Source organism: Bolinopsis microptera, chromosome 5 (assembly GCF_026151205.1).
Source record: "Bolinopsis microptera isolate Bmic1 chromosome 5, MBARI_Bmic_1.0, whole genome shotgun sequence".
Taxonomy (NCBI): Eukaryota; Metazoa; Ctenophora; class Tentaculata; order Lobata; family Bolinopsidae; genus Bolinopsis; species Bolinopsis microptera.
Window position 1 is genome coordinate 2993809 of NC_087076.1, and position 59451 is coordinate 3053259.

At 38.2% G+C, this 59451-nt stretch overlaps 4 protein-coding genes and 1 long non-coding RNA gene across 7 annotated transcripts; 3 read left to right on the forward strand and 2 right to left on the reverse strand.

Moving 5' to 3' along the window:
• Positions 1-14163: 14163 nt before the first annotated feature.
• On the forward strand, positions 14164-30504 carry LOC134814660 (sphingomyelin phosphodiesterase-like). Its single transcript, XM_063822826.1, has 10 exons — positions 14164-14351; positions 14529-14661; positions 14922-15222; positions 15397-15679; positions 23867-23980; positions 24123-24374; positions 24502-24671; positions 27359-27471; positions 29632-29729; positions 29904-30504. Exons 1-10 carry the CDS (start codon positions 14209-14211, stop codon positions 30061-30063), a joined length of 1767 nt encoding a protein of 588 aa, XP_063678896.1. The 5' UTR covers positions 14164-14208; the 3' UTR covers positions 30064-30504.
• LOC134814671 (acid-sensing ion channel 1-like) lies at positions 25079-26641 on the reverse strand. Its single transcript, XM_063822837.1, has one exon. It carries the CDS (start codon positions 26639-26641, stop codon positions 25079-25081), a length of 1563 nt encoding a protein of 520 aa, XP_063678907.1.
• A 1320-nt stretch (positions 30505-31824) lies between the features above and the next one.
• Positions 31825-42225, forward strand: LOC134814657 (uncharacterized). Its single transcript, XM_063822817.1, has 18 exons — positions 31825-31970; positions 32284-32404; positions 32540-32648; positions 32807-33123; positions 34681-34737; positions 35386-35433; positions 35574-35787; positions 35935-36002; positions 36188-36317; positions 36603-36758; positions 36915-37097; positions 37252-37735; positions 38243-38398; positions 38518-38630; positions 38782-38904; positions 39162-39376; positions 39553-39689; positions 39856-42225. The coding sequence occupies exons 1-17, from the start codon at positions 31825-31827 to the stop codon at positions 39628-39630; spliced, it is 2718 nt and encodes a 905-aa protein (XP_063678887.1). The 3' UTR covers positions 39631-39689; positions 39856-42225.
• A 151-nt stretch (positions 42226-42376) lies between these two features.
• On the forward strand, positions 42377-59047 carry LOC134814659 (DNA polymerase kappa-like). Of its 3 annotated transcripts, none has more exons than XM_063822825.1 (13): positions 42377-42516; positions 42885-43027; positions 46945-47121; positions 55811-55963; positions 56140-56298; positions 56359-56488; positions 56616-56749; positions 56888-57046; positions 57211-57369; positions 57611-57797; positions 57915-58307; positions 58426-58515; positions 58702-59047. In XM_063822825.1, exons 1-13 carry the CDS (start codon positions 42465-42467, stop codon positions 58812-58814), a joined length of 2049 nt encoding a protein of 682 aa, XP_063678895.1. In that variant the 5' UTR covers positions 42377-42464; the 3' UTR covers positions 58815-59047. The 3 variants fall into 3 exon arrangements, with proteins under 3 accessions (XP_063678895.1, XP_063678894.1, XP_063678893.1); XM_063822824.1 differs by having other exon boundaries at positions 56140-56328; positions 56389-56488; positions 58702-59021; XM_063822823.1 differs by having other exon boundaries at positions 42383-42516; positions 56140-56488; positions 58702-59016.
• LOC134815292 (uncharacterized) lies at positions 44350-45588 on the reverse strand. Its single transcript, XR_010160235.1, has 3 exons — positions 45477-45588; positions 45164-45352; positions 44350-45037 (listed from the first exon to the last, which is right to left on the reverse strand). It is a non-coding gene; the product is annotated as an uncharacterized LOC134815292 (long non-coding RNA).
• Positions 59048-59451: the final 404 nt, after the last annotated feature.

The window sequence follows — 59451 nt, forward strand, 5'->3', positions numbered from 1 at the left end:
TATTTTAATTCTGTGAAAGCATGGTTCGAGTTAAAATTTATAAACAAGTAAGTAAAGTGAATCAATTTTACACGCTAAAACTTTATATAAACATGGGCTTTTAAGGAAAATAGATCATGTTAGGTCTGATATGTCTGGCCGGAGGCCTTTCTCTTTGATATGTGGTGTATGGCCATGGGCCGTTCTCTTTTGTATGATGTGGAGGATGAGAATTTCAATAGGTATATAATATTTCATATTATATTACAGAAATATGCAGACTGTATAAATACCGCATTTGAAACAAACACCACCATAACATCTATTGGAAAAGGCAACATTACTCCACTCCAAAAGCCTAAGAAACCACTTGGTCCAGCAGCAAACATCAGACCTCTCACCCTCTCAAACTGCTCCAGAAAATTACTGTCAATGATTACCCTAAAACGTATCCAAGGCAAGCTAGATCAGTACACCGGTCCTACACAAAGTGCTTACAAGAGAGGTAGAAGTTGTGGCGATATAATTTGGTCTCAACGTATGCTAACCTCAGTGGTACTTAGAAAGCATTGGAGCTACCACAGAATGAGTATAGACATGTCAAGTGCCTTTGACACCATCAGCAGAGAAACAGTACTCAATGTTCTTGAAGATGCTGGCTGTACTAGTGATGAAATTAGGATGGTACGGCTCCTACTATCAAACACAGTGTTGAAAGTAAAAGTCAATAATACTGTATCAATTGAGTTCCAAAGCACAACTGGAGCATTTCAAGGAGATGCACTATCAGGTAATCTATTTACTGTTGTTGAAGCCGCTGCACTTATTCACCTCAGATCTGTACTCTCCCAAGTATCATCAACACCTTACCCAGTGAATCATCCAATCCCTAATCCTCCTATCTCAGAAGAATTCATGCCACTCGAAACAGGATACTCTGATGATATTGACTTTAATAACACTGAACTTGCTCCACTCAAAGAAATGCTTCCTATCGCTAAAGATATATTCCAGCAGTGGGACCTTCATATCAATTCTTCCAAGACTGAATTTGTCCATTTTTATTTAGCAGATCCTAAACCCACTGTTAAACGCAAGGTGATTGTTGGAAAAGTGTATAGAGGTGATGAAGAGTGGCGCTCTAACAAAACTTTAGGATCGTTGATGTGCACTGTTAAGGATATCAAGAATCGAATATTCCTTGGTAATGTTGCCTTTAGTAAATTTCAGAAAGTTTGGATGAAGAGCAAGATTTCAATCCAAAGGAAGATCAAAATCTACGAGGCACAAGTAGTCTCTATTCTACTCTACAACTGCAACTCCTGGGCTGCACCACTAGCTTCGTTGAATGAACTTGATATTGCTCATCGCAAACACCTCCGAAGAATCCTCAACATCAGATGGCCTACTGGGGTTATTTCTAATGAGGCACTCTATGCTCGTTGTTATGTCACTCCCTTGTCTGTGAGAGTCTCTAAGTTTCGATGGAGAATGTTAGGACATATCTTAAGAGGACAGGAAGACTCACCAGCATACACCTCTATGTTATTTGCTATAAATTCTGATATTTTTATGGAAGGGAGACGGGGTAGACCATGTTTAAACTTATTAGATGTTATTAGAAAAGACTTGACTAGTAGAAATCTTGATATTAGACTTAAGAATTTGACTGATTTCGAAGACCTTAGATTTTTAGCTTTAGATAGGGAGGAGTGGAAGAAGTTAGAAGATGGTTGATGTTTTTGTTTTCTTTTTTATGCGTTTTGATATCTATAAGGTGCCTAGGATGCTCTTTTAAAGAGATATTTCGTACTTTGAAAGATTTACTACTACTATATTACAAATGACGAGATCAATTTCTTGCCTGTAGACACGGATTAGTAGATGGGTTGGTCGAGGGGGGTATAATGCATGTCTGACTGCGAATCTCAGTTAGACAACTCTGATTTCAGGAACTTGGATAGAGAGTTGAGCTTTGTCTTAATAAGGGACGTGATGTCTGATGTTGGCATTCTTGTAATCTGTGCGAATGTCTAGGGAGACATGAGCTGTATCCATCAGACTTATCCTTGGTTCAGAGCAGTATCTGTTGTCCTGCCTTGTGGCTGAGTAGCTGTCTGTCTGTTTGGCTTTAATTTCCGTAGATATTTATGCCTGTTCCTGGGAATCTAGGGGTGTTAGTATACACACAAGGGGGTGGAACGAATGTTAGTTTATAATTTTAGTTTAGCAGCCAATACGGAAGCAAGTAACGATCGAGAAAACAAGATGTGTTCTAAACGCCGTCAAAAACCGAAAGATGATGCAAAAAGTGTGTCTAGTCAACAAACAGAAGGACTGTAACTGAGACCCTGGTTCTATGAATGCTGACGATCTACAATATGCAGTAGAGTGAGACAGAATACAAATGAAAGAACAGAGCAATAGAATTATAACAAGAAACTTAGCCTGTAGAGTAAAACGGCTGAGAATTCCAGCACTCATATCAAAGAGTGTCCCCATTTCTGTTGGTGCTGACTTCCCAGAGAAGCAGCAGTGTCGTACTTTATCAGAGTTGCTTGTACCAGAGCGGTTGATATCAGTCTTCGTTAAGTTGAGGGGCTACTGATGATTTCTTGCTTCTATCCTGCTTCTGTTAGTTTATAATTTTAGTTTAGCCTGGAAGCTAAGAGGGGATTAGTAAACACGCAATAGTATGGTACACTGCTGCCAGCTGACTCACCAGCAACAATGCATGTCCAAAGGGGAGGCAGAGGGAGAGATACCACCGACAACCTGGGTGACAGGCCACCGACAGTGCACCCACCTCTGTAGGTCTGAGGGCGACAGGTCAAGAACCAGGTGAGACTAGTAATCAAACAGAAAAGGGACCGAACTGCTGAGGTGATTGAGTGAGTGAGATGCTGCATTGCTACTGGCTGACTCACCAGCAACAATGCAAGTCCAAGAAGAAAAAAGGAGAGACACTGTCTGTTATCTGGGTGAGCCACCACCGACAGTGCTCCCACTTCTGTGGGGCTGAGGGTGTTGGCTCCAAGAACCAGCCGTGAGCGAACAGCGCCTGTCCCCCTCTATGGTTAACTTGAGAGTAACAGGACTATGCCATTCTCCAGGCCAATCCGTTCAGTAACCAGCTGACCCAGCACCACCTCTAATGGAAGATGTGGTTCGGATTGGACTTCGCTAGGATTTGTCAGTTTTTCTGTAGACACTAATGCTCTCTCTAGGAAAGACATGAGCCCCGGCGAAACTGACCAAAAACGTGGCAGGGATTCTCACCCTACTTATCAGGGGAGGTTTGAAGAGGTTTCAAGTGCCGAAGGCCACTGCTTATCTTTAGGGTTTGAGAGTGACCTGTGCTTGAAACCCCCTCAACCATCCACTACGTCAATATACTTATTATACAAATATAGAAAAATATAATAATCTAAAATTACTTATTGGTTTAGTTTGGTGACAAAGGAGAGCCCAGTTGAGTTTTAGTTTAGCTTTAGGTTTTGAATCACAGTTTAAAAGATTAGCCATGTTTCATGGCAGAGAGACATATCATGTGTGCATAGCCGTACCGGATGTAGAGTTTGAGATATAATATAGATTAGTTACCATGTATTAGGGAAACAAATTGTTTTGGTCACGTAACAGGCTATATAAAATTAGTAACAGGCCGCGGCTAGTAGTAAAACTTTGATTCCTCTGTTATGTGTAGGGTTAGGGTCGGAATTAAAGTTTATATAAAACCGTCTTGTTCGGCTACAAAATTACTGGGCGGCGCGCTTAGTTTGTCATTCCGCTGAATCTTTATTCGGGAGCTGATGAATTTCGACTGTGTGCGTGTGACCATAATTCACGTAATCCTTTATAGTCAATTGCGGCCTCTGAAAAAACACATGCACGCTAACTACCAATTGGAATGAAGTGACATATACGCTACAAGAGCTGCGCGCAGGCTTAGATTGTAAAATCTGATTCTCCTATGACATATGATCATCATTGATCATGGTATGAATGTCTGTTATGTAAAAGTTGTTATCTCACTTTTGTTTTGTGTTTGCGCTAATATAATGTATTACCCATACATGTGATAACTAGCCATACGATAACTACCTATGAGCTATAACTATTATATTTGTTCTCTCATGGGTCTTACTTAATTTTTTTAAAAATACTTGTTTTAATACTTTCAACACTACTATATAACAAATAATTTGAGGACCCTGAACTCAATTTTGATTCTCTACTGACTCTGCTGATTTGCACTGTTTCACTTTGTAAAAGAAGTGCGCAATGATCGGAGAAGGTGGTTTTGATGATGAGGGTAACAGGTCCTCAATCTCGTTACAGGATGTTACGTCAAAGAATGACGGGAATGTTAGCGAAGATATGTTATCCCCGCAACGTTTCACACCTTTCCTGAACTCATCCACATCCTCTGAAAGTACTCAACAGCAACACGGTAACACTCTTCAATATCAGTTTGCCTACATCAAAGACGGCACTTGTAACACCTGTAATGATGCTCAAGCTAATGACACTGCTCTTACCTGCTTTTTGTGTAAATCGTCATTTCATGCTGTTTGTCGAGATGCTGATAAAGATAGGATTAATACTGATGTAATCTGTCCTCGCACTTTCTTCAAAGCATATTCCGACAGAAACGCAACCAAGGGTGTTAACAGTTCCAGATTTGGGACTTTTACGTTTGTGTGTAATGTCTGCAAGACACACTCTGAACAGAACTCCGCAGTCAGTGCCGAAAGTAAAGTCGACCTGATTGACAGGCGAGTAGATAATCTGACCCAATCTATGGAGGACATGAAGGGTTTACTTATGAAAGTTGTGAATATGAAAACATCTCCAGACATAACTGAAATTTCTTCTCCTTCATCTCCAGCACCAGTTGCCCCTTCATATCGCTCTGTATTAATCATGTCCAGCAAAACACCAGAAAATCAAGCTCAAGATCGCAAAGATGTTGACAAAATCATCAAAGACAACGCCATTCATGCTGACAAACGGTATGTCAACAAGAAAGGGGAAATTGTGGTTGTGTGTCCGACAACGGCTGACGGGGAAAATCTTGTCAAGAAGGTATCCCAGCAACTTCCAGAAATAAAAACGCACCAGCCACCAGAACGTTTGCCCACAATCTCTGTTGCTAACCTTGCTGATAATTATTCTGAAGAAGATCTAGAAGACCTGCTCCTTCAAGCTCACCCCAACATTAAGGCATTAAAATCCCAGGGTGAAACATTTTCCTTACTAAAAGTTAAACCTCAGATCAAAAACAGCAGCAAGCATCAAGCTACTATACGAGTTAGTAACAATATTAGGAAAATCATAGAACAACAGGGAGATCGGCTATACATCAGTTCGTTTAGTTGCAAAGTTTATGATCAATTTCATGTAAAACGATGCAACAAATGCCAAGGTTTTGGACACTACAGGTCGGAGTGTGAATCAGAAAAAGCTATTTGTGGTTATTGTTCCAAGAATCATACATCAGAAGATTGTCCAGAAAAGAAAACTAATAGTCTTATCCCATGCTGCATTAACTGCTCTAAGGGCAAGTATCGGGATGAAAGAGACACACACACAGCATTTGATAGGACATGTCCAGCTTATGTTGCTGAACAGCAGCATCTCCGCAAAACTATCAATTACTACAGTTCAAAAAACTTGTAAGCAGTGGTCTGAAATCCTCTCCGACAGAGATTCTTGGCTGTTGCTGGAATGTGAGATCTCTCAATAATAAGATTCAACCAATCATGGAATTTATAATCGACCAAAGAATCTCTGTCCTTTTTGTCACTGAGACTTGGCTCACCAGCATGAAGAATGATGTTACTGCTACCATCAAGTCTTACGGCTATAACTTGATTTACTGCATCAGGAAAGACTCCGCTAAATGCAGAGGCGGAGGAGTTGGAATTATTTACAATTCAAGTGATTTGAACCTTACTCCTGTGTTTGATAAGTGTGGAGATACGTTTGAAGCAGTTTTAGGCAAATTTCGGGACTCATCGGGTGATACTGTCCTCTGTGCTTGTGTTTACCGACCAGGGTCATTGACTGATGTATTTTTTGAAGATTTGGATGAGTTTATTGGGATCATTTTCATGAAATACAAGAAGTTTTTAATCTGTGGTGATCTTAATATTCATTTGGATGAACATAAATCAAGAAACACGGCCAAACTGACTGAAGTATTGGCCAGCTATGGACTGCATCAATACGTGAGAGATCCAACTCACAACAAAGGACATATTCTGGATGTTGTAATCTCCTCCCATCAGATAGTCAATCCAAAGGGCAAAGAGTGTCACAGTAGACTCGCACACCTCGGAAATGTTCCCAAACTGTGACCATTTCCCGGTTACTTTTAGCCTCACAAAAACAGTTGCAAGCAATCTCAACAAGAACAAAGTTATCACATTCAGAAATGTCAAAGAAATTGACAAAAATTGTTTTGCGGATAATCTTGCTGAGGAATTGGTTACTGTAATGGATCCTGAGGGTCTATCACAAGCTGAAATGCCGTCATTTGAAAGCCGCATCAGCCTATACAACTCTAAGTGCCTAACTGTGCTGAATAACCATGCTCCTCTCCTCACAAAGAAAATCAAAGAACGTAAGTCTGCCCCTTGGTTCGATGGTGAATATAAAGCACTTAGAAGCCAAAGAAGAAAAGCCGAGACAAAGTGGAAAATCTCCGGATCTTTAACTGACAAGACACACTATGAATCAATCAGAGAGCAGTGCACAGAACTCTCAGACAGGAAGAAACATGAGTTTTTCAAAGTCGAATTCATAAAGCATTCCTATTCTTCTAAGAGTCTTTTTAGATTTGTGGACACCTTTCTTGATCGGGATAAAAGCATTGTGTTGCCTTCGTCGGAGTCTCTCAAGGACACAGTCGAAAACTTTAACGTATATTTCCAGGAGAAAATAAAGGCAATACGTAATAACTTTGATCATGTGGAATCTGACGATCAAACGCCCTCTTACTGCGGAGAAAAACTAGCTGAGTTCTCTCCAACTACTCTAGAAGAACTAGAGGAGATAATCAAGGCATCTGAGATCAAGTCTTCTTCAATTGACCCTCTACCTGCAAACATCTTTAAAGAAAACCTTGAGGTTCTACTACCTGTCTTAGTTGACATAGTAAATGCTTCATTATCTTCTGGCAGTATTGATGGCGCTAAACTAGCTCATATCACACCCCTGATCAAGGGCCAGGGATTAGATAGTGATAATCTCAAGAATTACAGACCAATATCTAACCTTAGTTTTGTAGGCAAGTTGATAGAAAGAGTAGTGCTCAGGCGTCTAAATGAACATCTAGAAAACAACAACCTGAACATCCCACAGCAGTCTGGATACAAATCAAAACACAGCACCGAGACTCTGCTTGTGAGACTTGTTAACGATCTGCTCATTGCATCTACAGAAAGCAAGGAAACTGTTGTTCTTCTCCTAGATCTCAGCGCAGCTTTTGATACAGTTGACCACTGCAAACTACTGAACATCCTCAGAAATGAGTTGGGAATAACAGGGACAGCTTGGAAATGGTTCAGCAGCTTCCTCACAGGTAGATGTCAAACGATTAAAGTTGGAAATGAGGAATCTTATGAGATAGTGATTAAGTTTGGAGTCCCACAGGGCTCTGTGCTGGGTCCGGTCCTGTTCAACATCTACATTCGCTCTTTGTACTCAGCAGCACATGATTTGAACTTCTCCATCCAGGGTTACGCCGACGATCATCAGCTGTATAAAAGTTTCAAGCCAAACGAGGAGCCCACCGTCCTTATCAACGATGTTCCCAAATGTTTCCAAGAAATTAATGACTGGATGAAAAAACATTATCTACAGCTCAATGCAGGAAAAACTGAGATTCTTGTTTTTGGGACACCGCTTGTTCTCCAGCAGCTGTCTATAGGGGGCGTGTTTGTTAACTCTGAGACATGTGTCAGGCTGTCACCTGTTGCAAAGAACCTCGGATTTCGTCTCGACTCTCAACTAAACTTTGGTGAGCAAATCAAGCAACTTAAAACATCGTGTTTTCTGAAACTAAGAGACCTTGCTAAGATGAAAACATTCCTCACAACCAAACAGATGGGAACACTGACTCAAGCAATTGTAATCTCATCGCTTGACTACTGCAATGCGCTTTACTATGGTTGTAGTCAAGCCTCAATTACGCAGCTGCAGAACATTCAGAACCGAGCATGCCGTCTGGTTTTTGGATTAAAGAAGAGAGACTCAGTCGAGGAGAAGCTAAAATCCCTTCATTGGCTCAAGGTGAAGGAAAGGATTGAGTTTAAGTTATGTTTACTGATTTTCAAAGCAGTCAATGGTGTTGCTCCTGCATATCTGTGTGATCTAGTAACATTTGTTAGTTCGAGTAGCAGAAGAACTTCCTCCTTACACCTACCTGTCGGATCTACAAGATCGCACCCAAGAGCATTGCAGACTGTTGCTCCGAAAATCTGGAACCAACTACCAATTGAAATTAAGACTTGTTCTGATGTTGATATGTTCAAAACATTATTAAAAACTCACCTGTTTAAGAAAAGTTATGGCTTGAGCGATTAATTGACAATATAACTTTATGTTATTTGCTTAAACTGTTTAGGATGCAACCTAATGTCATGATCTTTTTGAACTTATTAGCAATTAGACTGTTAGCTCGCTTCATAAGCATGTCATCTTCGTTCCAAAACTTTTTATGTCCTATGCATACACTCCTTGATAGTTATCTTGATCTAGTATCTTTGTTTCACACAATAGAGCATAAGTTTTGTGGTTTATCCACTGGGCTTAGAGTTTGTGTTTAAGCTACCAAATTTTATTATTATTATTTTTAATTGACGATATCAATTCTTCACAGCTCGGCGAGGCCCAGTAGCGCATCTCGCTACAAGAGTCTTACATTTAGGCTGTGATTAACAGGTAAATAGTGGTGTGATAACTTTTGTTTTATTAATTAGGAATAACCTTAACGGGTGATGCTCATATAATAATATCTGTTCCATATATTACAGGACCGCGACCGTCAACAAGTCCAACTTGGCGCGCGTCCTGGTAGGTTGTAAACCTACAAGAATAACCTAGGTATGATATCTAACGAAGCAATGAACTATACAGAAAAGCAGATTAATTTCATTCATGGTAACTAAATAAACTAAATAAACTGCAAGCTTTAGGATGTCACATCAGCATTTATCGTGAAAAACCGGTTATCGATGCAAGCGCAGTAAATCCACAGCCAAACGATTATATCCGAAGCACATTCGATTAAATAAAACGAAGTTCTCACTGCAATAATATAGTTCCTTATCATTTATTTTATTTATTTCAAAACAAGATAAGCATGTGTCCTCTAGAAAGTTTGACTCTGGAATATTGTATGTAGTAATATCATCGGTCATTATTTTCAGATGTAAATGTTGCGTTCGCTAGCATCATTTTGTAGATCATTGGAACCGGGCGCGTTTTTGTGATTTAACAATCCAATAATAAGCAGTTACATTGACACTGCTTGGAGTCTGATAACATGTTTTATCCAACTCGTCAAACTCGTTAGATAAAACATGTTATCAGACTCCAAGCAGTGTCAATGTAACTGCTTATTATTGGATTGTTAAATCACAAAAACGCGCCCGGTTGCGCATTTGAGAGGGTTCAAATACGCCAGGCTATGTTTATGAACATAATTTATTATTTTTTCAATGTTTTTACTGTTAAGTGCATACCCTTAACCTTGTAATTTAGTGTATCAAGTCTTTACAATTTTCTATGGTTTGGAACCTAAATGTGGATTGCTTTTCAGGTTTTCTTGTGTCCTGACTTGTTTTCGTGGCACACCTGTGCATTTTAAGTTGTTGTGCCACTATAATCTATAAGTTTAAATTATTATTATTATTATATCGGGTCTCAATAAGAGGTCTCGACTGCCTAGGCATCAAACCTTGGCAATCGGTAATTTTCCTCTGGCCCGGAGTCAGCTGACCCTAGGGACCAGAGGATAAAGGCGTAGAGACTGTGTGTATCTACAAAAGTGGTTGTTTTTACAAGAGACAGGGCTTGCAACGCAAGGGAAGAAAAACGGGAGAAACAAACGCAAAATGGATATTAAATGACTTAGCAACTATTATAATAAAATAAAAGTAAAGTAAAAATTATGACATAACATCATCACTAATGTCTACAAAGTATCATCACACTACGTGGAAAAATAACTATTTCTCCATCAAATTTAAAGGTAATAATTTATCAAATATTAATCATGAATAAAAACAACATTACAAACAGCAATAGCAGCAAATCTGGGGAAACTTGGTGGACATTGACTTTTTTCACACAATTTGAGTATGTTGACTTCAACATTATGTTGCAGCTCATTGTGGTTAATCTCAATGTTGGAGTGATGTTTTTCTGGCGCACAAAACACTGCAGTACGGTCATGTTGAATAATTGTGGTTAATGGGTCATCTATGTGGCCACTATGGTGGTTAAAATACCAGTTTTAGGGTTAACCACCATTTTGAGATATGATATTATGAACTGAGTAGTCATTATATTGAGATCATATCATGGTGCAACTATCACAAAAGTTTTCAAACCTCATTGGGGGCATTTTGTGGTCCTAATGGTGGTTAAATTGAAGATGAACGGTGAGCTATAAATATTGCTCTGATTATAGATGTATATTTTGGTTGTTCATTTGTGCATGGATGATAATTTTTTATCACAAATGTGCAATTTAATAGTATGGTTGATTTGAGGTGGTTAATATTCGTAAAAAGTGCTAAAAAGATGGTTAAAATGTCAAAATTTATTGTTAACCACCAATCAAAACATTATTGATGATTTTAGTCAACATTTTATGGTCAACAAAGGACATTTGAAGGGTCTTGATAAAATTTATCAAGAAATGTTGTCATAAAAGTGGTTAAAAGGGCTATATTACTTGCTAGGCTGTTGAACAAGGCATCTATTAAAGTGAAAATTAACCACAATATGAACTTCAGATAATGGTTTGCTATCCAAATGAGTGTATAATTGTTTGCAAATGCATAATTGACCCCAAGTTCATGCATTATGATCAATGTGCAGCTATGGTGGTTAAAATGTCTCGAAAATACCCTATATTTGCACTAATTAACCATTTTTAGAGCACATATTAGCTTTGTAAAGCTATAGCTGGCCATGCTACATTATCTAGATATAACTACCTGCTCATTTATATGACCAGAAACATTGCTGAGTCCTATGTTGCGTCCATCATGGTTAATAAAGGTCTAAAATTGACCAAAATCAGTGTTTTTGGTCGTTTTAACCACCATACGGCCACACATTTTGTTGCATTATCTTTAAAATCACTTATTATCCTCCAGCTATCTCTCATAATCAAATATCAAAACAAAATAAGGCACAAAAAGTTCGGAGGTTGCTGAATAATGGTTAATTTGTGATGGCTTCTGTTGACCGAAAGTCCAAAATAAACATGTTTTAACCACATTGAGGCCACATCTAAGGTTTTATGGTATTGGGACCATAGTCAAAAGTTTTGGGCACCTGAATGGTGACCTCTGCTTTTGAAATTATGGTGATATTTCAATGCTGTGCCATACCAGGTGGTTAAGTACGCGCTAGCGCGCGCGCACGCGTACAAACATGGTTTTTTTGATATACCACAGTTGGTGGTTAACTGTTCTACATCAAACCTTCACTAAAAGTATTGGGCACCATAGTGGTGACATAATATATAAAGAATTTAAGCCTAGACTAAATATGTTGGCCTACAGATGGTTAAGTACGCGCTAGCGCGCGCGCACGCGTACACTATAACATAAACAAATAAACCACTCCACAGACCACATTTATTAATTTTTTTAATTTCCTTCTTCAACTATGTGTCAATGAACCATTTTTGTTCAATAATGACCATCAATATTAACTGTAGTACTTATATCTTCACTGTAGTAAGGGTTTGGGTGTTAGAGGTATAAAAAATGTCCACTAACAAATCAGTCATTTTTCGACTACTTAACCACCTAACTCAGCACCAAAATGTTCTGAGATTTTTTTCGTTGCACTATCATGAAGCTATGACATTTTTGGACCTATGTAAATAATCAGATTACTAAAATTCATAATCTTTGATTTTTAAGGGGGGGTTAAATGCTTCAAATTGGTGTATTTCAAAGTTTCCCCAGATTTGCTGCTATTGCTGCAAAATTTAATTTATTCATACTTCCCAGTGGAGTAAAGATTTATAAAACGTTTCTTTGCTACATAAGGATGGAACCATGTAGATAATCATTGTGTTTTTCCTTATTACTGATATAACTGGTACCTTCAATTCTTGTTAAAACTTCTTTCGAAACATTCCAAAAATGAAAGTCATTTACAATACATTTAGAAATCATATTCTTTTTAAAACTATAATAGCCTGGGGTCCCCAGGTAATTATAAAACTGTAAAACCAAAGTCATGTGATAATCTTTGGCTGGGCGACCGAAAATAAAAAATAAGGATTAAGAGGGTTGGTTCCCAGTGTCACCTAGTTTAGAAAGATAGCTAAGGGTCTGTCGGAAAATCGTGATTTAGTGTTAAATGAGGATGGCCCTGCCAAAAGACCAAAAATCTTCTTGGAATACCTCTTCAATATATTTACATTGTAGTGTACTGTTATGTGTTAACATATAATATTACTACAAATCAACTGAGTTTAAAGTAAAGTAAAGTAAAGTGAAGTAAAGTAAAATTTATGACATCACATCATCACACATGTCTACAAACTATCATCGCACTGCACTATGTAACAAAATATGTAATAAATATTTCCCCACCAACATTAATTATTTATCAAATACAACAAATTTATCAAAACATTATCCTACTTTAAAAACATAATCAAACTTCCCTGATTTACAGCGGGGTTTGGGGGAAAGGAAGCATCTGCGGTAAATTGGGGTCAAGCATCATATATATGTTATGTTGATCATTCTCAACCATGAAATGTGGAAACTCCCACAATGAAAGACCGAAATAAAGAAGCAATTGGCAGAATCAAAAAAATAAACTTGAATTTGTAGATATAATTTATAAAGCATATGTTATTGCTCACTTAAAGGGGCCTGTAAATAATTAGTTAAATTATTAGCTATTTTAGATTTAATAATAATAATCTACCAGTCACTGTTGGTGAAGGGATCATCAACTGTCTACCATATAGCATATCAGTGGATACTGGATATACCAAATTGTTTTATAGTAATTAATCTTTTACGAATAAAACATTAATATTCTCTATTTTTTAGCATGTTAACAAGAATTATAAAAGCACGTCCAATTTTCCAATTGGCTAGGACACTCAACACACGCTCCGATGTTGTTTCGTATGGAACAGAAGAGAAAACAGAAGTGGAGGTTAGCAATATTGCAGATTCCAAAGATGTCAACAGACTGACTCAAATCTCAGGGTTTAGTCAGGTTGAGCAGACTCGCAAAGTGAAGATCTTCATCCCTGCAAAGAACGTGATGCAGAGTGGCACTCATGGTCAAGATAAATGGAGACTTAAATGGGATACCCAGGAGAGATATGAAAATCCACTGATGGGATGGGCCTCTTCATGTGATCCGCTTTCAAACCTACATCTTAGCTTCCCTACTCCTGAGGCTGCGATCGCATATTGTGCAAAATATGGTTTTGAGTATGAGGTTGTTCAACCTAAGAAAGTATCCAAGAAAACGAAATCCTATGGATCAAACTTTGCTTGGAGTTCCCACACTCGTGTTGTGACTAAATAACACTTCTAGGACTATAAAGATATATTATGTACATAGAAACACCTGAGACTGAAGTTTGGGAAATTTAATACCTTGTAAAACCATGCCATTTGGCTGGCAGCTGGTTACATTGTTATCAGCTTATATTATTTATTGTTATCATCTCCTTATCTAAATGAAAACCTTTGATGTCATCGGTAATTGAAATCACATTTTTGTACCCAGTATCTGTTGCTTTGAAAACCGACTGCTTATATTTCTTTGTGGTCTCATTTTGAACTGTTATTGCATCTTAAAATGTAATTTTCAATTTTTATGAAATTTTCTGTGATTTTTGATTAAAAGTACCGAAATCAAGCGTTTATCAAGATGAATGTGTTTGTATTATTTATAATCTACAGGAAGGGTTACTAAAGATGATCCTATAAGAAGGAAATGTTGTTAGCTGTCTTATGTTTATGTTTCTTCTCGTCTACAGCTTGCTATCACCTTACTCCTGAGTCTGAAGAACACTCTACTACTCTTGATTATCTGCGAACAACTAATAAAACTGTAAATGCTCTGCTAGAGGGGAAACTGTAAGATATGACGTTTTTGTTTACTTAAAGTACGCTAAGTTATTATAAATTCATATCATCCTGAATGAGAGGATTCAAATGTTTGTGTGAAATATAATTTAGTATAACTATAATTTTGTAATAACATTTGGGTAATTCTCCAAATGTCTTCTTTAATCATCTTAAAACATTTTTCAGAGAAGTAAAATGTGTTGCTTGTGAGGTGTTTGTCGAGACACTACAAATTCTCGTTCAATTAAATGCTTCGAGTAGTGAAATAGTTAGTCTGATCACAAAAGCTTGCATCATTCTTAAAATCGAGGATGAAAGGGTCAGTCTTTTAACTGAATTGTAATGTAGCTTAACTTATCAATATTTCTGTTCCTACAAAAAAACAAAAATAAAGCGCATTTTCCCCCTTACTTTCTCCCCACATCAATCAATATCGTGCCAACAGGTTTTATAGAAATTTAAGTGAATGAAAGGGTGAGAGAGCATGATAATGTGTATAGTGCAAATTGTTTAATTTTCTGGTTTAATTTTATTTCTAATAAGAAATTGTAACATTCTCACAACATTACCATTTACCAGGTCTGTTCATATATCACTGAAGAATTCCGAGATGAGTTTGTAACAGTATTGTTCCGTTTGATCCTCCACCCAACGTGGCTGTGTTACGCTGCTATTGGCCCCTCTTGTGGCGAACCACCGGATATTTTCACATTTTGGAACGTAACAATCCCCGGCAACAAACCAACTGGAGAACCACTTGTCAGACCCAAAGATGGGCTCCCCACTCTGAAAGTGGTACAGTTATCAGATGTCCACATTGATTTACAGTACACACCTGGGAGTGTTAAGAAATGTGGAGAGCCGCTTTGCTGCAGGGATGGTAAGTGACAAATTATACCATCGCTGCTTTTTGGGAAATAATTGTCCGTGATCTAGGTGGTTTATCAATCAATTTTCTTCTTCATAAATCAATTACTCATTAATTAATTATTGGCTTCCAATTAGCTCTTGGAAACTGGTGACTTTTCATTAAACAGTATATTAATAATTTTAGGTAAAGGGCTGAAAGACGATGAAGCTGGGTTTTGGGGATCTATGAATGCTCCCTGTGATATTCCTCTGAGGACATACAAAAACGCCCTCGAATTCATAAGTCAGCAGATTAAACCTGAGGTGATATTCTGGACTGGAGACATCCCAGCGCACGATGTGTGGAAACAGTCTCGCGCGGACCAGCTCCAACACATTCAGGTCACAGCTGATTTGATGAGCCAGTACTTCCCTGACACCAGGGTATACCCTTCTCTGGGTAACCACGAGAGCTCACCTGTCGACAGGTTTTTATATAAGTCACAATATTGAAATAGTGGATTATATATGGACACGTTCATTTGAGTTTGAGGATATTGGTAAACAAAAATAATAGCGTTTTCGACGATAGTGGCTTAATTTTGACATCTATTAACCTAGCACGTTCAGAAGTTCTGAACATTAGCCACGTAATCCATACTCCCATATGCACTGCTCAGAAAGAAAATCTGTTGTTGTTAGGCACTATAATGGTTCAAATGTCACATTTTGTGTGACTTAGTTAACTGCAGTTGTCTAATTATCATTTCTTAGTCTGAAATATAGTAGATTAGGTCAATCTAACAATTATGATACAACATTGGTTAAAGGGCACGGATCGAACGGTTACAAGGCAATATTTGGGTAACTTTGTCACACTCAGAATACCATACCTCTATTCTACTGTGAGGTGTCCTCAAAAACCTTTTAACTCATTATTTGATGGTTGATCTACCAATCATAGTCCTAAAATATGTTGTTTCGAATAGTTAGCTAATACAGGCACTTGGTTATTGGGAAATGAGGTTAATTCTGTCACAATATATGGAATTTTAAATTTTGGGCGAATTATTTATATCTGATTTTGGTTTGAAAGGCGGGAAAACTTTACATGATGACAATGTAGTTGATGCAAGTTAAGATCATGATCAGTTGATGTTTACATTGTCACAAAAAATGATACGAAATCGTAAATAGGTTAAAAACAATGATAATAGAATAAAATAGTCTCTTATAATAACTCTTATAATGACTGATGTGACAAAGTGAACATGTCTTGCCCCTATTTGGAAGATCTATATTCTATATCTTTATTAGAATATTGTCCAGAATATCAGAGCTTAAGTTTAACAATTTTAGGTTAAATTTGTCAAAGTCACTAAAAATGTGACAAAATTAACTTTTCCTGCCCCAACAATTTTAAGATAGTGTGTAAAAATTAGCATAGGCTGCTTTATTACCTATATAAATCAATCCAAACTACGAAAAAGATCTGTTAATCTGATGACGATTACCTAACTCTAATAATAACTGATGTGACAAAGTAAACATGTCTAGCCTCAATTTTGAAGATCTATAACTCTATTAGAATTCAACATTCTTTCAGAAAGAATTTAAAAAAAATGGACTATGGATGTGCTGCGAGTGTGCCAGTTCTGCAGAAGAACGGTACTGCCCATTTCCATCTGATGAGGAATCTATTGATTCTGATAGATTCTATGATAATAGAAACCAGGAGGATGCCTTAATTGCATCATATGCCCATGTACTTGAAAGTTGCCGTCGCTACTCTAAACTCGAGTTCTTAAATGCAATCAAGCAGCTCAATTCCTCAAAAAAATCTATGTTATCAACTTTATTCTACAATATAGATGGAAACGCATCTAACTTTGATAGCTTCCTAATTGAACTCAAAAGTATAGGGCACTCGTTTGATATGATTGGTCTTGCTGAAACCAATACTGATCCTGCACAGCAGGGTCTGTACCAAATTCCAGCATACACAGGATTCTATCACGAAACATTGGCAGGTAAGAAAAAAGGCACAGGTGTTGCACTCTATGTATCTGACCATTTGAACACTGTGGTCTTAGAAAATGTATCACACTGTACTACAAATATTGAGAGTCTCTTTGTTGAAACCACAGATAGCGCAGGCTGCAAAATTGTTCATGGAGTCATCTACCGACCCCCTAATGGCTGCTTTGATAGCTTTTGCGAAACCCTTGAATTACTTGCAAAGCAGCTAAATGGGAAAACTGTCAATTTGTTGGGAGACTTTAACTCAAACATACTTAATATATCTACCAGTTCCCAGCTCTTTGAGGATACTTTATACAGAAATGGCTTTTACCCGACTATCTCCATTGCAACACATTTTCGTCAAAACTGTAAATGTTCCTGCATCGATAACATTTTAACAAATAAAATTGAGAATATAGTCTTATCAGGTGTTATTGAAGAACGGCTTGGTGAGCATGCCCCTATATTTACCTTCACTTCAGTAGAGACCCCTCGCAATACAGAGCCTCAGAAACATGTCCGCTATTATGATTACTCAAGTTCCAAATTAAAAAGCTTTGTATCTGAACTTGAGGTGAGGGTAAACCAGCTCACTCCTTCAACAAAATTTGATGAGTTCACGGCATGTTTTGACCAGACACTTGACAAACACTGCAAACTGGAGGTACCAAAAGTGACAAAAAGAACTCCCAAACTTAACCCATGGATTACAGACAGTATCATCCAGTCTGTAGAAAGAAAGCATGAACTGCGTAAGGAGTGGTCTGACACCGTTACTAATAAGAACCCTGGTGGTAATTTCTTGCTCTACCAAGTATTTAGTGATTATCGTAGGATGCTCAAAGCTATCATTAAAGCTGCCAAACGTTGGCATTACTGTAACGAAATCGTAAACAACTGTGAAAACAGCAAGAAAACCTGGCAAATTATTAACGAACTCAGGGGCAAAAAGAAGAGGCAAACCAAGCCCCCATTTATCATTGATAACCAAAGAATAGTTGATAGAAGAGCAATTGCTAATGGATTCAATGCTTGGTTTGTCTCTATTGCACCAACGCTGAATGAGACACTGCATAATCTATCTGATGGCCTGCCTATATTACCCATGAAAACTTTCTATGACTTCCTGAACCCAAGAAATGAAAAAAATATTAGGCTAGAAGATTGCTCCCCAAACGAAATATTGAAAATCATAAGCGAGTTCGAAAATGGTAAAGCCAGTGACATTCCCATATAAGTGTAGTAAAAAAGTCATCTCATGTAATCGCACCTGTATTATCGAATTACTTCAATATCCTTATGACCAAAGGTATATTTCCTGATGTCCTGAAAACTGGTAAAATAACACCTGTATATAAGAAAGGTAACCCAGAAGAAATTGAGAACTACCGTCCTATCTCCACACTGTCCGTCTTCGGTAAGATCTTTGAAAAGCTCATATATTCTAGAATATACGGATTTGTTAGCTCCCAGGGAGTTATATCGAAGACGCAGTTTGGATTTAGGAAATCTCACTCTACATCTCATGCAGTCAATTACTCTGTAAATTTGATTACGAAATCTCTTAAACTTAAGAATCATGTTTTAGGAATATTCATTGACCTAAGCAAAGCTTTTGACACTATCGACCATTCAACACTTCTTATAAAACTAGAGGGATGTGGAGTGAGAGGAGTTGCAAATAACCTCATTAAAAGCTACTTGACAAACAGGCAACAATACACCGAAGTTGTAGGAGAAAAATCAGATACCCTATCTATTCGATTTGGTGTCCCACAGGGTTCAATTCTTGGACCTCTCCTATTTCTTCTTTATATGAACGACATCACAAACAGTTCTAAACTAGGATCATTTGTTACCTTTGCTGATGATACCAATATATTTGTTGTCGGAAAAACAAAACGTGAGGCATATGAACGAGGAAATGAGCTTTTGTCATCATTAAAGTCTTATATGAGAGCGAATAAGTTACATATAAACATGTCTAAGTGCTGCTACATACACTTCAAACCCACCATGGCAGGTTCTAAGTTAGAGACTTTATCACACCCTGAAGTTGTATTAACTATAGACAACTTTCCAATCAAAAAGGTTTCATCCGCAAAATTTCTGGGTGTTATAATTGACGAGAACCTATCATGGGAAGATCACATCAAAGCACTTAAGCGAACTCTAAATCATTCCACATCCACTTTATGTAGACTTCGCTGCTCCCTTCCAGAATTTCTACACCAACAATTATATTATACTCTGTTCGAATCACATCTTTCCTACTGTATATCTGTATGGGGTGGGGCAGCGAAACAACGTATAAGCTCATTATTTACTGCTCAGAAGTACTGTCTCAGAGTACTATTTGGTGACAGGCTGGCGTACCTTGATAAGTTTAAGACTTGTGCACGTACTAGGCCTATAGGACACCAGAAACTTGACCAAAAATTTTTCATAAAAGAGCACACCAAACCGATATTTAAGCATAATAATATTCTAGCTATACAAAATCTCTATACATACCACAGTTACCTCGAGCTCTACAAGATAATGAAATTCCGTGCTCCAATATCCTTACATGAAGGTTACACGTGTTCCTCGAGGAAACCATGCCTTCTAATCTGTCAGGCAGACCCACCTGACAATCACAACACTAGATCAACCAAAATTTTTAACATTTTAACCCCAAAATTCAGAATGACTGACTTTACTACTAGTGTAATGTGCTTGCGAGGTAAGCTAAAACGTGCGCTATTAACGAATCAACATAATCACGCCCTGCTTGATTGGACTGTCAAAGATTTTGACTGCGCAAATCTTATTTCCCAAACATTATAACTGGCTGGTCACACACATCTCAATTAAAATTACCCTAGGCTACTGTTTTCCAAGTCTTGTCCTGTGAGTAAAGTATGTGTGAGAAAGTTTTAATAAAATTATTGTATATTTACTTTTGAATTTAAAAAATCTAATTTGAGAATGAAGTTTAAGGAAATTTTAATTAGCACTGTATAGTTTAAGATATTTATAGCTTATTATAACCATTGATACAAAGGCCATAATCTTTCGCCAGCTCTCCAATATCCACCTTGAAAGCTTGAAGCTGCATTTTATATCCTTGAACTACACAATATAAACCAAAGAATGTTTTAGTGTAGACTTTTTGTCACAACAAGACTGCAACCTATAATAACAACTATAAACAGAACCCCTAATGTCTGCTTACAATTTTTCTTCTAGTCCTAATCTGAGCCTTGTCTCTATAAACTTAACTGAACTAGCGTTTCGGTGTGTGCAAAAGCTTCCAGGCACGCGCATTCCTTGCCCCGTTAGTTACCTGTCCTTCCAAAACCAAACTAGCAGTCAAGGACAAAAAGTCATACACCAAATGGGCATTATATTTTATGAATTGTTTTACATCTTTTTATTCTGTAAAAATGTGCTAAAATTAAATTTCTTGTTTCGTTGAAAAAATTTCTTGTTTCATTGAAGAAACGATTGGTAGAATATTGTCCAGAACATCAGAGCTCAAGTTTAACAATTTTAGATTAATTTGTCAAAGACGCTGAAAATGTGACAAAATTAACTTTCCCTGCCCCAACAATATCAAGATAGTGTGTTAAAATTGGCATAGGATGCTTTATTGCCTATATTAATCGATCCAAACTACGAAAAAGATCTGTTACTCTGATGACGATTACCTAAGTCTTATAATAACTGATGTGACAAAGTAAACATGTCTTGCCCCTATTTTGAAGAGCTATACCTCTATTAGAATACTATGTAACTTTATCATCAATGAACTAGTTATTTTGCCAGCAAGGAGCTAACAGAGTTATAATAATTTTTTTGTGACGAAGTTACCCTATTTTTGACCATGTTGCGGCAGTTTAATTGTGACACTGTTAACATATTACCACCCGATAATGAATTATGTGACTGGTGCATGGAACTAGCAGTGTTGTTTGATCCATAGTACATAATATAAGGGGTTTAAGCTGGTATATCATTATTTGTTCAATTTCACACTTGTTCAGATATCATCAAGATTATGTGACAAAGTAAACTTGTTTGTGCCTTCTGTGTTTTAATTCCTTACGACTATATGATATAATAACAATTCCTAGCACTTCCGGGCCATCAAATATACCTACACTACTCAGCATTGCTTATCATTGTGCCCTAAACATTCTTCACATGTTTTCTTAAATGTGTGACAGAGTAAACCTGAGTGCACCATCTAACGAAAAAAGTCGTCAAATATGTAGGTAATGGTCATATGTACCCATCTAATCAACTGGACACTCAAAAATTTGGTCAAAAACGGCAGCAAGGGGTCTATATTTACTCCGTCACATGTTTATAGTGTGACAATGTAACCATTTCCGTGCCTGCCGTATTTAAGCGATATCTTATCACCTGATTAAGATATCGTTGAGTGACAAAGTTAGCATAGAGGATGAGACGATTACCCTAACCATCAAGGATTTGTGTAATTTCATAGTGTGACAAATTCAATTACACTGTGCCTTTTAATAGGGTCACTTATATTTACCAATATCCTCAAACTCAAATGAACGTGTCCATATGGGCAATTTCACGTAAAGTAAATTACACTTTGCACAAAAATTTGGCCTTATTCTGACTCTCAAGCATTACACAAACATAACAGAATCATGATAAATTGCATGAAACATCTCTTATGTACTCCACACACAGCTATATTAAGATTTTTACTCCAACTGCTATGGCTTTTGAGTGAGGCACGTTTGAAAATGTAAAGTAAATTACAGGGCACAAATTGACATTCCTGACCAACGTGTATTGAAATCTCATTTCGTGCCCAGGTGTGAGAGTAAACATTTAAATATTTTTCATGCACACTGGCAAATGTCTTGCCTGTACTGGAAAGGGTTTGTTTTGGTAAATGGTTAATAGCTGTGTTCTGTAGAAGCCTTTGTTCCTTGTAAAGTAAGTTACTCTTTTGTGTCAAGTAGTTTACACTGTTACACAATCCTTTGATTTTAACTGTTTAAAGCTGCCCCTTTGTCTTTAATTCGTTTGCTAAGTGTATGAACTATGTAATATATGATTAATAATGATATATCAGTTTATCATTAGCCAATTAAGGGGGCCGGGGGGGCCTTCATCAAAATTTTCTCGAAATTGACTTTATAGTTGTTTCTAATAGAGGGGAGTGATATCTATCAGATGCTTTTGGTCCCATGGAAAAATATTGTTCCTAGACGAAATTATTATCGGTCAAATGTCAGCGCTTATGTGTAATTGTATTGCGCGAGCGATTTTCAATTTTTGAAAATCTTGGACCTCAAAAAATCGTCAAAAAACGAGGTTCAAGATTTTCAAAATCGAATAAAATATGTTTAAAGGCCTATATCAAAATTCTGTTTGGCTCATCTCTTTTAAATTATCTCTAGAACATATCCTGAAAGTTTCAGGGTGATTGCTCAAAACATGTAGGAGAAAATAGATTTTTAGACTCGATTTTCAGGACACGTGATTGAAAATCGCTCGCGCAATACAATTACACATAAGTGCTGATCTTTGACCGACAATAATTTCGGCTAGGAATAATATTTTTCCATGGGACCAAAAGCATCTGATAAATATCACTCCCTTCTATCAGAAACAATTAAAAAGTCAATTTCGAGGGAATTTTGATGAAGACCCCCCGGCCCCCTTAATTGGTTGATTGATCCACTGATTGGGTCCACAGTTAGCCCAGTTATACAGAGTAGGTAGGTGGGCGTAAATGTACGAATGTTTCCCAGCTCAAAAATTTGTGTTCAAGCAGGCCACTGGATTTTCTGTAAAGTAAAGTATTATTTATATTATATTTTCGAAAAGTCAATTTTTAACCATTTTAAACCATTTTTATAGATTTCTTTAATGAAATTCTGACCAGAACCAATCTATTATCACTTTTAAATAACTTTTATTCTGTTTGACAATCGTTACTTGTTGTGTTTTACTACTATTACTGAATAAAAAGCATATGTGTAAATTACTTGACACGTAAATTACTTGACATGTAACTTACTTGACGCTGGTATTGACATGATCTGATATCTATGGATCTAAATAAACAAGTACATTATGTCTTGACATCAGAGTTAGCTTGTTTTAGCAAGATTTCAGCAAGAAATAACATGAAATGTGGCCAGCAGAAAACTTTTTTGTTTTTTATGTATAGTAATTTACACTAAAAACAGGAGAAAGTAGAATAGCATTGCTCCGAATCTGCTTAAATTTTGAGTCCCAAATTTTGCATACAGCTTCAGTGAAGTGGTATGCACCTTTACAGATCAAGAATTAATGAATATTACAACAATCTCTTTTTAGTAAACAGCTTTTATTATAGAGTAGTTTTAGCCTGTAAAACATGACAATTTATGGGTATTTTGAAAACGCGATAACACAGAAACGAAGTGAGATATTTATAAGCGGTTTTTTGTGTCTAACAGTTTATAATCTTCTCTTTCAGACTCCAATCAAAGCTAGTGCCATAACTGAAATTTATTTTTTTCCCTCCTTGTTCATGTTTCATGAAATTGCCCATATACAGTTTTGCGGCAAAAATATCAATATTCATATAAATATCGTTTCAATTGAAAATTTGCTTTGAAAATTAAACATTTCAGTTTCCCACCTCCTGGAGTTACCACGGATCACTTGTCCAACAACTGGCTGAACAACTTCGTTCAGAAAGTCTGGTCTAGATGGCTCCCTCCTGAGTCTCTTTCTACTATCGGATAGTGAGTTCTTTTGGAGTGTGCGTTTTGGAATATGTAATGAAAATTTGGGTACAACAGATTAAAGGATAAATTATGTACTCATGGACACAATACTAACCCTATTTCTAACCCTCCTCTTTCATTATTACCCAAATCCCCTCAGTGCCGGATACTACGCAGTACAATACTCAGAGCGGCTCCGTATAATCTCCCTAAACACACAATACTGTGACAACCTCAACTTCTGGCTATACCTCAACAACAGGGACCCGGCTAACATGCTGGCGTGGCTTGTAGCTGAGCTGTCCTGGGCGGAGGGGGCCGGAGTGAAAGTTGTTATTCTAGGACACATTCCAACAGGGAGGAGCGATTGTATGAAGGCCTTCAGTTGGAACTACTATAGAATCATTGACAGGTTCGTTTTGAGATGTTTCATAAGAAGACACAAAGATATCGTGCTCCTCAGTTACTTGAAATCAGAAATGCTAAATGGGGGGTGGTGGCTGTGTGTCAGGTACACTAAACCGATTACTTTGTATCAGGTTTGAGTCTACAGTAGTGGGTCAGTACATGGGTCACACACACCAGGACCACTTTAGTATGATGTACAGTGAGGAGCCTGACCACCATCCTACAGCCTTCCAGTTCATATCTCCTTCTCTCACTACTTACAGCAACCTCAGACCCTCTATCAGAGTCTATACACTGGACGGTAAGTGGACCACTATTTTTAGAAGTTTTAATCATCAATCTCATTTCAATTTGCATTTAATGCACAAAAAAACCAGCATAAAAAGCAGGTTCTACTCATGTCTCTGGTAACTATTAGACAACTATTTCACTTCAGAATTCACAAATCACAAATTACAATCAGCTTCATTGGGGCGCAAGAGTTTTCCGCCTATCAAACCCAGTGCAAAGATTTTCGGATTTTATCATGCAAATATCAGTCCTAGTGTTGGGATTATACTAAGAGTCACTGTAAGTATGTGTTAGAGGTGTAGTTGGGAGCCGATCAGCAATAAACAGGGCCACCCTACAGTTGAACTAATTGTCCGCTTATATTTGTCAATTAATCCATTCTGTCATTCTCACATTGCCTCATTGTACATTTTTCTCTCAAACCTTTTCTTCCTCTTTCCTCCCGCGGCACTTCAGGACGCAGGCTGCAATCATAATCTCAATCAGTTGTAAGATTGTGAAAAAGGAGAACCCAATAAACAGATCAACAGTTCCACCAAATTCTGCCAATAAGTTATGGGGTTGATATGCTGGCTTTTGCTGCGTATCCTGCACTCGAATATCGTCGTAATACACGTGCAAACGTGCAATGTTATCCTTCGCGTGCTCGTAAGTGGGCATTTCAACACTTCTGAGGAACATGTTGAAGTATTGTCGGGTGGAAGGGAAGGGTGAGGAAGTTACCACTGCCTCCCATTCATTGTATTGGCATGGTTCCGGACATCTCTCAAACTTAACCGTTCTTTTTCTTATCATGTTGTTTACCAGAACTGAACAAGCTCTCTCGTGAATTAGGGCACACGTGTATTTGTAGAAAGGAGCATTGATGAAAAGTTTCTTTATTTGATCTATTTCTGAAGTCATATTATCTTCAGTTGTGGAAGGTCCAGATTCTTTAAAGAATGTTTTATTAACAGTTTCTGTAGTCCCATCATAATAAGATTGGTAATAATCTTGTGCTCTGATAGGCTTGATTATCTCGATGAACTCATCTAATATGTGTGTTTTGTTCTGAAACCACATCTTCCCTGCAAAGTATATGGGGATACAAGCACACTTGTGAATCATCGCCTCTACCGCCTGCCGTTGCCAACACTCTCGAATTGATTCATACTTCGCATTCCGTTTGCTGTAAATGTTCTCCACGTTTTTACACGTACCATGAGGAGGCCCCAACCGTTTAGCAGACTTAGCTTTGAGCTTAACAAAAGTTTCGGTCCCGGGTGAGATAAAGTATCCACCCTGATTCATCATAACATTCTCATCTTGATCCCTGATAAAGATAATAAGCCCGTGGGATGAAGTAGTTGGGAGGTAATCTCGTAAGTTTGTGTTGAGGTTGATTGAGAAGCCCCCTCGGGAACCCCCGATGGATTGTTGTAATAACCCATCCTCGTTAATATCTAGACACATACCTAACTCAGTGGGGTTTATACTCTCCTTGACATCCGTTACATTCCTCCCAATACTCTCAAAGAAGTAGTGAGGAGTTCCAGTCACCATGGTCTTGATATCCAGAGAGAACTTCATCTGTAGAGAACCCCTCTCTACTTCGTACTTAACAACCTTTTTGAAAACTTCTTTGTTAGCATCAAACAGTTCCGAGAGATTTCCCACCCCATCGTATCTCTCTAACAGACCCATCGCCTGATCGAAAGCTTCAAGTACCTCCACCTGATCTTCTCTCTCCATCGCCTCCCTCATGGAAGTGTAGTTGATGTAGTTGGAGCTGCATATGGTAAGAGCAGGTAAGGTTACGTTATCTTTCCAAAGAGTAGATGATTGGTTGTATGAATCGTATTTGAAGTAAGCTCTAAGTAGTGAGTAGACCATGTAAATAGTCATGATAAAAAGAGCGCCTACTACAATCGCCCAGAGAATCCTACAAATACGTGGTCTTCTCTTCTGGCGGAGAACCTGAGGAAGACGTTTCATGTTCATGATATCTTAACAAAGCAAAATTTGAAATTTTCAAACACCAAATTCGACAAAAATGGGATTACCCTCACCTGAAAATAATCGCTGGCTAAATCTTGGAAAATGTGAGGTTATGGTTTTGAGTCTCCTCGGGCGGAGCTTCCTGCTCCATAGTACTGGAATCATCCCATGGCTCTGAGTTTATCACCACCATCTTTAAAAAAGAGGAAATTGTTTTAGGTTGGTACCTTTTTCCAAGCTAATCTGGCCTATGTAATACAGTATTGACTATTTATATTGAAACTGTGCAATCAAGGAGAACTTCTCGGCTTGAACAAAAGTTAGAAGTAAAGAACTACACAATAACTCCCATAACTGGGCATAGTTTAGCGGAACTACCGTGTACGTGCCTCATTTTGATAGGCTTTGTTAATTTTAGGCTATGAAATCATGTGCAAGCTTGTTTAATTTGTATCAGGAAAATAGCCGTATCTTTCCAAAGTGGCCGGCTAATTTAATAATGACGTATCTAACACTTCTTTTGGCTAAACATGGAAGCCCAGGAAATTACCAAATAATTAGCGAAAGAATTATTGAACAAAAGAATGCACATCCCACAATCAGCCAATATTTGTTATGGCTTTTAATATAAAATCTAAATACCAGGAGACCTGGAATGACAGGTGTGGTAACTTGTGGTAACTTGTGGTAACTTGTGGTAACTTGCGGTAACTCGTTCAGGTATTCATCGGAAGTCAACATTCAGACCTCTCAAATCAGAAACTTGGCTCCTTGACTTGGACAGAGCTAATGAGAAGAATGAGACTGTTTGGGAACTGGAATACGATTCACAGGTTACAATAATATTAGTATATATAAAATTAAAATTTTACTGTTATATGGACACGTTCATTTGAGTTTGAGGATATTGGTAAATATAAGTGACCCTATTAAAAGGCACAGTGTAGTTGACTTTGTCACACTATGAAATTACACAAACCCTTGATGGTTAGGATAATCGTCTCATCCTCTAGGCTAACTTTGTCACATAACGATATCTTAATCAGGTGATAAGATATCGCTTAAAGATAAGATATCGCTTAAATACGGCCGGCACGGAAATGGTTACATTGTCACACTATAAACATGTGACAGAGTAAATATGGACCCCTTGCTGCCGTTTTCGACCAAAATTTTGAGTGTCCAGTTGATTGGATGTGTACATATGACCATTACCTACATATTTGACGACTTTTTTCGTTAGATGGTGCACTCAGGTTTACTCTGTCACACATTTAAGAAAATATGTGAACAATGTTTAGGGAACCCTGATAAGCAATGCTGAGTAGTGTAGGTTTAGTTAATGGCCTGGAAGTGCTAGGAATTGTTATTATATCATATAGTCGCAAGGAATTAAAACACAGAAGGCACAGACAAGTTTACTTTGTCACATAATCTTGATGATATCTGAACATGTGTGAAATTGAACAAATAATGATATACCAGCTTAAACCATTTGTATTACGTACTATGGATCAAACAACACTGCTAGTACCATGCACCAGTCACATAAATCATTAACGTGTGGTAATATGTTAACAGTGTCACAATTAAACTACCACAACATGGTCAAAAATAGGGTAATTTCGTCACAAAAAAATTATTATAACTCTGTCAGCTCCTTGCTGGCAAAATAACTAGTTAGTTTATCGACATTTTTTTGATGATAAAATTACATAGTATTCTAATAGAGGTATAGATCTTCAAAATAGGGGCAAGACATGTTTACTTTGTCACATCAGTTATTATTACAGTTAGGTAATCGTCATCACATTAACGTATATTTTTTTGTAGTTTGGATTGATTTATTTAGGTAATAAGCAGGTGATAAGGCAGCCTATGCTAATTTTTACACACTATCTTGAAATTGTTGGGGCAGGAAAAGTTAATTTTGTCACATTTTTAGTGACTTTGACAAATTTAACCTAAAATTGTTAAACTTGAGCTCTGATGTTCTGGACAATATTCTACCAATTTTTTCTGAAAGAATGTTAAATTCTAATAGAGTTATAGAATATATAGATCTTCAAAATAGGGGCAAGACATGTTTACTTTGTCACATCAGTTATTATAAGAGTTATTACTTATTATAAGAGACTATTTCATTATATAATCATTGTTACGATTTCGTATAATTTTTTGTGACAATGTAAACATCAACTGATCTTAACTTGCATCAACTACATTGTCATCATGTAAAGTTTTCCCGCCTTTCAAACCAAAATCAGATATAAATAATTCGCCCAAAATTTTAAATTCCATATATTGTGACAAAATTAACCTCATTGTGCCTGTATTAGCTTACTATTCAAAGCAACATATTTTAGGGCTATGATTGGTACTCCGTACTTGGTAGATCAACCATCAAATAATGAGTAAAAAGGGTTTTGAGGACACCTCACAGTAGAATAGAGGTATGGTATTCTGAGTGTGACAAAGTTACCTAAATATTGCCTTGTAACCGTTCGATCCGTGCCCTTTAACCAATGTTGTATCATAATTGTTAGATTGACCTAATCTACTATGTTTCAGACCAAGGAATGATAATTAGACAACTGCAGTTAAATAAGTCACACAAAATGTGACATTTGAACCATTATAGTGCCTAACAACAATAGATTTTCTTTCTGAGCAGTGCATATGGGAGTATGGGTTACGCGGCTAATGTTCAGAACTTCTGAACGTGCTAGGTTAATAGATGTCAAAATTAAGCCACTATCGTCAAAAACGCTATTATTTTTGTTTACCAATATCCTCAAACTCAAATGAACGTGTCCATATATAACAGTAAAATTTTAATTTCCATCTTATCCCTGTTTTGTTTCCTATCCTTTGGTATAAATGTCTCTCAGTGTTACTGTGGAGTGTGGTAGTATTCAAAATTATTATATTATATTATATTAACTTATGTCCAGTTGATTATAAAATTAAGCAATACCCAGTAACCCCTGCAGAGTGCGTATAATATGACGTGGTTGGTGCCCGACACGATGCACCAGTTGTACAAAACATTCCAACAAGACCGAGGATTCTTCGAGAAGACCTTCTGGAAGTTAGTTTCCTTTTAGATATCCCTGATAACACAGGTGTTGTACTTTTAAATGTATCTCTGGCAGTCAAGCTTGCACTATTCTAAAAACCTATAGCCGTAAAAACTAGTTAATATTTCTTCTTCGATGTCGATAATTTGCATTAAATGACAGTTTATTTTCAAATTGTTCGGCAGGTTTAAATTCCACGACCAGCCCAACATGCCTTGTGATGATAATTGCTACAGAAACAATCTCTGTGAGATGATAACTGGTAGATCACGCGATCCAAATATTTGCAAAGATATTTCTCTCGATAAACAAGAGGAATTCTTCCTGCGACATAACATGTGCTGAAACAATGCTCACAGTTGGAATAAGGGGTTAAAGTTGGTTTTACTGCTGAAACTCATAACATGTTAACAACAAAATGGAATGGAATGTGAGTGACCTGCCTCTGTAATCTGGAGTCAGTCAAATGAAAACCAAAAACAGACCAGAATCTTTATTGTAATAACGTGTCCCTGCAGTTAAGAGATTCTGTTGGAATCTACATGATTCTATTGAAAATCATTTTTACATTGTTTGAATGTTTGATTTTACTTTGATTCCCATACCAGAAGATAATTTATTTAATTGATTTTATGTTTATTTTTGTAATGATAATCGTGTTTTTACAGAAAATTTCTCAGTGTTTGTTCTTTGTATCGCTCTGTGTTTTTATCTTGCTCGGTCTTGCTATATTTTTATGTTTGCTTAATTGTTTTTATTGGTAGTACTTGACTAATTATTGAAAAACTGTGTTATTCACTGCTTCCATGTCGATAACAGAACAGAAATTACTTTTCTTCAAGTTAAATTAAAAGATAGAGCATAATTATAATACGTAATAAGTCCAGAATAGACTGTCACTGTTACACTTACACTTATTGACTGTAACATTGTGTCACTTTAACGCCCAGTGGCTATAACTTTTCTTTGTGATGATCAGAAAAATCTAATCACAAGAATATGACCGAATAACATTAAAATAGCATTCAGCTTTTAAATAAACATCGTCTAAATCATTGTTATTTGATACAATGAGAATATAATTAAGAAGGACTGTTTCTACTCAGCGTCCGATTCAGCTTCATTAGTTAATATGATTTCTGGGTGTACACTGTACGTGGTATGATGGTTATACGGGTGAAATCATGTGGAGTTGGACTTTCTGTACCAAACTTTACCAAGGTGCAATATTTGGTACCAAGGCATTTATCTTAAGATCTTGTTGATCAATTTTCTTTAAACTTTTTAGATAGTAAAATAACTATAATAGAAACAATCTGTGCGATTTTGGGCGAATTTCTATGTGCCAAACTTGAGATATCACTTAAAACACAAGAAAATATCTCCAAACTGATTGTTCCTATTTTTATCTAGACACTTATTTTACTTCGGAGTATTCCAACAGCCATATTGTTACACAAGTGCAACCAGCCAATTACAGGAAGCCGAAGGATTTGTTTTTAGCCAGTGACGGTTAAGGTAGTGTGTACCATACTTTCTTCGCCCGAGACTTTGCTGCAATGTGCAGCTCCTCATTTAACCCTCACACCCGATTTCTCGAGTATTCGGCTGAGTACACCGGGGGGCTGCATAGACCACTCACGATCCTTAGCTGAATGTCAACATCACTCACCCCACGACCAGGCAGGCAGTGGGATTTGAACCCGCAACCTCACGATTGCAAAGCTGGCTAACCAACTGCGCTACCTGGCCTTATAGGGGAAATTTCCTTGTGTTTGAAGTGATATCTCAAGTTTGGCACATAGAAATTCGCCCAACCTCGCACAGATTATTCCTATTATAATTATCTTACTACCTGAAAAGTTGCATGAAATTTGTATTTCTATGTTATTTTTTAGAACACTCAATTTTCGACCATTTTATTTGGTACAGTTTTGTAGAAAGTCCTGATCATGTGATGTACAATGTACAATGTACCCGTACGGCGCGGCATACATACCTGTTCATTTCTGGTTCAACATGAATAAAACATGTTTGTGAATTATAGCATATAGCCGTGTCTCAAATAATTATTACTGATTGTTAATGTAACACCTTCCAATAGCTATGGATAAAAAGAAGTTAAAACAATTGCAGTCAATCATTATAAAAGACCTCGAATCACTAGAAGATGAGGCTGAAAAACTTAAGAATCCAGAGGGCGATGATATTGACAGAGTTTTCCAAATGTTGAGACTCAAATTGGAGGAAAGGTAAGTGCATACTATTACTTTGTAGTCTGTTGTTTTTTGCTTAAACCTGCTAAATTTCTTCGACAATGAAATTACTTCTCACATGAAGAAAATGTTAAGAAATGTTGATTGATCTGAAAAGGATTTGTTTATAAATTTCAAAAAAGCAGCTCCCAACTTTTCCAGCTTCTAGTCTTGAATCTACACATTCATTGACGACAAAATATGTAACCTAGCTTTTAGTGATGAGGTGGATCATAACACATTTTATATTATTTCTGACCCAAATTCCGAGCCAAATTGTTGGTGCCTACTGATGTTTACATTAATTCAGGTATAAGGCCCTGAAAGAGCAACAGATTGATGGAGCTTCACACTCCTCAGTTATAAATGACCTCAACAGATTAAAAAAGGAGGCAATGTCAAGCAGTGCATCTCAAGGGGTCTTGAAAGGGGTTAGATTTATTTAAACCCTTATTCCGTCTATTGATTTTCTTACCCTCTTATTTCTTAATGTTTTATTATCAAAATGTCTTAATTTCTAGATTGAGTAGTTGAATTAGAATAAATTACCATTTTCTCAACAATAGGTGCACAAAGCAGTGAACGAACTGAAGACAACAGTACTGTTTGCCTCGCCACCTCCTAAAATAAATACAGACTCCATAATCAGTGCTATAGACCACATCGGTGTCGAAAGTAAGGTCTTCTTCAGTCTCCCATGTTTTTATCTTCAACAAATCTTCTTATTAGTCAATTGTTTTGCGAGTTTTTACCCAGTGGCGGATCTTTGTTTACTAAGCGCAAGAATTGACCAAGTTTTTCAACTTTCACAATTAAGTGTCTTAAAACTACAGGTGATTCCGAGGATACAGATGAAAATATCCAGCTCCCAGACTCTCCCCAAGATGGTGACCTGTATAGCTCATCTCCGGAGGATACAGTAGAACCTGTAGTTCCTTTCAAATCATACTCCAACAACAGACAGAATTCACAATCTTCTGCTAAGAAAACCTCTGACTCAGAGAGGTCAGTACAGCGAAGTGGTGACTATGGAAGAGCACCTACACGGAACTTATCCGAAGAAAGGCAAGAGGAGTGTGATACCAGATCCTTCTCTTCACATCACAGCTCATTGCAAAGTTCAAAAAGACCCGATCCCACTCACAAACAGGTTTGAGCAGTAAAGTTCGACAAATGTTCAGAGTTTGACTGTCAGTCTTAAACGTAGGGCGCTAAATTAAGTGACATCCTAACTATGAAAGCCAAGTGGTTTTCGCGCGCTCAAATGTTTTGCAAATTCAATTAATTAATTTATTTTTTTTAATAAAATTATTCAAACAATATACACATAATATAGCAATGACCCTATATAAAATCAACCCTTTAAGAATTCAAAAAATTCCCTTAACAATCAAAAATTACCCTTGGCCTTGTGGCTCCAAGTTAAGATCTAGACTGTTTATATCAACAATGTTTTTTCTCGCACCTCTGTCTCCACGGAGAGATATCACTGTTGTTCTAAGGATTTCAAAGCGAAGGCGCTTTCTGATGTATCCTACAGCGTCTGAGTACCTCTGGCCAGTGTGGTACTCCATCTTACTGGCCAGTTTCTTGACCAGTCTCTCAGCTTCACCACCCATTCCACCAGAAGTCGAGAACACTAAAGGTGTGAAGCTTCCTTTCTCCACTTCAAGAACCCTTGCATTGTAACATCGCTTTTTCTCATTTTCATGGGACAGGTACATTGCTGGTATCGATTTGCTTGCATTGGAGGGGGCTGGGGCATGAAATACCCTTACATCAAAAAATGCCCTCTCTGAAGCATTCCAAATCGATCTTGCAGAAATGTCCAGCCTGGCTTGGTCTCCTAGGACTGTTCCCTTTGGTAATTCTAGACCATCAACTGGTAGAAGAACTGGCTCAGTCTGCACATCCTTGCATTTCACAGTTCTCATTAGTTCTGCAAAGGTGTCTCTCAGCGAGTTGTGCCGCAGTGACACATATCCACAAAGCTTGCAGATGAGCGCATGGTTTGCTGAGTATTTCTGGCCACACGTACATGTCTTAGGGCAGTCCTTTAAGTTCAGGTTGTATCTGAGAGCTATTGCATCTGAGAACTGTTGTTTATTCATCAGATATCCATACTCTTTTAAAGGTAGTGCTGTTAACCAAGCACTTGCCCCTTTCTCAGCCGCTAGTTGGAACATCAACTTTGCCAGTGGTGTTGACTCAAGCTCCTGGCATATTTCTGCTTGTTTTTGTCGATAGAAGAGATTTCGTTCAGTCGTTATCTCAGTTTTCACTTCTTTACTGTGTCTCCAGTCCTCTGTGTAGTTGTCTATCTGCTTGAGAATAGCTTCTTTAAGGGGTTTTGTGGCTTTACATGAGAAATTGTACTCTCGGTCTGCCATTTCCATCATAACTGGTATACCCAATCCTCCATATCTTGGTGGTAGAGCCATTATGTTCCTAAGTTCATCAGTGCAGCTAAACAGCCTGTTAATGATAGCTGGGATAAACTCATCACGTGTTACTTGTTCTAGAGGAGTGAGCCTATCTGCAACTCCTGGGGTAGTTCTGCACACATATCAATTAATTAATTGATATAATTTAATTCAGTGCCCGTTAACATCTTATTTGTATGGTAAACTGTCAAAGTTCAAACCATGATATTCCGATAGATAATGAATGAACCCCTGAAAGTGTAACTGTTGCCTAACTCCCATAGGTAGACTTGATATCTCCTAAAGATCTTCTCGGCCCGGGTGCATTCATTCAGCCGAAGGTGAGTAACGGAGACTGGAGATAATCTTAGTTTGGTGATTTAAGTTGATTCTCTGATTATCTCTAATTATCGACTACAATCTTGATTTGCTGTGAGATTGCTGTACTATTGATAAATTTTGCCACAGCACCGAAACTGTTACGCTGGCTGACTGTAATGACTTTTAACCTTTTTTTTTCCTTATTGGATATAAATTCGCTCAAAATTATCAATAGCCCTCAGCAACGTTAAAAACCCAAGCGTTCGAATCCCATCCTGGGCATGCCTCCATTTCCCGCCATCTGTCTGCCTATGGTAATCCACCAATCCTGCCCGGCCCAGTTCGGCAGCAACCAAGCCCAATACCTCCTAGGAGCCCGTCCCCTAGATTACATCGCTCTAGCACGCCACTCACACCTACCCAAATAGCTGCTGAGCTTTCCGCTGCTAAACAGCAATACCACTATTTCAATCCAGATACTAATGTGAGGATAAGTTTGCTGCTTTCTACCTTCAGCTTGCGTTCTTTTTAAAAAATCATGCAACTGTTAAGTATAATTTGATTTAGGTATGAACCATAATTTCGTTCAAATATTTCACTTTTAACCATTCTTAGAGTAAAATATTGCTGGATTAATCTTTCAATTTGTTTATTTTCTTTGATTTCAGACCATTGAACTTACTGATACCAGTCTGACTCCCGACAGAAAGCCTCAGGTCAGTTTATCGTTACATCAAGATTATGAAATTTTACCATCAATTTTCATAATTATGCAATTGTCATTATTATCAAAAGTTAAATGTTGATTTTTCGAAACCAAACATTTATTATTGTATAATATGCTCTTTATTCTTAGTCCCAATCAAGAATATCAATGGAGGTATCTAGAACGCCAGTAAGGGAGCCCCTAGTACCTGAATACCAACCTCCAGAAAGAGTAGCAGCTGTTCCACCCCCTGGCAAAGGTCCTGTCATTCAGGACTTATGTTGGAACAAGAAAATACAGAGATATTTTACTGAAAGCAGTGAATATTCGAATCCTGCTAAAGAAAGCTGGGGATCTGTTGAAGGTTTGCTGAGTAACAGAGGAGGGGTCAGGGGAAACTTACTTTCTATAAATGAGGAGAGAAGTTTGGGAATAGGAAATACCGGAAATGTAACGATTTTTGCCAATATCTGCGTATTCTGCTTCATATTCAATTCATTTTGCTTTTCAGAGCTCTACAGCCCGAGCCAGTTTTTCGTAAAGCCGAAGCAAGCGGATGGAAAGCGAGACAATGTTCAGGTTAGAAGATTCTAGAAAATAACCTATTACGGACGGTAGACGGCAGATACTGTCGCATTTATATCGATTATTGTTAAATGACATTTTATGATGTCAACCGTTCCAATTTTTACTACATTAACACAATAAATGTTTGTCAATATCTGAAAAGGAAGATCGTTATGTTACACATCTTTTGCCTTCAGATCGCTGTAGCTAACTATATTCATTCGAGTAATCTGCGGATTAACAAGTCACATTCTATTGGGAAGATGGTACTTTGTCAGTTTGTAGATGGCTTGTGGTACAGAGCATGTGTGGAGAGGACTCTTGCAGGTATGTAGTAGATACCAACTTAATAGGTTTTACTTTTACTGTCTGAAACCCTGAAGTGGGTTTCGACGGATGAAGAATAACTATCAAAAATCATAAATAAGTTATTTCATATTGAAAGTTTATATATAGGTAGTCAGAAACTTTGTATAATTTGAAACATCAGAAGATGACCGATGCAGAAAACGAAATAATGGTTATCTGTGATTATCTGACTTGGTCACCAAGACCGCATATAATTATACAATTATTTTATTAACAGATAAACAATATGTCTCAACATCCCAGAGCACAAGTATACGGTCCTGTTCGTTGATTACGGAAACCGCTGCGAAGATGTAAACTACGATAAGCTGCGAGATATGCCCGACGAGATCCTATTAATGGAGCCCATGTGTGTACAACAATGCTACTTGTCGGGGATTATGCCGCCCGATCGAGGACGTTAGTTAGTTTTACATTAAAAACAGTTTTGCCCATGAAACAAGCTTCACTGGTGAACAACGACTAAATTATCCAAAAGTAGATTGTTACTCAATGTCATGGTTTTTGATTTGACTTTAATATTAGTTTTAATTATGACGACTTGTTAATTTTCAGAAGAATGGGAATCATCGACTGTAGAAGCTCTGTGGGACCTGGTATCGAATAAGATGCTTATAATAAGAGTGCTGGAAACAACCAACCAAGTTTATGGAGTTGTTCTAGAGTTGCAGGAAGGGAATCTCCTAATTAATATCAACAATAAGCTTGTTGAGATGCAACTAGCCATAAAGTATCAAGGTAATGACAATTGCTGTGCAATATTTCTTGAATACTGTTTGAATTCATCTTCTTTACTTTGCTCTAGAAGAATAACTTTTGGTACTAACTTGGTTGTTTCAAAAATCGTGTTAAAATGATAGGACACAGTAACCATCTAACCATCTAATTTCAGTTGAGTCAACAGAGCCAATGAAGGAGTTGTGCACCTCGCCAACACGTTTCGCTCCTCGCTCCTTTCCGGACACCAATCCAACTTCAACAGCTTTCCAGAGTACCAGATCAGCCTCTCCATCCACCAATCCACCACCACGCAGAGGTCGGAACCGTTCACCACCTCCCTCTACTCAGCGTCCCCACCAGGGTTTAACCCGAACCCCACTCTATCCAGCTCAACCACTCCATCCAACGCACATTCCAGCCAGTACAAGTCATGTTGCACGCACACCAAATAACCGACATCCTGTACCCTCAGATGATTCTGAGGACGATTCCTTTTCACCACCCTCAGTAGGACGACCTCCTTCTATCGGGAGTGGTCCTCAACCAGTCTCTAGAACCATCAACTCTCCTGCACCTCCCTTCTCATTCGGGGACACTAGTGCTAAGGGAAGAGGCAATGTGTTTGGGAACGCTCCTCTGGGTGGAGACAACTTCAGGTTCGGGTAGATCTATTACAATATTATGATCATGTTCATTGTTTTGTTGTTGTTCGGAATTTTATCTCCTCTGCTTGAGGTTTGTTCTGCTAAACTTTCAATTTTAAAGTGCGTTGAAAACAGTTTGCGAGGGGTTAGTTATTTACCTAAGTTTTTATTGCGTATGCTTCTAAGGTTTTGAACCGCATTCAAAGATGCAAATTAAGAATTGCTTACGCTATGTAAGTAAATTGATTACCTATATTATTTCAATCAATACATTTTTTCATTTGAAATTCTATCAAATACTTATATTTTGCTGATTTCTAATAATTTGTATCAACATTTTATTATCGTTTAAAAGTTATCATTTCTAGAGTTATTATAAATGGAAAATAAATAATTATTGCGCGATAAATCTGTCCTTCAAACACGTTATGATAACCCTCCACACATCAATTTTAAGTTTTAAGCAATAATCCTGAACGATTAGTTGATATACATTACCAACATTAGCTATGTCTACAGCGCACCGGACACTGGATACGAGATACCACTGGATCAAGGAGAGTCATCTGATCCTAACAAATGGAAGCGGGACGGGTTTGAAGATTTGGACCGGAATCTACCCCCTCCAAACTTCGAAATATCCTACAGAGACTTGGAGAATACCGCTGATGGGATGTGAGTTATGGTTTTTTTACGAGATTTTGAAACCGTTTTGATTTTAGTGTGCAAATATTTGTTGATGATGTGTAATTGAATATCTTCCTAAGAAATTGTGAATGCAAGTTATATTTCAGGTCTCTAAGTGACCGTGCCTCCAGTATAAGCCCATCCACGTTCGGCTCTGAACAAAGGAAGGTCCTAAAAGCTAAATCTGCTGTTAAACGAAACAGCTCGGAACTTATTCGAGGTATTCATTTTAAATTGAATTGGCACTGTAAGATAATAACTATAAATAGATAACGCATTTCTCAAATAGAAGCACAGTAAATATAATTCAATCCCGCCCACATTTTCATTACTAACTGTCCGCAATAAGATTCTCAGACTTATAATTTTAGGAAGCAAGCCAGATAACACAGATCCGTCCGATGGTCTGTCTCCGAGTGATGCCAAAACTCCCTCCTCAGGAATAGAGGTTCTCAGTGATGATGCGGAGAATAGAGATCACACTGTAGATCCTGGTGAGTTCACATCGTGAGTGGTGGATGTAATGATAAAAGCAACTAAAAATATCCCTTATCTGTACCATTAAGGAAATATGTGTTTCGGAGGTGTCTTAATTTTATTGTCAAAGTTCTCCATAAATCTGATAGATAGTTATTCACATGAACAATGTTTATCTAGAGTAGAAGTATTAAGTAAGTATGTAACATGTTACATGACCTTATATGGGTAAACTGTCTTCTTTCTGCAACTCTTCAGACTGTCTCCATCTCAGGTGCTAACTCTCCCAAGTATGAAGATATGGACCGATTGGAGGGAGACGAGGGAGAAGAGGGAGAAGAGGGAGATGATAGTAACATTCCTGAACCTAACGATGAGCAGCCTCCCCAGTCCGAGTCCCTGACTGCTAAATTGCAAGAGATCATATACGATCCTAAAAGCTACCTGTTAGGCGATTTAACTGAGGAAAGCGTCTATAATAATTACAAGGTGATTTTCTTATTGTCTTAAATGCAGTATGAAACCTGTTTCCTCGGTATTAATGAGGCACTAGTTATGATAAATATTAATTTTACCACTTTGTCTGTATCAAGCACGACTCTTCCCTCCTTAAATTGTTCACAACTAATAAAAACATAACCATGAGACCCTCTTCTCGCCCCTAGAAAGGGAGGTTACGAGACTGCAAACTGAGACACTTTCAGAGAACACCACACTCTTGCCAGTCATGGTTACCCACGTGAAGTCTCCGGAGCTATTCTGTGTCTCTTTTCTAGATATGAGACACATTGCCGTCCTCAATGTGAGTTTTGTAAATCTGTGTGTTTAATTCCCTCGTCTGGTTTTAAACGAAGTTACGTTTTTCCCTGAACGAACACCTCAGTAATCAGTATAGAGCATTTCGCATTTATCTACCATCTACTTCAGAATAGTTAGTCTCTATATTTGAAACTCTCTTATCTCTCCAGGCAATGACATCGAGTCTGAACCTACTCTACTCCAACAAACCCACATACCAGTCCGGGGACAAGATCACCCGCAACGTAGGAGGCAACATATGGAAAGGAACTGTCGTGGAAGTGAACGTGAACTTACTGCACGTCCAGTGGGAGGATTCAGTTACCAAGAACTGGGTACAAGATGACCTGGTAGAGAAGGAAGTGTCAGGACTCTCCGAGATGATATCCAGCAAGCTCGCTGTCTCCTCCTGTAAAGTTGAATTTGATGTAGGAGACTTCTGTGTGGCTAAATACAGTTGTCCAGAGGGAAGTATCAGCTGGTATCGGGCACTTGTGTTAGAGGTTTTCAAGAAGAGCTCCACTCGTAGGGTCTACAAATACATGGTATTGTTTGTTGATTACGGCAACGTAGAGGAAGTCGTTGTGCTAAATGTCAGACCGCTTCCCGCCAAGTTCTCTAGACTCCCGGCTCAGTCCATCCCGTGCTATTTACCAGAGATACAGGCTATGCCACCGGACGATAAGACAACAGTCGGTGATGAGGAGGAGGAGGAGTTTGAGACTGATAGTGATGATGAAGATGACAATTCCCCGATAACACGGTGTCAGTATTCTAGATCAGCCCGGACTGCCTTCTCAGACCTTATTTTAAATGAGCGTGTTTACCTTAACGTTCGAGGTGACGTGGTCCCTCTTTACTACGGTTACAGAAAAGATGTTCAAGTTGCTGACGACGAAGCATTATTTCAGTTCCTTAATAGTTCACTCCCAGTTTCTATAGTTGACAGGGTGGATACAAATTTGCTAGTGAATATAGCCGATGAGTTTGTGCGAGAAGGTCACGCAGAGCGGATATTGAATCTGGACTTTGGTGTGGACCATGCTGATCTTGATCCTACATTAAGTGCTGCTATCGAGGACCGGATGAAGAACGTGGAAGCGAAGTTAGCAGCTATGAAGATGGGTCGGAGTAGTCCTATCACTCTGGCCGCTCCGAATAGTGAGCTGTCCAGTGAAGTGGACTCAGAAACAATGTCCTCATTCGATCCTATGTCCTCATTCGATCCTATGTCTGAAGATTTCCACAGCGAAACTAATCTGGCAGACCATGATAAGGATGATGTGGGACAAGCCGTGTACGGTCAGAAACTTGAGAGACGGGCATTATGTAGGTTCTTCAGCCGGGGGAGGCAGTGTTATAAGGGCAGTCAGTGTCGGTTTCTGCATCAGAGGAAGTCCGAATTTAATTCCCTCCAGAGCGAACAAGCTATGGTGATCCAAGAGAACAAGCCCCCAACCCCAACCAACGACATGCCGGTCATAGTCCAAGTCACTTCAGTTCTGACTCCCTTCCACTTCTGGGCTCAGATTCTACCTCACGATATCAACCCAGGTGCTATAGAACAGGAGAATAGTGTAGGTGATCCTCTGGCAGAGCTGACTAAGAAGATGAATAGTATGTACCGGTATAAGGGGTACCGGGAGACAAAGTACTACGCAGCTATAGGGGAGATTGTGGCGGTGAAGAGTATTGATGGTAACGATAATTACCGGCGGTCACGTGTAACCGAGACTGACGAGGTTGGTGAGGGCATGTGCAAAGTTTTCCACCTGGACTTTGGAACATTCGAGATCGTCCACGAGAAATCTTTGCGTGTAATGGATTCAGCGTTTATCAAAGAACTTCCATTTCAAGCGCAAGAGATGTTCCTTGCGGATGTGAAGCCTACCTACCCTATCGACACAGAACCAGTATTTGTAGGAACCGAGGAGATAAATCGTGAGAACGAGAGTGCAGCTGCTCGTGATTTCTTCCTCGATAAAGTGTCAGGTAAGTGGATGATAGCTAAAGTTATAGAGCGGAGACCGGGAGGCCCTCTCTGTGTCCACTTGTGGGACTGCAGCACTGATAACTACATCAGTATCAACAAGGAGTTGGTGAAACAGGGCTATGCTGACTCTGTTTACCCTCTACCTGATGAACTGACCACTGACTGTGGGACTCTGGCCAGTACCAGTTATCAGGACAACAGCGATTGAGATTTGAGAGTTTCGAAAACTTAGTTATTAAATTTGTTGCGTTGGGTGATAGCGTTTTTCAGAAGATATTATAAGGTTGGACTGTGACCAATTTCAAACGTTGAATGTTTTTTTTTAAGAATAATATTTCGACATTCTATTAAACGTTCAATCATCATCCATGATATTTGCCATGTGCTTCTTGTTTGGAGTTTTCTTTTTTAATTAGTTTATCAAAGGTGGTGAGCTTTTAAAATATGTTGTTAAATCGAAAAAAATATTTTTATTTGATGTGAAGTTTATGATAAATGATTTTTATAATTTGTTGACTATGAAATTATATCCTCCGTAAATTTTGGCTCTTATTGTTTATATTATTATTAAGAGCAAATTCAGATTAATTGTAAATTACAAAAGTTGGGCGTTAGGATTTCTTTTCTTCGAAAATATTTGGTTTGGAATTTCTTTGATCATTGAATTACGAGATCATAACACTTTCTTATCAAATCTTGGCTCTAGGTATGGTTTCCTAATTAGATGAGTGATGTTCATTAGCCTCCCCACATTTGTTCTTTTATAATGACAATATAAATGCAACAATGACCGGACCAAATAGCCTCACCCTTAACGATGGCAAGGCTGGAATGCAAGGTTTGTAAATCAACATTTGTTTTTAAAACCCACTGATAACGTAACTGATTATATTTAAATTTTAAAATTTGTCGTGACCATTTTATCTCTACTTTCATGCTTTTTAACGGTAGCTGCAGTGCTAGTGTAAAGATACTGATTCGAGGGGGGAGCTTCTGCAAGTGTAAGAATACGGACTAAGATTCAAGGGGATACCGTTACTTAAAGCTGTTTGAAATTTAGGAATCTATGGGGATTCATAAGAAGTGATACCGTCCGACCTATATCATATATAAAGACTAAGAGAAAATATATAAATTTGCAAGGCAAATCAAAACCCGGCCTCACTAAGTACATCCTGATTAAAATTAAGCATCACTCAAATCCAGGATTGGACAAGGAGCGTATAAACAGAATAATTCGCGAGACAAGCAAAGGGTCCAAGTTCTTCCAACACGCCGAAAAGAAAGAAAAGGAATTGAAGAACAAGGTTGATAAAATGTTGAAAGAAAGGGGTGAACTCACTGAGCAGGTTTTGCGATTTTTCAAAATATTAATTCATAATTAAAACTTTGTTTTGATCTTGTATTCAGATTTCATACATTGGACTCGTGGCCGTGCATCCCACCATCACTGCATAATGCTAGTCTACTTTGTACTTTAAATGAATTTGCCAGGTTAACCCCAGTTAGCACAATATTAGTGAACTAGTGTAATCCATGCCAACGGCCGGGACTTCACTATCGCAGTTGAAATGCAAAAGTATAAACCCGCCTATTATATTTGAAAACACGCATAACACTGTCGTATGCAAGTATGAACTCTCTCTACAGTCCAAACAGACCGCAATTCAATGAGTGCCCCCAGTAGTACAGTCAAATACGTCCTAATTTAAGCCTTTGTCGGACAAAATTCGCAACAAAGCGATTATTACGGGAAATGGTCGGGACAGGTCCCAGGAGTCATTCCAGAGAATTCCCAAAATTTCTGACTGGAGCAAAATCCACAATTATCACTTTTTTACCACCTTTTTACCACTTTGGTTTTCTGCAAATAAGTCACGTTCTAAATATCCTAAAAGATTCTAGTTTAAAGCAGTGTGTTTAGAAAACAAAGAAGAACAACTTTTTCTTAAACAACTTTTTCTTAAACAACTTTTTCAAACATAAATTATTTAATTAATTAATTAAATAATTAATACATTTTGGAATATTTCAAAAATATATTTTGATAAAAAATGTTCACAATTACATTACACGTATACTGAACTAATTTTTATAAAACTTTTGAAAATTTTCACTTGCAATATTTTGGACTTACCGCAATTCAATGAGTGCCCCCAGTACAATCCCCCTCCCCTAATAAGCTTATAGTATTAAATGACAGTGAATATCGAGGCTAACCTAATTATGATTTATGTACCAACGCTGCCTATGCAGTAATGGGAGAGAGCGCGAGGAGGGAGAAAAAGTGATCCATTTTATGTCACATTTGTGGTACAAAACTATCAATTAAACCACTTACCACCGACCGATTTAAAAAACCTTTATCATTTGGCTTCGTCAGAGTTTTCTCGGTACTTTACCGAAAAAACAAGTCCCGTAACTCTTACCGTTTTCTTGATTAAGCCGCTCGGAAATTACACGCGCACAGACAGACACACAGACACACTTTCTGAGACTATTGTTTAAGATATTTGCCTGGATTTATTTGACGATAAGCTACAACGCACATTCAATACAATTAAAAAACAAAACTGATTTTGATTATAATTCTAAATTATTCCGTTACAGAACTATACATTTCAAAATACTGAGATACGAATAAGAGCTGAGCGATGTATAAATTAAACCGCTAATGATCGATTTCTTTGTTATTTCGTAAAACTTCAAGTTTGTTGTCTTCGCATTAATTTGTATCTTTATTATATTTATTCGTATTTTCGTGCTCCGAAATATTCACAAATAATCATACAAAAACTGCTTAAAAGAAAAAATTCAACATCACAATGTCCTAAAAAAACACAGATAAATTCGAAGCTTAATTAAAAAATGTTTCATTTATTTGTTAAGTCCATAATCTAATTTTTCAAAATTAGATTGCTTATGTAAAGCGTCCTCTTAAGTCCTGCCCAGAGTTCTTTCTCAAATCTCGTCTAAAATCTCGCCTTCTGAGGGGCCGGGCATAAAGTTTTAGGTCGCTAGAGCTTAGACCCCTCCTGAGTAAAGCCTTGTCTAAAATACTCTCTGCAATTCTCACCTGAAGTTTTTGTCTAAACTCTGGCCTGAGTCCTAATTAATTTACTAATTACAGCACCGGCACCTAGAAGGACACGAGCACCGCCCCCACCAGTAGCTTCTACAGCAGTTACAGTAATAAGGACAGTGCGTGCACCAGCTTGCTCTGCGAACTCGGTGTAACCCCCTTACTTCACCCTTTGTTTCTATCAGATCTTTCACTGCTTTGTGAAAGTAGCTGAGCGAGGTGCGGTACATTTCAGGGCAGTCTTTAGTGAGATGTCCCTTCAAATCTTCTTCGAATCCTGTAAAATACAATTGTTGTGGCTTGATAACAATTAGCTAGTTTTCAGGAGCTAAACTTTCAAATTGTAAATCAATTTATCCAGATTAGCGTGAGATCCCTATCTAAACAAATATGTTTTACTTACCAGAGCAGATGTACTGTTCTTCTCCGTCTTCTTCTCTAGTGATTGGTACTTGTATATGTAAGCTTTGTTCCTCTTGCTTCTCTATCTCCAGCAGTTCCATGATCACTCCAAGTATTTTTGTTCTTGGTAACCGTTCATCTTCAGGGCAGTCATTCTTCGCGAATATCGCTGTCAAATACTCTTCATATCCTGAAATATAAGATTTATTTTGTATTTCAGCTGCTGCGATCTACGTTTGCAAAAAGTTCAAATATTCACTTGCAAATAAAAATCTGACATCACTAAAACAAACTCTTCTAGTTTCAACACTTACCCTGGCATATGTACTGCTCATCTTTACCCGAGGAATATGACGAAGCAGCTTCCAGGACTAACTTTACTAGTACGACAAAAAGTAGCTTCATGTTGAAAATAATGCTCAGTCGGGATTGACCTCGTTTATATAAAAATGTTAAAAGTGACGTCGTTTAATTTCTTTAACAAGTCTGATTCAATGACTGGAATGGGTCCAATAATACGATTCTCACGGTTATATTAAATCACTCAATTGGCAGGATCTTTGGAGCAGTGCCCACTGCTTTAAACCCATTGTTTAAGTAAAAATACCGAAGCATCATACCTAAATTATCCTTATCGCAAACCACGGGATGATTTTGCGACTGGAATCTGCCAAAAGAACAAACTTTTGTGAGAGATATTTCTTTCCGGTATCGATGAACACAAACCCACTCAAATAAAATAAAATTTCGAGAAATTTCGATAATGACATTATATATTATGATATTTTTTGTGATCTCTCTTGGTCCCCTCACAAACGAGTCATTGCAGATAAAGCTCGCCAAAAAGCATCATGGGTTCCATTATGGCATCACTCAAAAATCAGCGATATTCAAGAACTGGAGAGTGTACAGTGCAGAAAGCATTCACCGCCAGAATATCAGGAATGCGCGATATCCACTACTGGGATCGCCTGGTCTATCTATCTCTGATGTCTCTTCAACAGAGGCGGGAGCGATTCCTCAATCCTCATTCTCCACATGTGGAAAATTCTCCACGGAAAGACCAGCAATGATCTGAACGTTCTATTTGTTTCACGACCAAGGTTAGGAAACCTTGCAGTAATTCCATCAAAACGTAGTTCAACAGCAAACCTCACCTTGTTTGACAACTCATTTGCAGTTCAGAAACCTAAATTGTGGAATGCAATCCCCTACCATCTGAATGTCGTTCAAGATCTGGAGCACTTCAAAGATAAGCTCACAAAGTTCATGTTGTCTCTCCCTGATAAGCCGCCGATCAGGGGATATACTCCTCCAAATACGAACTCTCTGCTGTGCTGGCGCAACAAGCGAGACTTTACTTCGCTATGGAGTCGTCGGACGATGTGATGGCCCCTTCAAGTCTTGACGAAACTCAACATAGGTCACATAGGTAGGTCGCATTTAGCTGAGAACATCACGGCTTTCGATTATAAAACACTAGATCAGGTTAGCAGAGGAAATGATGCCATTGCCACACTGCCCTAAAATGAGATTACAACAAATAAGATACTACCCCCCCCCCCCCCCCCCACGACAACCCCCCCCCCCCCCCCCCCCCAACATCCCAAATAACGTATTACCCTTTAATCCCACGTTTCTCAACAAGATATATAGTTTGGGTTTCTGGCTTGATATATAGGTGCCCTCACTTATAAATAAACCTGGATGTTTATTTTACGAACTGATGGAATTGCTTTCTATCATATTTTAGAGAGAACCTTTTAGCATCTAACTTTTCAGATGATAAAGCAGAGTGAGCTTGAGTTAGACGGAGTTCTTGCGCGGCTCGAGAGCGCTCGTGACTTAACACGTGACATTGTGCACGTGGACATGGACGCGTTCTACGCTGCCGTGGAGATGAGAGACAATCCTGCTCTCAAAGATGTTCCCATGGCAGTAGGGGGTTCAGCTATGTTGGTAAGTTAGGGATTATGATATTTGGGGTTGTTCAGAAATCTGATACATAATGGGGTTTTAATGATTAATACCGGGTTTAAAGTTGATGAGTTATAGAACCTGTGCTTAGGGGATCCACTCTACACTTTAAGATTCCGTTAATGCTACATTCGACCAGAAGTTAATACCTAATGCTTCGTTTTATTTTACTGAAATTAATAGATTCTGGTGGGGAGGTGATATTTGTTGTTGGGAAGGTTATAACTTATGCTTTGAATTTAAGTAAATATTCACACTTTTTTAATTCTTTAAGTCGAGTTACGAAACAAAATATAGTTTTTTAAATTAAAGCTGAACAACATTTCTCATTCAAAGCATAGTCAATTCCATGTTGAGCGAGTTTTTTATTCAATACAAATATGAGATGTTGATTAATCTGTCCTGTCATAAACTTATAAAGGAGATTTTACAGGAGTTGCAGGACTCTACATTAAAAACACTCTTAAAGTCGATGAGGCGGTTTCGTTGGTCCTTGTGCGTCTGGGTTACAACTTAAGAAATGGGACTTTGTAAGTTGTAACCGAACTCCTGACCTTGCATTCGTCGAATGTTGCTTCCTTTTTCATTCTACTCCTTACTTTGAACTGAAATTATCTGGATTCATTTACAGTTAAACAGCATCGGATACAAATAGCAGGAAGATCCGCGCTGAGTACAAATACCCCACAATGAACTAGAGGACTGAATTAGAAAATATACTAATTAGTAAAACTCATTTCAATTATAAGCTAATGTCCTAGACTCGAAATCCAATTTTATTCAGAGGTCTGTCGAAGGTAACCTGTTTTGGGATCGTATTTATTGACAATAAGGTGCTCTGAGAGTGTTGTAAAAGAAAAATTGTAAAAGACTGCCCCTCCTTCTGTAAAGTCTTGTCCATAATCATTAACACATCATTTAGTCAAGGTATCTTCCCATCATCTCTCAAAATAGCTAAAGTTATACCAATTCACAAAGGAGGCAGCAAATCCGACGCCACTAACTATCGACCCATATCTTTGCTGTGCACCTTTTCCAAATTGTATGAAAAACTTATGCATAATAGAGTAATGGACTTCCTTGACAAGAAAGGCTCGCTCTTTGAAGGGCAATATGGCTTCCGGCCAGGCCGATCCTGTGAGCATGCTCTTTTGGATGCTCAACACACGATTCTGAATTCCCTTGCCAAAAAGGAAGTTGCTCTATTACTCCTAGTCGACTTTAGTAAAGCTTTTGACGTTTTGTCTCATGATGTATTGATTGACAAACTCCAGCACTATGGAATCCGTGGGCAAGCTTTGCAATGGTTTAAATCCTACCTGAGCACACGTCAGCAATATGTATGTTTGAATGGTATTAAATCAGCTCTTAAACCTATTACATACGGAGTTCCACAGGGCAGTATTATGGGACCTTTGTTATTCCTAATCTACATCAATGATATGCCAAATATCAACAGTATGATAAAGTTTATACTCTACGCTGATGATGCGAACATCATAATAAAAGGCAAAAATGCAAACGATGTTATACAAAAATTCAACCAATTCTCCCACGAGTTTGTACGCTGGGTTGACTGTAATGGACTTGCACTTAATCTAAAAAAGACCTGCTATATGCTTTTCGGTGTTAGAAATACTGATAATACTCCAAATATTCATATTGCAGACACACAATTAGAACGTAAAAGGGAAACACGGTTCCTTGGCGTTATAATGGATGATAAACTAACATGGTCTAAGCATATAGCAGCTGTTAGATCAAAAATGATGCGGTATGTAGGAATTATGTATAAAATAAAACGTCACCTATCGATTCAAATAAGGCTACAGATATATCAAAGTTTTGTTCAATCGCATTTAAACTTCTGTTCAATTGTATGGGGGTTTGCAGCAAAAAATCACATTGAATCACTCTTCTCACGACAAAAACAGGGTATCAGGGCAGTAATGCCAGGTCACATTAATTACTTTTACAAAGACGGTCGACTGCCAGAACACACAAAACAATTTTTCAATAACAATGGTATACTCACGGTGCACAGTGTTATTGTAAAAAACACACTAATTCTCATGCACCGAATCAAACATTTCCGCAGCTCAGTCCCTCAACAAATCTGTATGACTATCCCAGAAAATGCACCCACTGCAAACTCAGATCACGTGACTGCAGCATCCTGGTTAGCCGAGTACAACACCACACATTTCAGATCTTCGATGTTCTTCAAAGGACCTTTACTCTCAATTTATGCTGTAAATGCAAATGTAAGCACCCTACCCACACTTTTTTCCATAAACCTTTTTAAATCGGCTACAAAACGCATGCTCTTGAACCTGCAGAGTGAAAATGACGATGACACGTGGCCCAGTTTCTTATTACATAATATCCCAGGTCTAAGAAGGTCACAACGTGTCTGAAAGTTACTGGACACAACGGTCATTATATCAGTTTAGTGAATTAGTTAATTAGTTAATTAGTTAATCAGTTATTAGTCATATGGTTATTATTAAGTACTATATATTATATGATATTACAAAAATAAACTATGAATATATATTTGCACACAAAAAAACCAGAACAAACTGATCACAGACTAGCGGCAACTAATATTAATGGATAAGCCACACATCCTAAATTCCAGGTCCATATTTACACTGCCACATTCCCCACTATCACTATTTTCCTATCAGCACAAACCGTAATTAATTGATTTCAACAATCACAAACACTACATATCCAAACTAATGGCATGGCATAGCAATATCTACGATATCCTAAATCAGTCCCTAACAAACTTAGCGCGAGTCTGAAGGGCTGTTGGAAGCACAGAGTGCTCCATATTTTGTTTTAGCAATAAACCTTTTTTTTTCATTTTCTTTTTTTTATAAATTTATTAACTGCGTGCAAATTTGTTTTTCAGATTTGATCTATTTATGATATATATTTATGATTATGTAATAAAGTTATTAATATTATATTCATAAACATTGGCTGGCTTACAAACCAGTCCCCAAACAAACACGTGTACACGAGTCAATCAGAGCTCAGATGTAGATGTATTATCAGAGATACTGCCATCTTACAGAACACCTGAACATTGTTTTAATGTTCTGGACGGTCTGATGGGCCATTCAATTTTTAAATGCTTTTTTTGTTATTTTACTGTTTTCATACTCACGTTTTCGGATTAGCGATTAGTAAACTGTTGAGTGAGCCAGTTGCAGTGGTTGATTGAGCTAGAGGTTTAACAGCCAGTTTACCATCTGAAGTTAACATGCCTTTTATTGAACATCAACCAAATTACAGTCCAGGGTGACTAGATAAATAAATAGTAATGTTGAGGCTCTGTAAATAAAAGGTGATCAGTCAAATTTACCAAATTTTCTCTTCCACTCACCTTCTACCCTGGCACCCTGCCATATCGTGCATCTAACTTCCTCACCTCCACTTTCTATCATCAGTTTCCAACTTTATAAAGAGTAATATTAATAACGCACTGTTAATGTCCATCACCACTGAAAGTGTAAAGCTGTCTAGTGCTGCTCCCTCGCTTTAGACTGTCAGAGAGAATCTATTGGGTACAGCTGGTCAATAATAACCAACCTCCTGTATGTAGGTGTATTATCAATGATACAACTGTTCCTTACTTCACTCCACTTTAGCTTCTTCAGTGTTGTTGTTTGATCACTTCTTGTGTCTTGGTAACTTTGCGGGAACATCTATCCTCCTTGGTATTCTCTGCTGTCGTCTTACTTTAAATTGTAGCTATCCTCCTGATTATGGAAATGTTAACCATCTTATCGGACATAGGTTTGAACGGACATAATTATGAACGCTAGAAAGGCACCAAAATATCAATTTTGTTGTCTTTTCGATGATTGAGGGAGAGGGCTGGTAGTGTGTAAATACTATTATCAGTAGACTTGAAATACAATGACTTATACAGCTCAGTTTTACAGCTCTTCAATTCCTATCATTTCCTACTACATACACTTATTCACTGGGCACTTGTTCCTACGCTTATATATATTATATATAGCAAACATCTCAACGAACTAATCTTGATTTGGGACAGGATAAATTCAAAATTAAAAGCATGTGTATTGTGAATTTATCAGTCTTATCAGCTCTCAAAGTGCCACTATCTCATCTTTTTAAATTGCTTTTAACTCATTCATTATAGTGATCAGTATTTAGTTCTTTCGTTGTCCATTTCAGTAACGAGTCATTTTATCTTTCCATAATATTGTGTGCAGATTTATTTTCAATTTTATAATACAGTTTATGATTTAGAACGGCCAGGTAGCGTAGTTGGTTGATCATCGGATTTGTAATCGTAAGATTGCGAGTTCGAATCCCACTGCCTGCCTAGTCGTGGGGTGAGCGTCGTTGACGCTCTGCTAAGGATCCCGAGTGGTCTATGTAGCCCCACGGTTCACTCAGCCGAATGCTCGAGAAATCGGGTGTGAGGGTTAAATGAGGAGCTGTGCTTGATCAACACAGCGAAGCCTCGGGCGAAGAAAGTGTGGCATAGTGCCTTAACCGTTGCTGGCCTTAGGAACGATCCTTCGGCTTCTTGTAAAGCTCTTCCTTGAAAGTGCTGGTTTACATTGTAATGCAGGTAATGCCGAAGTAAAATAACAAAGGTGGTCGACTCATTCGATGGCCTTGTTGCGTCGCAACGAATCCTCATAAGATAAGATAAGATAAGATAAGATTTTGTTATACTAATAAAATAGTTCAGATTAGTCAAATGGATTTAAAGGTTTTTAAACCGACTTAACATTTCAAATGTGCGGCTCTGGAGACCCTAGAGCGGAGTTAAATCGCCATGGTAGGACTCTAGAGCGGAACTCCCTTACAGGACCCATACTATGAGGACTCTAGAGCGGTACCACAGAGCATCATGGTAGACTTTGAGATGGCGCTTCGAAATTCTCTCTCCGAAGTCTTTCCTTCAGCAGTGGCTGACGGCTGCTACTTCCACTTTTGCCAGGCAGTCCTGAGATGGGTACGGGAGAACGGACTGAAGAAGGCCTACGACGAAGGAATTAACAGCCCCCTTCGATCAGGATCTTGTCTCCCACCTTGACATGTTGAGGAACGTGATGATCGACTCTTAGAGTCCTACAGCCATCCTGAAACCTGCAGAAGTAAAACAGAGCCCTCTTCATTCTCCAAAGGTCACCATATGGATTGATATCTGCTCGGACCGCCTCTTTGGACCATACTTCTTCGAGCAGAACGGCCAAACAGCAATTGTAAATGGACAACGTTACTCGAGAGTCCTTTACCATAAGTTCTACCCCGACCTAATGGAATACACCTCATACTGCTCGTCCTCATCTTCCTACCAGACAGTGGATAACTTCCAAATTTAACAACAGAACCATAGGTAAAGGACTAGCTGAACCTTGGCCACCTCGTAGTCCTGACATGCAATGACACCTCCAGAGTCCAGACTTCTTCTTCTGGGGATGGCTTAAGGATCAAATCTACAAGGAGGGTCCTGCTCATGACATCCCTGAACTGAAAAAGTGAAAAGACGTATTGTAGACTGCTGTAGAGATGTTCCAGTAGAGTTCCTCGCCTTTGTCCCAGTTGCTGATGTTGAGGAGGTGTTCTACCAAATAACATACTACATCCAAGATAACTATCCTCAGTTAATGGTTGTGGTAAATTATTTCGAGAAAACCTACCTTGGGTCAGTAACTGTCGACAGTGAGGAGAGGGTTCCTCCCAAGTTTCCTTTGACGTTCTGGAATCATTATTTGAAGACGTTGGAGGATCCGGAGTTTCCCCAGACCTCTAACATGGTCGAGGGTTTCCATCGTGGATTTAAATCCAGGGTGAATCGACCCAAGCTGACCGTGCAAGAGTACTTCCGTGCTATTCGGGAGCAGCAGGTAATCACTGATTACCATATCGATCGACTGGGTGTTGGAAAAACTTCTTTTAAGAAGAGGATTAAAAGGAAAACTTCCAATGACCAGTTGCTCCATATCTGTTCCAAATACTCGGATTGCACTAGCAAGGTTGACTATCTGTTTAAGATCGCCAAATACTTTGGCCATGAGATTGATATCGAGTAATGTATTCTGTATGTAATTATTATGTTGAGTTTGAACTATCATCTTGAAAAAATTCTTTGTCTTAATTAGTGCAGAAATATATACAGCACAGCTGTGAAATCAGTGAACACCTGCATGTTTAAAGTATCTCCAGAGGTTCCCAGTTGTCGGGGATATGACGTAATGATTGGTTCCCAGTTGTCGGAGCTGATTGGATTTCCCAAGCTTGCATGTTAATTAGTTAACTAGGTAAACTTGAAAGGTTCCCAGTTGTCCGTCAGCTGAGTTCGGGCTTGCCGATCAGTAAAACGGCGCTGCAAGTTGGTCGTAGAGAAGAACGGAGGTCATATTGAACATTTTCTGTAGATTTATTGTTGTTTATGATTGTGTGCATATTTTAAATAAAGTTATCCTTTCGCAACAGTTATGTTTCATTATTCATTTTCCGCCAGGAATTCTCTAATAATTCCTAAGGCTCAGGTAGCACGCTTAAAGCACGGGGTACGTGATATCAGATTTACATAGTGGGAATTTTTAGGGTAGCCCAATTAAGGTGTCGTGTCACATAATCACCCAATCAATTTTGCTAACAAGATAAGCTTAATGCTTGATAACTCATTCATTTCAAATCCGTTTCACGTCATTTTTTCTGATCAGATGCAACATGTAATAATCTACCGTATCTGAAAAAATTAGGCGTCCAGCATGTTCAGGGAGAACAATATAGATGTTTTAATAATGAATGGGCATGGTCTAAAAGATTCGAATTTTGACGACAAAATTCTCGAACAAGAAGGTACAGTATGCTATATATGCAAAGCAACAGCTCTCAGATATAAAACACGGCGGAGCTATTAAGTCCAACGTATGCCCAATGACTTTTGGCCCACCCTGTATTTAAGTAGGAGGATTATTATCACAAAAAAGTAGAATCCAACAATTAACTCACCAGAACTAGTTCCTGATCTGAGACAGTATTATTGTCAGCAGTTGCTAACAGATTTGGATTCTTTGATAACTTTAGCGAAGTTGTACGAAGAATACGAGGTTTACTAGCATGGCTAGGTAGAGAGTGTGGAGGGGGACACTCTCAGGTCGGATAAAGCACATAGTGTCTCCAAGTAGCAGAAGAATGCCTGAAATGTAATTAAGTTCGACGGGGAGGAAAAATCAACTTTATAATGTCGGAGAATGAAGTATCTAAGAAATGATTGGACAAATGGCAGAAATAAAATGAATTACGCACATACCCCACAAGTTAGATTCTAGAACCTCAGATATTTGTTGTGTGTTTACATTGCAGAAGTTGCAGAAGAGAACGAAGTTGTTAGGTATATGTAGTTGTCTTATCAATGATAAAATTGATTAAACTACCAATTTAATTTTAATCTGCATATTTCTGAAATCTACTCCGGAGATATTTCAGAATTAAAAAGTGCCTATATTTTCTCTGTAACTGGAACACAATGTGTCCTCTGCCCCTCCATATCATAAGAGTAGGACGTGTAGGATGTAGGTGTAGTATCAGTGTTAACGACGACATTATTTCACTGCGAGTTTATCTCCTCCATGTCCCAATTTTCTCCATTAGTCATCAAATCCATCATCACAAATCTGCCTTTCGAACAAGTAACCGCTACAGAAGTTGTAAACTTATTGGCTTGAAAGCACTCTGGTTTGAATCAGCGTAGTTTATTTGGTATAAAACGTTCGAGAACCAAAGATGCCTAATAGTGAAATAAATTAATAATACGCGTTAAACAACACATTGTAAGTTACACACAGTTATGTAAGAGAACCGGCTATTAGGCACGTTGTATCCATAATATATTTGATTTTTGTATCAAAATACAAGTTTTTCAATGTTGTATTTTAAGTCTTACCCGGTGGGACAGAAAGTTGGAACAGTCGTCTGAAATCAACTTCTTAACTGATACATCAGTTGTCATGAAGCTATAGACTTGACAGTCGACTTGTTAAAGCAGGTTTGTGCAAGCATAGAAAATCAATCAAGCCAATTCTCGGTAGGTGTAATATTGATGATAAAGCTGATAAGGTCCGAACAAACATCTCCAACTGTGATCTGGCAGTATCTCAGTATATTAGCCAATATATAGCGCAGTATATTTATAATACTCTTTAGTCATTTTAATGGAAAATATCAAACGCTCTAGCAGTTGTTGATGATAGCTTTTGTCAAGGAGAAGTTATAACTTGTCTTTGTTGGTGAGCAGGGACAGCAGAGCTACTTTAAAGAGTTTCTTTTCGGAGGACAAATACTTACCAACTAAAATTACAACTGACAATCAACTCGATCTTTATTTTGAGTTTCAGGGAGCTACCTTCAGCTCAGAAAAGTTTCGATCATTACATATATGATATAATTATACTGTACAAAATCCCGAGTTTGATATTAAGTTATTCAGTTTTGAAGACTGAAGAGTAACATTCAATTTTATTTAAGTTCAATTTCCACCGCTGAAACAAATCATCTGGAAATCCTGTCCGTGATAAACGGGAAATGTAATCCTGGCGATCATGATATAAATAAGACAATCAAAACGTTTTTATTGGCGTGCTAATCTTAGCCTCCCTTTCAGTCGACCTCCAACTACCTAGCCCGGCGTTTTGGCGTGAGAGCAGCGATGCCAGGCTTCATAGCAAAGAAACTGTGTCCAGGGCTTGTGATAGTGCCCGGTCATCATGAAAAGTATAGTGCTGTAAGCAGTCAGGTCATGGAGATTATTGGCAAGGTGAGATTCTGTGAGCCAATCAAAAACCGGTTAAGAAGTTATCGTATTTACAATCTCTGACACATATTGCTAGATTTAAATCCAATACCTTAGCCATATCCAGTATATTTGCCTTTAATTCTTAATCTCGCTAACATATATAAGTATAACAACATGTTCATAAAATAACTTCTCAGTTCACCTCAGAGTTCGCCGCGATGAGTCTGGATGAGGTGTACTGTGACTTGACAGATGTCGTCCAGAACAGAACAGTATCACCAGAGGAGTGTCCTGAGCATGGGGAACCACCACTTTTTAATAATCTGAATGGATCCCACACTCCAAATAATGATGAGGTCTCTAAACCTCTAGTAGCTGGAGATGAGGTCTCTAAACCTGGAGCAGCTAGAGATGAGGTCTCTAAACCTGGAGCAGCTAGAGATGAGGTCTCTAAACCTGGCTTGTGTTGGTGTCGAAGGGAGAGGGTGGTGTGGAATGTTGTGGAAGAGATGAGGAGGGAGATAGAGACAACTACTCAGCTCACAGGTACTAAAAACTTATGTAATTTTTCGTTGGTCGATGGTTTCCGCTGTAATGCCCCCGCTCCCTTTGGATGACTTTTTGTGGAAATTTAGTGGGAGAGTGTTTATCTCACAGAACATCTCCCTTTTAGCCAGTGCGGGATTGAGTTGCAACACATTTCTAGCTAAAGTTTGTTCTGATCTCAATAAACCTAACGGACAGTATTTCTTACCGTCTGATCGCGAGACTATCATGGACTTCGTCGCAGAGCTCGAAATAAAAAAGGTAGATATATTTGATTTCACTTCTCTGATTAAGTTTTTTCATATTATTCGAGATCTACCCGGTGGTCCAGATTTATTATTGTTAACTCCTGACGTGCTACTATCGACATAATATCATAAATAGTGAATACTTCTTCAGGTTCCAGGTATCGGTAGAGTCCAACAAGCCTACCTCTCAGCGCTCGGTGTTAACAAGGTCTCAGATCTGATAACCCACCGTGGGACTCTTGCTCACTTGTTCACTCCCGCCACAGTTCACTCTTATCTCTATACCGCTCTCGGACTTGGTTCCAATCAGGTCAGTATTCACAAGACTTGATATGGGCTAATAATCTTGACACTCCCCAAAATAATATTGTTGCTGTAACGTGTTACGAGTTGTTACTAGATTTATTAATAGAATAAATCTGAAAGTATTGACCATTACTTCCTTGTCATTACATTTAGGCATGTATATTACAGGTATCATCAGATGAAGGTAGGCGGAGTATAAGTACAGAGAACACTTTCTCCGATACCAATGTGAACACTGGAAATAACAAACTGACACCAGAGATTGTGGTTATGTTGTCTGAGTTATCAGAAACCCTCGCGAACAGACTTAAAGCTGAGAATCTAGCGGTATGTTACTTGACCAGTTACCTGATCAGTTATCTGTTGTCTGTAGTTAGTAACTAGTTACCTCTTCCATTACATCCTGCGTGAATAATTGACATTTTGCATGTTTTAGTCACCCTTGTAGTGTACCCCCCTCCCCCTCCCCCTCCCCCCCCCCCCCCCCCCCCCCCCCCCCCCCCCCCCTTGGGCCTTGTCTCAACTGTATCCGAACTGAATATCTGAATATCTGATATGTTGACCTCAGGGGGAGACAGTGAGTGTAAAGATGAAACTAGCCACATTCGAGATATTACAGAGGTCACGTACGCAGTCCCACGCTGTCAGCACAAAAGAGGAGATTGAGTTCACGGCTAGGGAGTTGCTTTGTCAGCTGGTGAAGGAACTGCTCGAGATTAAACCTCCCGGACACCGCCTCTCTGCTAGACTTCTCGGTTAGTTGGTTTTGAATTTTAGAAAATTGATCGATCATGTTTAGCAAACAGTTACTCGCAAATTTACATCCTGCTGTCTTGACATGAGGCCCTTATAAACTTCTCACATTTTCACAGGAGTGCGAGTAAATAAGTTCGTGACCTCCACCAAACAAAGCTCCCTCCTCTCCTTCACACGAAACAGCTCCTCAAACTCCAACAAAACCTGGAGCTGTCCCGTGTGTGGGACCTGTCTTCCCGCTCAGATAGTCTCCTTTAATAAACATGTAGACTCTTGCATCGTCAAGGGAGATGTTGTTGAACCAGATAATGCAATGTCTGAAGTTAAGGAGGCACCGAATATTATCAAACCTGTGTCAGGGCTGCAACAAAATCACAGCGATAAGGGTTCAGGAGTGAGTATTACGCTATCGTCTATTAAATCGGGGGATATGGGAGCTTCAGCTTCAGATCAGAGAGGAAAGAAACGGAAATCTTCAGAAGAAGGACCAGCTCTTCAGAAATTCATCGGTAAAATAACTCAGTTTAGCATTTTTTCGTGTCGAGACAGGTAGTTTGAATATAGATATTCACATTTGACATTGTTTGCTCACTTTCACTTTCACTTGTATTTATATTTCCTCCTCAGATAAAAGATGGACGTGTCCGATCTGCTGCAAACTCGTCTCCTCAGATTTAACTACTTTTAACCTTCACATCGACCGCTGTCTTAACAAAGGTTTTAATTCTTTTCTAAATGCTAAAATTGTCCCTTCATATTTGCAATTCATTTTTTAAATTTATTGAATTTCGCAAATATAATGCACCGTGTATGGATTATATAATTGTAAGATCAATTAATTTTAAATATAGGTGATTGTAGTATATTAGATAAGAAGTTTTTAATCGTATTTTTCTGTTTCAGGTCAGCAATCCCAACAATCCAGCAGCTCGGACAAAAGACAAAGAACTGACGAGCAATCCGAGGCTGGCGATCAAAAACAATCTTTGTTTAAATATTTTAAACGCACGAGTTAATCATATTAAACCTCTTTCTATTTTTAAATGCTACTTTTACTTTGTGTGATGTTCCGGTTTATTAAATGTGATAATAATTTATTTATATTTGAGTTTTCAGTCAATATGTTTATGTGCATACTAACTGTATTTATTTTAAAATCTTCGGGATAAATTGTTATGATTATTATATGAAAACTTGATTTTTACTTGTGATTTAGAAAAGATATATTTCGTTTTAAATTTCAAAATTCGAATAATTCTTTCAGTATGTTACATACATGGTAAGGTCTCCTCCTAGTCGTTGGAGTGGCCTGCATCACACACATCGCGTTGGCGGCGTAACATATGTCTCCACTGTACTCGGTTGGTAGCCAAAGCTTCTGTTGTGTCGTTGTCGATGTTTTCAACACCTGTAAACTTAGCAGCATCTTCGAGTACGCAGGACTTCCAGTTCTTACGGGGTCTGCCCCTTGACCTCTTTCCATAATTTGGCTTCCAGTTCAGTATGTACTACAAGTTAAATGTATTTATTATGCAAGGTGCTCTACTAAAATTAGGAGCTATTCATAAAGCGGTACAAAGTAAACGACCAACGTAATCGTCCAACTTTAAATTTTATGTGTGAGATTACATAAATACAATAATAATTAAATAT

What these genes read in the sequence shown, in the direction of transcription:
- LOC134814660 (XM_063822826.1), top strand. Translation starts at nt 14,209, where the DNA reads ATGTTGTTAGCTGTCTTATGTTTATGTTTCTTCTCGTCTACAGCTTGC. An exon ending in TTAAAATCGAGGATGAAAGG is followed by an intron (nt 14,662 to 14,921) that starts GTCAGTCTTTTA and finishes ACCATTTACCAG; the next exon opens with GTCTGTTCATATATCACTGA. An exon ending in AACTGGAATACGATTCACAG is followed by an intron (nt 27,472 to 29,631) that starts GTTACAATAATA and finishes TAACCCCTGCAG; the next exon opens with AGTGCGTATAATATGACGTG.
- LOC134814671 (XM_063822837.1), bottom strand. Translation starts at nt 26,641, where the DNA reads ATGAACATGAAACGTCTTCCTCAGGTTCTCCGCCAGAAGAGAAGACCA.
- LOC134814657 (XM_063822817.1), top strand. Translation starts at nt 31,825, where the DNA reads ATGGATAAAAAGAAGTTAAAACAATTGCAGTCAATCATTATAAAAGAC. An exon ending in GTGCATTCATTCAGCCGAAG is followed by an intron (nt 34,738 to 35,385) that starts GTGAGTAACGGA and finishes CTTTGATTTCAG; the next exon opens with ACCATTGAACTTACTGATAC. An exon ending in ACTAGCCATAAAGTATCAAG is followed by an intron (nt 37,098 to 37,251) that starts GTAATGACAATT and finishes ATCTAATTTCAG; the next exon opens with TTGAGTCAACAGAGCCAATG.
- LOC134814659 (XM_063822823.1), top strand. Translation starts at nt 42,465, where the DNA reads ATGACCGGACCAAATAGCCTCACCCTTAACGATGGCAAGGCTGGAATG. An exon ending in TCATGGAGATTATTGGCAAG is followed by an intron (nt 55,964 to 56,139) that starts GTGAGATTCTGT and finishes ATAACTTCTCAG; the next exon opens with TTCACCTCAGAGTTCGCCGC. An exon ending in GACAACTACTCAGCTCACAG is followed by an intron (nt 56,489 to 56,615) that starts GTACTAAAAACT and finishes TCTCCCTTTTAG; the next exon opens with CCAGTGCGGGATTGAGTTGC.